Source organism: Castor canadensis, chromosome X (assembly GCF_047511655.1).
Source record: "Castor canadensis chromosome X, mCasCan1.hap1v2, whole genome shotgun sequence".
NCBI classification, from domain to species: Eukaryota; Metazoa; Chordata; class Mammalia; order Rodentia; family Castoridae; genus Castor; species Castor canadensis.
The window spans coordinates 51,252,758-51,324,846 of NC_133405.1; the positions used below are offsets into that span (position 1 = coordinate 51,252,758).

Sequence of the window (72,089 nt, forward strand, 5' to 3'; positions counted from 1 at the left end):
CTATACGTTACATACATATATATATATATAATATGTAATTGTGAGAGACGGGGGATGAGGAGGAAAGGGAAAGAGAATGATGGAGGTGAGTAATATCAAAAATACACTGTGTCTATGTATGAAGATGGGCATAAGGAAACTCACTGAAACATACTGAAAAATCGAGGGAAGAGAGAAAAGGAAAGAGAGCAATGCAAGTGGGTTAATCTGACCAAAGTACAATATATGCATGTGTGAAATATCACAGTGAAACCCCTTTGTACAAGTAATATATATAAAAACAAAATTCTTTATACATTGTGAATATATGTCATTTGTCAGACATATGTGTTGCAAATATTTTTCGCCAGTTTGTGAATTGCTTCTTCATTTTTTCAGTGGTATCTTTTGATGGACAGAGGTTCTGGGTATCATTAAAGTACAATTTACAATGTTTTTCCTTCATGGTTTGTGTTTTTGGGTCACTTTTAACAAACCATTTATTCCAAAGCCCTGAAGGTGATTTGTGGTATTTTGCACATTAGAATTACATTTTATCTTTGCAATTTAGATCTGCAAAGCATTGGGAAAAATTTGGTGCATGTATTTTATTTAAGATAGAATCAACCTACATCTTTTTCTCATATGGATATTCAACTGTTCTGGTACCACTTTTTGATAAGAAAAATCCACCCCCACCTTAGGGTATATCATCTTTGTCATATATTACATGACTGTATATGTAGGTACATAGGGATATATTTATACACCCTCACTTTAGTCTTTGAGACAATATCATAATATAGCTGAGTTAATACTGTAGTATTATATTAATTGTACTTAATACCAGATAGTAGAGTCTCAAAGCTTTCTTCGTTTTCAAAATTGTTTTGACAATGTTTGGTTCTTTGTATGTTCATATATGTATTAGAATCTGCTCATCAATAAATAGTGACCTGCTAAAATTTTTATATAGATTATACTAAAGTTATAGATCAAACTTTAAAAATATTGAGTGCTTTGAAAAAATATACTAATGTGAAAAAATAAAACAAAATATTGAGTGTTCTGATTCATGATAACATATCCCTATACTAATTTACATCTTTTTAAATTATTCTCAAAACTATTTTATAATTTTCAGTGCAGAGATCTTGCAAGAATTTAATTAGATTCACTTCTAGATTTAAAAAAAACTAATCAACTTTATTGGGCTGTAACTTACTAACAACAAGATACTTTTTTTTTATGATGCTGAGGATTAAACCCAGGGCCTGGGAAAGCACTCTTCCACTGAGTGACGTCCCCAGCCCAAGATACACATTTTAACTGTATAGTTCAGTGATATCAACAAATGTATTTGTCAACAGAGACACCACACTATCAAGATGTAGAACATTTTGCTCAGCTGTGTAAGTTCTGTTATGCCCCTTTGCAGTCAGAGAAAATCCCAACCTTTAAGCCAGGCAAATATCAATGTGATTCAATTTATATTAATATAGATTAGTTTTACTTTTTCTAGAAGTTATGTAAATGTAACCATCATTGAATACTCTTGTGTCTTATAGATTTCCCTAAGTATAATGTTTTTGAGATTCATTTATGTTACTGCTTGTACTAGTAGCTTGCTTCCTTTTATTGTTTAGTAGTGTTTAAATGTATAAACACATAAGACTTGTTTATTCACTTGTTGATAATATTTAGATTTTATCCACTTTGAGGGTATCACAAGTGAAATTGGTATGAACATTTCTGTATCAATATTTCTGAGGAATATGTTTTTAATTCTGTTGGGAAATATAGGAAGTGTAAAAGTTGAACTTTTTAAGAAATTGCCACAAAGTCTTTCAAAGTGGTTGAACTTCTCATCAGTAATGAATGAGAGTGTTAGTTGTTCCATATCCTCAAAACTACCTGTGATTGTCAAATTTTAACTTTAACGATTCTAGTGAGCTCATTGATAATTGGTACATGTACTTTTTTGATCATCTTAATTTGATTTTATTGCATTATTTGCCTTCTTGTTTAGAGCTTTAAGAAGTCTTTCTATATGTTATGGACCCAAACCCTCCGTCAGATGCACATATTATGAATCTTTATTCCAGCTTCTACCTTTGTGGGGGGATGAGACTTTTCATTTGTTGCCCAGGCTGGCCTCAACTCAGGGCTCAAGTGATTCTCCTGCCTCAGCTTCCCAAATAGCTGGGATTACAGATAGCCACCCCTGTACCTGGTTTTCCACTTCATTTCTTTAACCATGTTTTTTAAAGGACAAAGTTTTAATTCTGATAAGTTCAGTTTCCCATTTTTTTCCTTTGTGATCTGTTCCTTTTGTCCTAAGAAATCTCTGTGTTCCTAAAGATTAGAATTTTTCTTTATTTTATTCTAGAGTTTTATAATTTGAGTTTTTAAATTTAGACCTATGATCTATTTTAACTAAATATGATCTTTTAATTTAGATCCTTTAATGATCTAATTAATAAATTTGTGTATGGTAAAGGCAAAGGCAAGGTTCCCTTTATTCCTATCATGATTTTCCAGTTGTTTCAGCATCATTCGTTAAAGAGTACACTTCCCAGTGAATAATTACCTAGACATCTTGGTTAAAAATGAATTAGCAGTATATGTATGGGTCTACTTCTGGACTCTATTCTATTTACTACCACATCACCTGTATTATAACATCTAGAAATCATATAATTTAATGCTCCAGATTTGTGGGAGGTTCTTCAAAATTATTTTGTCTACTATAAATCCTGTGCTTTTCCACATAAATTTTGGTGTAAGTTTGTCAATTTATACAAAGATGTCTGCTGGGATCTTGTTTATGTTGAATTTATAGAATAATTTGGAGTACTGAATCTCAGAGAAAGATTATCATGGAATATGGTACCATACATTTATTTCAGTCTTTAGCTTCTTTCAGCAGTGTTTTATAGTTCTCAGTGTACAATGTTTGTACGTTTTAAATTTTTATTCCTAAGTATTTTACATTTTTGAAGCGAGAGTTTCAGTACAAGTGATATTTTACATTTCGATTTCTAGTTGCTCATTGTTAGCATATAAGAATGCAATTGTCTTACATATTTGTCATGTAACTGCAACCTTCTTACATTCAATTAATAATCTTGCAGTAGGTTTATTGTAAATCCCTTAAGATTGTCTAAATACAGACATATTTGTTGCCATTTGAACCAGAAATTTTTGGAGTATTTTTTTTCTTTCTGAAACTCCGACAAGGTTTTATTGCAATACGTACTTATTGTCTCACCTCATGGAAGGACCTCTTGTTTCTAGGGGCCCCTCACAAGAGAAGCCATCAGCTGCCCTATTCTTTTCCAAGTTCTAAAAAAGCAGCTGCCTGGACAGTCTATATTTATATAATGACTTAGCAGACGAGACAGATGGTTTGGTTTTTTTCCAACTTTAATACTTTTTTCCAAATGAAAATAACTAATTTTTTCCTTCCTTAATATTTTTTGTGGTTGCTTTATACAAAAAGAACAATGCTGAAAAGCACTAAGAATAAAAAGACTCCACTCAGATTCTTTTCCTGGAGTACCTCTGCTACACATATTAGTGAAGGGAAAATGGAGAACATTGGAGCTTAGAGGACAGACAGCAGGAGGAAGGAGGTGTATCCCTGCAGCAGAGAAGAGGTACAGAAGTGGGAACAGCCAACAGCCCTCTGACAAGATACCGCCCTTCCCTGGTGGGCAGAGAAAGAAAAGCCCAGGAATACACAAAGAAGGCAGTGACAGAGCCCAGCCTGGAGACATTCAACACCAGTGGGTGCGGAAAAGGGGCCGTCTGGCCCCGCCCACGCCGGGCAGCGGCGGCTGCTGGCGAGTGGGCGGGGCCACTAGCGATGACGCAGGCCTCACGTGACTGGCCAGTATAGACTAGCAACACCTAGCTCCAGCGCCAGACGCCGCCAGAGCTCGCTCCCTCTACCAGAGGCAGCTGCACCTGCTCTGGGGGCCCAAGGAGCGCGCGGGCCAGGGGCGGCCCCAGAGAGGAGGAGGCGGGCGAGGAGCGGGTGAGACCCCGAGCGGACCCTGGGGTTGGAGTGGGAGAGCGGACCCCACCCCCGGGCCCTGCTGCCCAGGGCGGAGGCGCAGCCGGTTGGGGCTGCAGCCCCCACTCCCCGCCGCGGCCCCGCAGACGGGCGCTGTAGGTGGGCGGCCCTGTGCATGCGGAGCAGCCGCCCGCTGGTCAAGCCCGGCGGTCCCGAGGCTCCGAGCCTGTGGAAACACCTGCCTGCGCCATAAGCGCCAGCTTTTCCCACGGCCCTGCCCCGCCCCCCGCCCTGTTGGTGCAGAAAATGGTGGTCAGCGCGGGGGGCGGGGATGCGAACGCGGGCGGCAGGGAGGGGCGGGGGGCGGGGGTCTCTGGCACCCAGCACTCAGCTGTGGCGGCCCCCGCTCCCAACCCGGCCATCTGCAGATCTGCCAGGCCGTGTCGCGGCGGCGTCTCGCGGCGAGAATCAGGAGGAGGAGGAGAGGCAAGGATAGGCCCAGGTTGGTGAGTGGGACATCGCTGGGGGCGAGGACAAGGGGGCGGGGGAACGTGTGGGAAGACAAGTCTGAGATCCCCACTCCCCATTTCACACAATTCTCCATCCCTTTCTTCCATTTTGGAGTCTTTGGAGGCCTGGAAGTGGATCCGCAGGGAAAATGGTGGGCTTTGAAGAGGGAGGGGCTCGGACTGGGGGTCCCCTAGAGGGAGCGCAGGGCCTCTTAGGTGGGAAAAATGAAATTTACCAAAGGTCTTTGAAATTGAGGCCTCTTAAAGTTGAAAGGTGCGTAGTAGGGCCTCTGTCCTCGGTGCTGATCAGTCCACCAAGAATTCGGTCCCCTTTCTTGTCTCTTGTCTCCTAGGAATAATGGAGTCCAAAGAAGAGCAAGCAGTAAAAAACCTCAACGAAGAAAATGCTGGTCAAGAAATGGAAGAAAAGAAGCAAGATGCTAATAAAAAGGAGCCACTGGCCCTGCCTTTGGAAGCTGGTGAATACTGTGTGCCTAGAGGAAATCGCAGGCGATTCCGTGTTAGGCAGCCCATCCTGCACTATAGATGGGACCTGATGCATAGGCTTGGAGAGCCTCAGGCAAGAGTGAGAGAAGAGAACAGGGAAAGGTTTGGGGAGGAAGTGAGACAGCTCATGGAAAAGCTGAGGGAAAGGCAGTTGAGTCATAGTCTGCGGGCAGTTAGCACTGACCCCCCTCACCATGACCACCATGATGAGTTTTGCCTTATGCCCTGAATCCTGGTGTTTTCCCCGAGGTTAATAGGGAGACCCCTGCTTCCTAAACTTACGTGTTTGTGAATGTACTGTTGTAAATCTTTTGATGTTTCTTGTTCCTTGTGGGTCTCCTATTCTAAATGAATGTTGTGTCTTTAACCCCGTCTAATATTTTTGTCAGCAGGGGAATTTTACCTATTGCATGGAAAGATGCTTAGTATATATTGTGAAGTTAATAAAGCAGTTTTAAAAAGCAATCTCTATTTTTCACTTAAAACTCTTTATTTATACATGAATATAAAGTCATAGATATGAAGTAAATAGTGTTGATCTCTTTGTGGTGGAACTACAAGGTATTTTTTAGTTTTCATTTTTCAAAACTGAGCATGTATTACTTATAAAAACAATGTGAACATTTACTAACAGTTGTGACAAAATCTTAATTTTAGTTTTCCTCTGGGATTTTATTTAGGGATAAAATAAGAGACACATCTTAAAAAATCATTTGAATGTTTAGGCTAGCGTGGCAGCTCACACTTGTAATCCAGCTACTTGGGAAGCAGAGATCATTAGGATGGTGGTTGGAGCCCAGCCCAGGCAAAAGTTAATGAGGCCCTGTCTCAAAAATGCTGGGTGTGGTGGTACATGCCTGCCACCCCAGCTACACATAGAAGGCATAAGTAAGTGGATCATGGTCCAGGCTGGCCTGGGCAAAAGACACAAGACCTTAAGAAGATCTAGGGGCATGGCGAAGTGACAGAGCACCTGCCTAGCAAGCTTGGGACCCTAGGCTCAAAAAACAGTATGGCCAAAACAACAGTTATATTTTAAGGTAAAAATAATCATCTCCCAGCGCTGCTGTATGGACTAAATAAATTTGTGAGTCTTCTCCCATTGACATATGCATAACCCTAAGCCCTTAGATATTCCTTTGAGTTGGGGGGAACTTTCTAAGTTAAAGTCTTCCCTGTGCTCACAAGTCCTGTGGGATAAAGGGTAGGCACTCATTTCTTTGCTGTTGTGCCCTATTCCCTTCCTCTCCTGGGCATTATTCTATGTACTAGGTCTTGCCTCCTACACTGGCCCTGTCCCACTACAGATGTACACAAGTCTTTAGGGGGAGAAATTCTTACTGACTTCTCTGGAACACCCAATGAGTTGAACTGAATGGTCTACAAAAGTATAGATAGATTGCTTTCCCTGTTCAGCTTTCTAGAAAGTTCTTGTTTGTGTAGTTCATTCCTTAAGGGTAGTTTTCTCACAGGAAACCCATTCCTCAATTAAGCAGCCTGCATAAGATGTATGCGGGAACGGTCATCTCCCGTAACTAGCCCACATCCACCTGAAACCTGTGGGGATTTTTATGAAAGCTTACAAGAGTACTATTGGAGTTACATCCCAATAGAACTCGGAAAACAATGTCTCCCGTGGAGTGTGCTAATCAGGTGAAAAAACCACATACTATGTATGAACTTTTTTTTTTTTTTGCAATGCTAGGGAATGAATGCAGGGCCTTGCGCTTGCTAGGCAAGTGCTATACCACTTAAGCTATGCCCCCAGCCCCTGTGATTATTTTGATTTTCAGATAAGGCCCCTGCCTGGGCTGGCATCAAACTCATGATCCTGCTTCCACCTCCCAAGTCTCTGGGATTGCAGGTATGTGCCACCATGCCCAGCATTTTCTTTTTTTGGCAGTGTAGAGGGTTGAAGCCATGGCCTTACGCACACTAGGAGGGCACTGTACCACTATGCTACTTTCCCAGCCATGAAGACACTTTTGTGGAAGTAAACTTAAAAGAGGAGTCAAGAAAAGGGTTAGAAGACAGCCCATAGGCTAAATATGGCCTACTGTATATTTTTTGGCCTATAAGAATGTATTTTAAGCAGGGCATTGTTGGTTCACACCTGTAATCCTAGCTACTCAGCAGGCAGAGATTAGGAGGATTGTGGTTCGAAGTCAGCCCAGGCAAATAGTTTGGGAGACCCTATCTTGAAAAAAGCCATCACACAAAAGGTCTGGCTCACCTTGAACTCAAGGTGGAGGCCCTGAGTTCAAACCCATTCAAAAAAAGAATGCTTTTAACAGTTGAAAAACTTGATAAGTTGTGATGTGTGTGTGTATATATATATATATATATATATATATTTATGGAATTTAATTTCAGTGTCCATAAAGTTTTATTGGAACACAGGCATGTTTATTCATTTATGTATTGTCTATGGCTATTTGTGCATTACAGTGACAGAGTTGAATAGTTGTGAAAGACAGTATGGCTCATTTGCAAAGATTATATTTTCTGGTCCTAACAAAAAGTTTGTCACCCTTTGCCTTAAAATACAAATCACAGCCGGGTGCAGTTCAACCCCAGTACTGCAAAAAAAAAAAAAAAATACAAATCACAATCGCACTTAAGGAAACCAATGAGAAAAAGTAACATCATGTAACATAGCAAACTATAGCCATGAATCATATGCCTAAGTAATCTGAAAGCTTCCCCTCCTGAAGGCATTTGAGATACAAGGCACATTAATTCAAAACAAGTTCCTATAGAAAAAGGCTAGAGTTGTACACAGCAGGGAAATCCATAGCAAAAAGGTTTATGTTGGGCTGGGATGTAGTTCAGTGATAGAACACTTGCCTAGCATGTGTGAGACCTTGGATTCGATCCCAGCACCAAAGAAGAAAAGAAAAAAAAAAAGACTAAAAAGGTTTATTCCCTACCAGATTTTTTGTTCCTGATTGCTAGTGTTAACACAAGCTTCAGTAGAAAAAAGGTGTTCTGTCTTTATCTCTTGAAAAACATTCAGCAGTTCCTTCACAAGGAGAAATGAAGCTCACATGGCAGCTAACAGCATACCCATGATAGAAGATTAGACAGACTTGTGTCCAGAAAAATATACATCTCTTTCACATCTAGGCAAATCCAGGTTGCCCTGTCAACCTCTCAGAGAAGAACAGGATTAGGATTCTAGTCTCTGAAGAAAGACTCCTGTGTTCCCTCTTAGCTTTTAACAGTATAGGTCTAAAAGGGCATCCAAGAGAATAGCACATGAGTGAATGGTCAGGCTCCATGTAAAATGCTCAGGCATTTCAGTAAAAGGCAATAAGAGAATGGGGCTTAAGGTTTCCTCTAAGGGGGCAGCTATAACCATGCTTCTGGATGCATTTGTCTATATATCATTTTTGTATGTTACATGATAAGCTTCCTTTTTTCCTTTAGTATGGCCATTCTTCACAAAAATAATAGGTACAATCTTCCCATTAAAGCCTAAACATTCTGACAAAGTGCAGGCATTGAGATTAGGGGTGTGCCCTGGTTCTCAAAGAAAATTACGTTCAAAAAAGAGACTTGAGCAGGGCACTAGTGGCTCACTCCTGTAATCCTCGCTACTCAGGAGAATTGCGATCTGAAACCAGGCTGGGAAAATAGTTCGAGAGACCTTATCTTGAAAATACCCAACATACAATAAAAGGGGAGCAACCCTATCTCAAAAATACCCAACACAGAATAAAGGTGCTGGCAGAGTGGCTCAAATGGTAGAGTGCCTGCTAGCAACCATGAAGCCCTGAGTTCAAACCCCAATACCACCACCACCAAAAAAAAAAAAAAAAAAGGCTTGAGCATTGAATATCAGACAGTGGAGAGCCAAATTATCTGAGAGGGGAAGTAAATAACACAGTCTTTATGATTGTCCATAACTTGCTGCATACTATAGGATCAACATATGTGGCAGTAAAATGTATGTCAATAGTAGCACAAAAGCTAGAAGAAGGAAAATGGAAGTACACAATTTTAAGGTTCCTATTCTATATGTTAGTGTAATTCAAAGGTAGATTCTGACGCATTAAAGACATATATTATAACCTTTAAAATAATCACTAGAAAGGTCATAACTAAGAAGATAATATATGGGATGAAATCAAATCCTTAACTACTCAATCCAAAAGATATTAAGGGAAGAAGAGAACAAAGAACAGATGGAGCAAATGGAAACATAACAAGATAGTTGATTTAAATCCAAATGTATGAATGATCACATTAATGTAAATGACTTAAACACCTCAATTATAAGATGAAAGGATAACACAATTGTATGCTGCCTATAAGAATCGTATTTTAAGCTTGGTACCAGTGGCTCACACCTATAAGCCTAGATGTGATCATGGTTCAAGGCCAGGCTGGGCAAATAGTTCACAAGACCATATCTCAAAAATACCCAACACAAAAAGCTGGTGGAGTGGCTCAAGTGGTAGAGCATCTGCCTAGCAAGCATGAGGCCCTGAGTTCAAAACCTCAGTACCACCAAAAAAAATCTTATTTTAAATTTAAAGATACAATTGATTACAAGTAAAGGAATGGGAAGGATGAATAATTTTAACACCAATTAAAACAAAACTCAAATGGCTACACTGATAACCAGGCACAATAAATTGCAGAGAAAAAAAAACATGGATAAATGAAGTCTTATGTAATTTTAGTGGTGGATTTGTAAAGAGGACATAACAATCCTAAACATTCACGTAGCACAGTGCTTCAAAATGCATGAAACAAAAATTCACAGACTGCAGGGAGAAATAGGTAAAGCCCCAGTTAAAGTCAGCAATTTCAACACTGTTTCTAAAAGATTGATAGAACCAGCAGACAGAAAACCAACAGACTTTAAGAACAGCATGAACCAATTTGACCTAGTTGACAAGTGTACAACTTGCCACCAGCAACAGTAGAAGGTACACTTCTTTCATATGTTCATGAAACAGTTAATAAGGCAGTCCACATTTACGGCCATTCAATAAGTCTCAACAATATTAACATGATTCAAATGATGTTTAAAACCTATGCTCTCTGAACATGATGCATTTAAATGAGAAATCAGTAAGGGAAAGATCTCTGGAATATCCCCAACTTTTAAATTAGGAACAAATAACATATGTCTAAGTAACCCATAGCCCAAAGAAACAAACAAAATGGAAATTAGGCTGAGGCTATAGCTTAGTCTTAGAGCACTTGAGTAGCATGCCTAAGGCCCTAGGTTCAATCCCAGGACAGCAAAAACTTTTTAAAGAAAATTAGAAGGTACTTTGAGTGAGAACAAAAACTCAACATATTAACATTTAATAATGACATACACCAATTCTATATAAAATCTTCCAGAAAACTGAAAATGACCAACTTACCCTATAAAGGCTAGCAGTACACCAATAACTAAATCAGATAATTAGCAAGGAAAGATAATTATAAACCAATCTCCCTCATGAACATATATATATATAAATTCTTTCCTACTTTGTGAAGCTGAGGATCAAAATTAGGGCCTTGTACATGCTAGGCAAGTCCTCTACCAGTGAGCTACACCCTCATCCCTACGCAAAATTCTTAAATTTTAATGAAATCAAGTCCAATAATATATAAAAGATTCAATACATTATGATCAAGTTAATTTTAATCCAGGAAGTTGAGGTAGGATTAACATTTGAAAAAAACTGTAATTCACCACATTAACATAAATTAAAATTTATGATCATTTCAGTGGACAATGAAAAATATTTGCGAAAATTTCAAAAGTCCATTAGTAATTTAAATAACTTAACAACTAGGATAAAAATATACATGATAAAAATATATCACACCTGTAATTCTAGCTACTCAGGAGGGAGAGATCAGGAGGATCACAGTTCAAAGCCAGCTCAGGCAAATAGTTTGTGAGAGCCTATCTCAAAAAAAAGTCCGTAACAAAAAAGGGATGGTGTAGAGGCTTAAGGTGTAGGCCCTGAGTTCAAGTCCCTGTACTATCTATAGAGAGATAGATAGATAGATAGATAACATGAACATAAAGACTAAATAGTTTCCTCCTAATACAATCAGGCATAAGAAAGAAATCAGTGAACTTGAAGAGAGGTCAATTGACACTATCTAATCTGAGCAGTATAAAGGGAGGAAGAATGAAAAGAACCAAAGATACTTCTGAGATACCATCAAGCATATGAATAATACGAGTTCTAGAAGAAAAGAGAAAGGGGATCAGGAATATTTGAAGAAATGGTAGCGAAACATCCCAAATTTGATAAAACATGTAATCTACACATTAAGAAACTCAGTGAATCCAAGTAGGATAGGCACAAAGTTTTATTCTTTTAAACTGTTAAAAGTTTCAATCAAACTTTAAAAGACAAAGACAAACAGGTAATCTTGAAAGATTACCTGTTCTTTCAAGAGAGAAGCAACTCATTGTATATACGGAATCAGTATGATTAACTCTCAATTTCTCAGTACAAACTTTGAAGGTCAGAAGGTAGTAGGATAATATATTTAAAATGCTGAAAGAAAAAATAAACTGTGAACTAAGAATTCTATATGTCGCAGTTTCCATTTAAAAATGAGGGAGAAATCATTTTTAAATTTCAGATTAAACAAAATCTAAGGGAGTTCATGAACACTGAAACAGCACTACAGTAAAATGCTAAAGGAAGTCTTCCAGAATAAAATGTAAAGATATGGGCAAATATACAAACCAGTGTTAAGGAGAGAATTAATAAGCACCCCCCACTTACAAGGACAACTGAAAAATTAAATACTTAGGAATAAATTTAGCCAAGGGGGTCTCAGACTTAGTCACTAAAAACTACAAAAGATTTATGAAAAAATATTTTTAAAGTCTGCTATGGTTTGGATGTGTTCTTTCTCCCAAGGTTTCATGTGTTGAAGCTTGGTCCCCAGGGTGGTGGTGTTGGGAGATATTGTGGAACCTTTAAGGAGTGGGGCCTAGTGGGAGGTCCTTAGGTTATTGGGGGAGTTACCCTTAATAGGATTAAGGTAGATCTCTTGGGACTCCTGAGCTATGATAAGAGCAAGTTGTAAGAGGAAGTCTTTGTGAATTGCGGTCAGGCTTCCTCTTTGGCAATGTGATCTGTCACTTCTTCATGTGCTCCTGCATTGTAATGCTATTGGCCATGAGGTCATTGCCAGAGTTGGGTTGATGCTGGTGCCATGACTTGGACCCCCATAACTATGGACAAAATAAATTTCTTTATAGAGCTAGCCTGCATCAGGTATACAGATTAACGCAGGCTCTAAATAGATAGAAAAGCATTCTATATTCATGAATTAGAAGACAATATCATTAAGATGACAATATTGTCCAAATCAATACAGATTCTATGTAATCCCTATTAAAATCCAATGGCCTTTTTTTCAGAAATAGAAAGAAGAAAAGTAGAACTAGAAAAGAAACATAGTAGAAATAGAAGTGACAATACTAAAATTCATATGGATTCATGGAGATTTTTGTACACCCACAATATAGAATCTGAATTAATTTTGACATTTGGTAAAATACATCAATTGGAAATGCTTCATAGACTTAATCATTACTGGGGTTCAAAGGCAGTTGTGCCTGAGGTGCCACTAAATTCAAACATGGTATTACCTATAATCTTATGAAAGTATCTAAATATAAGATCGTGAAAAAATAGGTGCATTTTAACTATAACTTTGCCTAAATTTCCCATAGAAATAGAGTCTATAATCCTAAAATATCCCATAGTGGGCAGAGATGCTCTGACACAATAAGTAATAAGTTAATATTAAATTAAAATGAAATCATTGGCACTTACAAATTGGCTTGTTGGAATGGTACCAATAGAAACTCCCCCAGTTAAAGTAGTTAAGGTGACCCAATGTAAATTAAAACAGAAACTTTGGGTATTAAAACTTTAAGTCCTAATTAATAAATGGATAATTATCTCCACTGCTCCTCCATTTGCATCCTAATTTTGCTTCTTCTTAAGCCAAAAGTAAAATGAATGACACCTTGTCACAGATTACTGGAACCTTAATATCCAATATTATAAAAACTACTAACTTTATCCTATCAGCAATTTCCAAATGTTTTTCCATTATTCCTTTGACTACTATGTTTTATTCAGTGACTATTTCAATAGCCTCTCAGCTGCAACTTGCCTTTACTTCCAAGAAATACAGTACATAATTACTAGATTACCCAGGAGGTACTTCAACAGCTTTGTCATCCCAATCTTCATAGACAAGCATAGTTAATGCATCCACCTTTCTCCAGGTGTATAGGTATGATATTAGATTTATAACATCTTCTCCAAGGAGATTCTCTTAACACACTTATTAAGAACATAAAAATTCACACTTTAGTCCAATTAGGTTCCAGAAGCAACATACTCCTCATTTACAAATTTCACTTAATCTCACTTGTTCTGCTACATACAAATCAGCTGGCTTTAAATGGGGTATTCTCCAACAAAAGGCTCTAAAACATGTTCAAATGAAAATCAATGGGCATTCCTTTTAGTGACTCACAGACTCCTTCACTTTAGAGACTTTAGGAACTTCCTCTCATGTAGCCTATCTCTCAACCTTCTATGATGGCCATAAGATGCCTGTGGGCTTCTAATATACCATATTCTCTGCACCATTAGCACTAAAATTACTGGCCACATATTGTGATGTCCTAGAAACAGAGCCTCTCACAGACCCCGGGTCTGCGACACTCTGTACTTATTTGTCTAATATGGTCTGGGCAATGGAAATAGAACATCAAAAGCTTGGCACAACTACGAAGGCTCCCTTGATACAGAATAGAGTCAAACCTGGGTACTCTGACATATTTCACGTGCAGGAGAGGATGGCATCCCTAGTCATCAGTCCCTTGACAGAAGCCGTGGTGCTAGAGGAGATCACCCCTTTTAGAACATTTAGAAACCTGGGAGCCCATTGGGATTAACTTAGTGAAAAACAATGGGAGTTCACAGACAGGATAACATTGCCACCACTGTAAGTTATGGAGCTCAGTGGAATGTTCCTGCTTTCCATCCCTTATCCAGGAATCTCTGATAAAGGATAGGAACCAAGGGTCATCACAACTGACCAAACTTTAAGCAGTTATTTTAGCACTAAATGCTCTGGTCAAAAAATGGCCCACATATTTTTATAAATTCTTGGGCCATTGCCTAAGAGTAGTCCCCTCTAGGGTAAAGAAATGTAGGAATCTTTAATCTCACAGATATCCAAAATATAAATCAAAACCACATGTCTCTACATATACTAAGACCACAATGTAAGGTCTCATTAAGGCACTCCTCATCCCCTTCAGATTTCTAGACATTACTAAGAGTGACCAAAGCATACATTTCACTTCTCAAAATAGAATACTGTTCTCTTGGGGAAATCATTTAATAGAACTTTCAACTCGCTGATGAGTCCCAGCTAACTGGTAGACATAATAGTTTCCTTAAGCAAGTCCTTTTAAATTTCAATCTGGCAAATGGACACTTTAATGGGGCTCTGCACTGCATTAGGCCTTAGCCCTTCTGAATTCAAGGTCCTTTAGCCAATCACACCTCATTCCAGTGTTAAAAAGTATTCCCACTAATCTTTCCTATATTCAAGAGCAATATGTCTTACCTCCATGCTTACAAAGACTCATTTCATAGATAAATATAGATATCTATCTGTATGTATAACAGAACTTTTAATATTGTCTCCCCCTACATTTATGGTTTTTTTTTTAATCTTGGGGTGGTGGAGTGGCTCAAGTGGTAGAATGCCTGCCTAGCAAGCATGAGATCCTCTATTCAAACACCAGTACTACCAAATGCCTTATCTCATAAGTGCTATAGACCTGACCTAGGATGCATACTTTCCTAAGATCTGTTAACTATTGTTTTTTTTCCATGGGCTAGGCATTTGTCCCACTTGAGACTGAAATTCTACTAACTTAAAAAACCTTCATCAACATTTGGGTGTTGATAATCCAAATTATCTGAGGATAATTTGAGCTCTATCTCTGCTCCCCCCTGCCCAGAAAATTAAAATTAGTGCTTCAGGGCCATTCATACAGTTTAGACTACTGAGAAGGGAGATAGACAATTCAATTTAGTAAATAAAAATCACGTTTGGAAATGGGAATGAAATCAACACCATCTCTCATAGTGATGAAACCAGACAATTCTTGGTTGCTCAGCATTCCATCACTATAGCAAAATAACTGACACAGGCTATAGGAAAGGAGGGGGAAATGGGGGTGGGGAGAGAGAGTGAAAGAATGCAGGAGCATTTTGGTGTCTCTTTTTTCAAGGATACTAATCCTATAAAATCAATTAATCTATAAAATCATGGCCCACCTTTATGTCCTCACTTAAACTTAATTAATTCCTTGCTCCAAACACAGCCACACTGGTGGTGAGGCCCTCAATATATAAATTAGGAGAGGACATACACATTCAGTTTATAACACCTGCAGTAATCAAAACAGTGTGTTATTGGCAGAAAGCAGACATACACCATGAAATAGATCTATCGAAGCACAGAAATAAACCCTCTTATGTTTGGTAAAATGATTTTTGATAAAGATATTAAGAACATTCAGTGAATAAAGATAGTCTTGTCACCAAATGGTGCTAGAAAAACATGTAAAAAATGAAGTTGGACCCTTGTCTTATACCACCTACAAAAATTAACTCAAAAAACATGAAAGACATAAAGGTAAGAGCAAAAAGTATGGAATTCCTAAAAGAAAATATATGGGGAAAGCTACATGACATTAGATTTGGCAATGATTTCTCAGATATGCCACCAAAAGCATAGGCAGCAAAAGAAAAAATAGACAAACCGGAAACTTTTGTGCATCAAAGGATACTATCAATAGTGTAAGGGCAATCCACAGAAAAGAAGAAAATATTTACAATCTTGTATCTGATAAGAGATTGATTTCCAGAATATATGAAGAGCTCCTATAGCTCGACAATTAAGCAAACAACCCAACTGAAAAATGTGCAAATGACTTGAACAGACATTTCTCCAAACAAGATATACAAATATTCAATAAGCACATGAAAAGATGCTCAACATCACTAATCATTAGAGAAATAAAAATTAAAGCCACAATGGATATCATTTTATACCCACCAGTACAATTACTATTAAATGAACAAATTAATCAAAACAGAACATGACAAGTGTTAGAAAAAACGTAGAGAAACTGGAATTCTTGTGCACTGCTGGATTCTTGTGTGCTATGGAAAGTAGTGTGGAAACATCTCAAAAACATAGAATCACCATGTGATCTGGTAATTCCACTTCTGAGCATGTACCCAAAATAATTGAAAATAGGGGTTCAGATAGTTGCACATCCATATTCATATCAGCATTATTCACCATAGTCAAAAGGTGGAAACAATTCACATGTTCATCAATAGACAGATAAACAAAGTTACAAAATGTATAAAATGGAATATTATTCAGCCTTAAAAATGAATGAATTTCTGGCACATGCTACAACTTGTATGAACTTTGAAGCCTTTGTGCTAAGGGATGTAACCAGATAGAAAATGACCAATATTGTATAATTTCACTTATATAAATTACCTATAATAGTCAAACTCCTAGAGAAAGAAAGCAGAATAGTGTTTGACAAGGACTGCAAAGAGGGAGCCCTTGTTTAATAGATAGACAGTTTCATTTGGGGAAGATAAAAAATGTTCTGGATATGAGCCTTCTGAGGATAGTAATAGTTGTACCACAATATAAATGTACTTAATGCCACTGAATTATTCACTTAAGATAGTTAAAATGAACCATATTCACCCTCATTCACCCTTTCCTTATGCCAACCCCCTCCCACTGGTAACCATACCCAGAAAAGACCTATTTTATCCTCCCGTCCTTCATTTTTAAAAATTTTATATTGATAGTCCAATGAGATTTTGCCTTTGTACTTTAGGTCTGTATGTATCATGCTTTTTTAAATTAAAATATATTTATTGTACAGGGGGGATTCATTTCGACAATTCCAAATAGGTTTATATTGTACATTGGTTAGATCACTCCCACCATCTCTCCCCATCAACCCCCTCCCTGCCCCCACTTAAAGCAATTGTAAGAGGGTTCTTTGTTCTATTTCATATAAGTATATGAAGCCCGTCCACCATATATTCTCACCTTAATCTCTTTCATTCACCCTCTCCGCCACAAGTATCCCCCACATGCATATATCATGCTTTAATCAAATTAGTACCCCATGCTTACTCTTTCTCTAGCACCATACTTCCCTAATGTTTAACAGCTTACAGTGCAGTATGTTATATTATATTCAAATATAGATGGGTTATTTCAATATTTCAATATTTTCCCTCTTCTGCCTCCAGTAGTTCCCTCAGACAGACTCACTAATATAACTTTGTTCTCTTTCTCACTATATAAATGCATGTATATATACATATATATACATATGTGTGTGTGTATATATATATATATACATTTCACTTATAGGGCTAGTTTTCCCTTATGAGGGAAAACATGTAACCTTTGACTTTTTGAGCCTGACTTACTTTGCTTAACATGATGTTATCTAGTTTCCACCTGCAAACAACATTTCATTCTTCTTTATGGCTTGATAATACTCCATTGTGTGTATATGCCAAATTTTCTTAATTCGCTCATCAGTCATGGAGTATCTAGACTGGTTTCAAAGCTTGGCTATTGTGAATAGTGCTGCAATAAAGATGGGTATGCAATGACTCTATTGCACCCTGGAGCACATCCCTCTGGATCCATGCCCAGGAGTGGTATTGCTGGGTCATATGGTAGTTCTATTTTTAGCTTTTTGAGGGACCTCCATAGTGGTTCCCCACACCCTTGCCAGCATTTGTTGTTGTTTGTGGATGTATTTTGTATTCATATATGAAAATAGAAGAATGAAATCTGCTGAAATTGTTCTGGGGTCAGAGGATGAGGTAGAATGATGGAATGGGTGAATCTAACTAAGATATATTGCAAGCACATATGTAAATATCACAATGTATCCCCCATACAACTATTATATGCTAATAAAAAATTCAAAAGATAGTTAAAATGGTAAACCTTATGCTGTGTATAATTTACCGCAATTTAACACTTTTAAGTGAAGTTCTCAAGCTAGTATTGCCTTTAAATTCTTCAAGTATCTCAGCTTTCTTATTAATACCCAAGGGCCACAAAATGTGACTCACATCAACCTAAGTTGGTATCTTCTTGGAAAAGATATTTTAGTCCTACTCACAGATGACATTGTCCCAGCCCAGAAGTTCATTAGAAATAAAAGCATCTCAAGCAACCTTATCCAAGTCTAAGACATTGCTGTTGGTGAAGACTTTGCCCCCTGTACAGGAGATTTCACCTCAGATACTGAGACCACCACCTTAGTGATGGTCTGCCTTTTCTAAAATATTGACAGAATGGACACAGGACACTTATTGCTTTTCTTTCTTTGATTTTAGTCATTCTTTTGTTTCTTGATCTCTGTGTTAACTTATCCCATAATGTTGGTGTTTATACACTTTTACACTCTTATGCCTAAAGGGAAATCCAGTAAAGGTTAAGGGAGATTATTGCTTTCTCCTCAGGAGGCAACTACCTCTTAGACCACCCCTTGATCCTGGGGAAAGACTTCTTACTCCCCACAACTTTGTCCTATTTCCCCCTCTAACTATTTATCACTACTTCTTGCTTTACATCCACAACCATCACCACCACAACCAAATCTATTGTTTGGTTGCAAACAAATACCATGGTTTTTAACATATGTTTAACTAAATTATCAGTTAGTTCACACCCTCCAATAATGTAACCATTGGACTTGTCCTTTGACCCAATAAATACACCAAGATATTATCATCACAAAATATATACAATTCATACTTTCATCAAACATTACAATTCCATCAAGGATATTGTTAGAGATCCTGAAAGTTCAGATCTATTTACTTTGCTAATGCCACTTATACATCTACTTGTTTTCCTTCTTTTTATTCTCATAATAAAATATTTTCTACGCTTTTTAAGTTAGCTCATGCCCTACTATATTGAAGTCTCCTGTACTATTCAGGCTACTCAAGTATCCCAAATAACTGAGCTCAAAATGGATATCAAGGCCTCAAGGGGTCAAATGTAATATATGTTTTGCATTAGTACTGTCTTGACATAATTTTGAAGCCCTGGCTAGAGGCCTACCAGTCAGTTTTCCTTGGGTAGTAATTCCAACCACTTCTCTTTTCCAGTGTTCATACTCTTGGCCACTATGAATTATCTAATTCATACTAATCACCTCAGGGCCAGACAACAGACAGCTAGGGACAGACTCTATACCCTAGAACTTGAGCATTTCTTCAAATTTGCCAATCTATGTCTAAGTCATTTCAAGAAGGGGAGTGAAAGAAAGGAGATTAATGGAGAGGATGAACCGAACAAGAGTACAACATATGTATATATGGAAATGAAACCCCTATCATATACTAATAAAAACATTAATGTTTTTTAAAAAATAAAAATTCAAAGAAATTGCCAATCCACAGGGAGGCAATATAACCTAGCTAACCCCACCCCACTTGCCATACATAAGCTATTTGTTATATCTCCAACTCACTTACTCAGATGCAAACCCCTCTGTGGTCTGACCTGGCAGTCTTATCAGGTTTGGAGCTATAAGTAACAGAGTTCTGACTTTCATCTATCCACCTGATAGTGTGCTGAGTCCTGCTATCAAAACAATCTTAAACTCTTATAAAATACCCATGAATCACATTGCATACAAAAATTAACTCAAAATAGGTCAAAGACTTAAATGTAAGAGCTAAAACTATAAAACTCTTAGAAGAAAGCAAAGCAGTAAATCTTCATGACTGTGGTTTTAGTGATAAATTCTTAGACACAACACCAAAAGCATGAACAAGAAAAAATAAATTAATTTTAATTCATAAAATTAAAAATTTCATAAAAGTTGTACATCAAAGGATATTGTCAAGAAAGTTAAAAGATAGCCTATAGAATAGGAGGAAATATTTTTGAATCATATATCTGATAAGGTGTTAATGTCCAGAATATAGAAAGAATGCTTACAATTCAACAACAAAAGACAAACAATCAAATTAAAAAGGGGGCAAAGTACTTTAATAGCTGTATCTCCAAAAGAAGATATAGAAATCTCCAACAAGCATATGAAAGGATGCTCAACATCATTCGTGGTTAGGAAAATTCAAATCAAAACTACTTCTCAGTACAATGCTAAAAATAAAAAATTGAAAATTATAAGCCTTTATTTATTGCTGGCAGGAATGTAAGCAGGTGCTGTGGAACACAGTTTGGCAGTTCCTCAAAAATTTAAACAACTCTTAGGTATATACCCAAAAGAAATGAAAACATACCGACCACAAAAACTTATATATGAATATTTACAGCACCATTACTCACAATAGTCAAAAGATGGAAACAACTCCAACACCATTAACATTTGAATAGATAAACAAAATGTGGTATGCACATACAATAAAATATTATTCTTTCATAAAAAGGAACGAAGTATTACTATTCACACTACAATGTGAACAAACCTTGAAAATATTATGTAAAGTGAGAGAAACCAGATACAAAAGGTCACATATTGAATAATTTCATTTATATGAAATATCTAGCAGAGGTAAAACCATAGAGACAGGAAGCAGATTAGTCATTGCAAGGGACTGAGAGAAGGGGGAATTAAAAGTTACTGCCTAATGGATGAGGGGTCTGTTTGGGGATTGATGACATTGTTTTGGAACTAAGTAGAAGTGGTGGTTGCACAATACTTTAAATGTGCTACATGCCACTGGATGGTACACTTTAAAAATGGTTAATTTTATGCTATTTGAGTTTCTCCTAAAACAAAGGAGACTAAAGACAGCCCTGTTTAAAAAATTACACACACAAGTATATTCTGATATTCTTTCAGCTGGGGAGCCTTCATCTTTTTTATATTTCCTATCCCTTTGTACATCTAATAAGAGCAATGGACCCTATTTTCAACAAAAGTACACATCAAATAAAATTTAACTACCTTACCCTTCCCCATCCTACATATACACACATAATTTTAAACATAATTTCTGGAGATACATATGTTAATAATGACTAAACTAAAGGAGAAAGTGAGCTCCCTTTAACATAGCTCAGCTGGTATTTGTCTCTTCTCCCTTCCATCTCACGCCCAGGTAGTATCTTTTCCTTTCTGTCTTTAGTCTCCCTCATAGTGTCTGTTGCCTTGTTATGTCAACCTGCTTTATGTATCAACATTTGTTAGTGCCTAGAATATTCGTCTTCTTCCCACAAAACATATATATTTTACTACTTGGTAAACATATGTAATCTTTCATACTATTTTGGGTGATTTATAGACTGTCAGTTAAGAACAACTGGTCTAGGCCAATCAATATGGTTACTATGTCAGACTTACTTAGACACTGACTGAGAAGGCACTAGGATAAGTATGGACCATGGCAGAAACCCTTCAGCATAGCTAAGTTTCTCCAAGTGCCCTGGAGTTGAACATACCAGAGCTGAGAGATCCAGCAGGCTATACTTTCTAAGTCAGGTGAGAGACAGCAGAAAGGGTCAAGGAAAGCTTTTACCCAGGCACTGTGAATAATGGCAGAGAGCAGGCAGGTCTGAGGTTTCTTGCTGCAGCAAGTACTTCTCCAGGCTGCATGGAAACCCTAAAATGCAGGTGTCTAACAGGGATCTGTCTGACTTTCATGGCAGAAACAGCACTCCTTCCCCTCTTTGCTGGGGCTGAATTATCTGGGTGAATTTTGAAAGTCAGAGGGAATGGTTCAAAGGCATTTACTCAGGTCACCACCTTGGTCACTTGACCATTTGTGAATGCAGAAGAGAAATTGTGAAACATGGGCAGGGGTAGAAGGACAGAACTTTCCCTTCCTCTTGACCGAACAGGGAGGATGAGACCCTTAACTGCCTGGGTCCCACAGCTCTTTCATTTGCTCAAAGCTAAATCTCTGAATGAAAATTACCATGGTCCAGATTTTCAAAACTGGCATTGTGTCAATCATCAGATTCCATCAAATCTACCTAGCAGTTGGCATTAAGTAAATGTGTATTTTAAAATATGTGTGTGTGTGTGTGTGTGAAAGAATCAGCTATTCATGAAAAATTTAAATGTATAGTTTGTATGTAGCCAATTGAATTCATTCTCTATATAGTAAAAGTTACTGTTATGAACTTGATCTCTCCTCTGAGTAGAAAATTTTGGAATCTTGTTTTTTTTTTAGCCTAAACATTCTTTCTCCCACATGAAATAGATTTATTTGATTTTATGTTCAATAATAATAACTCATCCTCAAGGGCAGTAAATGAAATAAAACTGAAAAACATATTCAAAAGCAAATAAAATCTCTATTTCAACTACTTGCTTCTTCCCTTGAAAATCTACTTTGTACCCTTTATGCGAAGGCAGAATGAACAGCAGAGGCTGAGAGGAGTAGTAGATTGAAGGAGTAGGTGCCCTGGAATAAAAGGAGAGAATGACAAAAAATTCCAGAGATGCATTAATAATAGCCAGTAGTTATAGGAGAAGATGAAGCCCTTCCTGGATGACCACAGAAGAATAAACACACACCACAGGGTGAAGGGGACGACATTTGACCTCAGGAAACTGCAAACACCAAAATACATGACAGGGCCTCATGCTGTGGAGGAGGGATAGGGTGGGTGTGGGAGTAGTGAAGGGAAGAAGTAGGCTGGCTCCTGACGCACTTTCTGCTGGTGGGAGGGGAACGAGGGACCCAAGCCCACTAGTGACGTTTTCCTCACGTGATCAGGAGCCGACGTGTGCAGAAGTCCCTCTCTTCCAGGTACCAGCTCCTTATTTCCGTGGAAGAAGGAAGAAGGCAGACTTGAAACTGAGGGACACAGAGCAGCAACTTCCCTGCAGCCCTGCAGGTCAGTATGAGCTGGGGATCCCTGAGGTAGGGATGGTAACAGGCAGAGGCTATAGACGATTGCGTCTGCTTTTCAAAACCACCCCCCTCCTTCCTCCCCCATTCATTTTGGCGCAGAAAATTGTGAGCGTTGCGGGAGAAATCTGGGTAGCATCTTTTATTTCCTTTGAGAAATGTGGGTTTCTGACAGGAGGAAATGTGAGAAGGGTTATCTCCCAGGATAGCTACAAATTCCCATAGCTGCTTGCGGATCCCTGGGGTAAGAGTGACAGAAGGCAAAGAACAGAATGGATCCAGAACTGGATTATCTCTACTCCTTTCCAGATGCCCACTCCTTGGTGCAAGAAATGGAGGGTTTAGTGGTAGGGATATCGAGAGGGTAGGGGTAGAAGATGGGCGCCAGTTGGGATCTCCTAATAAACCAGTGATTGATCTGATGGAGGAGGGCTAGGGAGGGCACAGAGAGGAAACAGCCTAATCCCTAAGGGGCAGTGGGAGGGGTCGCAGGCAGTGAGCCCTGGATGTGAAGGGTGGGCCCTGCCAGGGACCAGGCCTGACTTCTCTACATCTCTTCTACACTCTCCATCCATTTTGGAGCCGGAAATAGGCTGAGGGTCTGGGAGAGATGCAGAGAGGGGAACAGAGGTTTGGTCTCCGGGCTAGTTTTCTATTTAGGAGTAGCTTATGAACTATGGAGGTTTGAAAGGAGGTATCATGGATCAAAAATGTGACTGAGTTTGGAAATAATTTATCTCTTTCATTGCAGAAAAATGTGGGCTTTCTGTGTGAGGGAGGGATGAGAGGAGTGTTTTGGCCATCTCTGCCATTTTCAGAGAAGTGGTGGGCTTTTTGCTATCTGGGCACCCTGGGGTGGTGGAGGGTTAGAATACAGGGACCTGAATGCAGCAGGATCTGCCTTCTGTCCCGAGTTCCATTCATTTTAGTGCAAGAAAAGGTGAGAGAGATTTTGGAAGGAGAATTCAGATGTGTAGAAATACTTTGGATATAGTATTTCTTTTCCATTGATAAGTAATAGGAAAAAAAGAGGTTCTTAAAGAAGAGTTGTAGAAGCTGAATCAGGGAAAGCAAGGGAAAGGGCAATGTGGTACTAGGAGTTGGGAAAGTTTTGATAGTCTGAAAAGAATCTGTGTCCTATGGGCTGGTGGGGTTGCTCAAGTGGTAGAGCACCTACCTAGCAAGTGAGGCCCTGAGCTCAAACCCCAGTACCACAAAAAAAAGAATCTGTATCTCAGTTGCCAGTCATTCACTTTCTCAACCCTTCACTCACATTTGTCTCTTCTCTCTGCAGGTCTTTAGATCTGTGACTGTGTGCACCAACCCAGACAAGAAAAAGAAAGTTCTGAAGCATCAGTGCAGGTCAGTGGGAGAAGGGATCGCTCCTCCACAATTCATGGAGTAGCAGTGACTCAAGCCAGAGCAGAAGTTGGGGAAGCCACAGCCTGTCTTCCCTTCTCCAATGTCCCTTATTGCAGTTCCAGGATACACAAACATTGTCATGACTCTGTGGAAACATGGTGCTGTATGGTTGGTGAGGATAGAGGGGGAAACAAGGAAGTGAGAGAAAGGACATGTGGCATCTGTAATGCCCTTAGAGGATATTAGAGCAGCCCTGAATTCTGGTAACTGGCTGTTCTGTTCTAGCTGGTGTTTTAAAAGTTTTATAATAGCCAACAAGGGGAAAAAAAGAATAAAAACTACACAGGATTCCTAAAGTTTAATGTAAGTTGGAACTATCCAGTTTACACTGATGTGGGCATAGCTAAGGCCAGAGCAAACTGTAGAGACAAACCCGCTTCTGTCATTTCTCAGCACACTCCCTCAACTGTGTGCAGAAGCACCTATGGAAGCTTCTGCAAGGGTGGCTCATGTGAATATGTGTGTGGGAAGGAGAGAAGGGAATGTAAGGGTGAAAGTGCACCTGGAAGGTGGGATAGGGCGAGGAGAAACTTAAGTCAAGAAAGGCAAGTAATATTCAGGACCACACGTTCCACTCCTTAGGACTTCAGTGTTCTGTGTCTTCCCTTTCTCTCCTAGAACAGGCAAAAAGAAAATCTTAACATGGAAAAGTTCTACAAAGAAAACGAAGGAAAGCCAGAAAACAAGGAAACCACAGAAGATGAAGGAAGTACGGAAGATGAAGGAAATCCAGATGAAGAAAAGTTGGACATTGAGAGGAAGCCAGTACACGAGGGACAGCTCGAGGAAGAGGGAGAGTTAGGTGAATCAGGACAACAGCAGGATGAGGGCAAGTCAGAAAAGCAGGGAAAGTCTTCTGAAGGTGAGGGCAAGCCACAAGGGGAGGGCAAGGCAGAATCCCAGGCAAAGCCAGCCAGCGAGCCGCGCGCTGCTGAGAAGCGCCCAGCTGAAGATTATGTGCCTAGGAAAGCAAAAAGAAAAACGGACAGGGGGACTGACGACTCCCCCAGGGACTCTCAGGAGAATTTGCAGGACAGGCATTTGAGCAGTGAGGAGATGAGAGAATGTGGAGATGTGTCAAGGGCTCAGGAAGAGCTGAGGAAAAAACAGAAAATGGGTAGCTATCACTGGATGCAGAGAGATGCCCAGGATGCATTCGCCCCCAGGGGCCAACGTGGTGTCAGGGGAGTGAGGGGCGGAGGTAGAGGCCAGAAGGATTTAGAAGACGTTCCTTATGTCTAATGTCTTTGGCCTTTAATTCTGATTTCTCTGATGGGAATCTTCCCAGCCCTGCTTTTCCTGGCAGGCATTTGCCGGGCTATGTGCTTTAACCTTATGCTGATACTTTCTTTTAGGTGTCACTATCCTTACCAGCAGACTTCGACCCAAGTACAGCACTCTGTCTTTTAGTACCGGATTTTCATCCATGTGCATGGAAGAGATGTTCATAGTACATTACAAAATAACAATAAACAGTTTGCAGAATCACAGATACAGTATCAGCCCATTTTTGAAACAAATTATGTACTGTTATGTAGTATGTCTATGCAATGGGAACAAAGAAATAATGGTGTTCTTTGTGTGGTGGGAGTAGAGGAGATTATTTTTTTTCTCATCTTTACTTTTTCTCCCAAAAGAACACAGGTTGGGCTGGGAGTGTGGCTCAGTGGTAGAGTGCTTGCCTAGCATTTGTGAGGCCCTGGGTTCAATCCCCAGCATCATAAAAAATTACTTTTGTCATAAAGGAAATAACAAATGATAAATCAAAAGATAAATAAAATAGGAAAATAATACATACCATGAGTTATTTCACAAGTAATTCATTCATGGAGCTTGTTAAGACAGTAGAAAAACAAAATTCTTACCAGAACACAAAATGACAGGCAAAACTTCCATTACTTAGCAGTTCCTAGAGATCCATTGCTGTATGGCACAACCTTATCATCTGTAAAATGGGATAAAGCTTACCTTACAGGGCTGTGGAGTAGACCAGAGATGGCACTGAGTGGAGAAGCTCTGTTGAGTTGGCTCCTACCCTCTCCACTGCTCTAGTAGTATTGGATTAAACAAGAAAGTCTCACCTGTGCCCAGGAATAGATCCAGGAAGCTAGGGGGAGGGGAATGCCACCCTTCCCCAGATAGGGCCATACTTGATGGGCATTGTGCCACCTCTCAGCTGTCCTGAACCTTCTTAGGTCCCTTCTATTGCTGGTGGGGTGGAGTCCTCAAGGTAGCAAGGCCCCTTTGATTTCCCTGGAGCCTCTAGTAAGTTGAATATCCATTCTGTTACCTGTGGACAATGTCTCTCTTCTCACTTTCTAGTTATGTTAATATTGACATGAGATGTGGAAAAATGGCCTTGCAAAGTCTTAACTAATATTTGTCAGGCATTAAAATTATCCCAATAGAATTGCCCTTTTTAAAGCAAAGAATTTATCTTACTCATTTTGCTACCCCAAAGTACATAATAGAAGCTTAAAAAATAGATTCAGTAATCATCAAGTTAGAAGGCCTCATTTCATGGCCCAGTTCTACCCCTGATTGAATACATAGCCTTAATCATATAATTTAATTCTTTAGCAATTGAAACATGCCTCTTCAAAAGTAACACAGCAGAAGAGGTATACCATTGCTAAATACTAAATGCTTTTAACATTGGATATGTAGTGGTTTTTAAAGTTTGCTAGCTACTAGCAGACTACCTGAAACAAAATCCTAGCTATCTTGTTGAAAATGCAGAATCCTAGCTTCCACACCAGACCCAATGTGTCCGAATTTGTTCTGATTTATCTCCATAATATATGTGTGTATCTTTCACTTTTACTTCATTTTTATTTTTAGTCAAATAGAAACATGCACGAATTTTTAAAATCCAATAACACAAAGAGTTTATTATTAAAAACTGCAGCCCACCTTGCCATTTCACATCCCCACTTCCCAGAGACAAGTATCATAAACGTGTTTGGTTTATTCTGGTATTTACCTCCATATTTCTTAATAAGTAAATGTTGTTACTTTTAACAGTGCTATTGAAGTGTAATTCATATGTCATAAATCTTACCTCTTTAAAATACACAATTCAGTAGTTTTTAGTGTATTAGAGTTCTTAATCACATTAGTTAGTTCCAAGATAGATGTTTTCATCACCCTAAAGAGAAATCTGATACTCATTAGCACACAATGGTATGACCATTCCATCATGTCCCCAGCAACTGGCAAGCACGGATCTCTTTTCTATCTCTATGGATTTTCTCACTCTGGAATTTCATGCAAATAGAATTGTACAATATGTGATCTCTTGTGTCTGGTTTCTTTTACTTGCCATAGTGTTTTCAAGGTTCATCCATGTTGTAGCAAACACTGGTGTGGAAGATTTTGTTTATAAATATGTTTTCAATATCCTTGGGTATATGCTTAGAAATGAAATTGCTAAAGTACATGAGAGTTCTGTTTAAATTTTGAGGAACTGCAAAACTGTTTTCCAAAATAACTGTGATATTTCACAATGTCACCAGCAGTGGATGACGATTTTAATTTCTCCATACCCTTGTTATTGACCATAGTTTTGATTACAGCAATATTGCTGGATATAAAGTAGCAGCTCATGGCTTTGATTTGCATTTTCCTAATGGCTAATGATTTTGAGCATCTTTTGATATTCTTAATAGCCATTTGTATATCTCCTTTGGTGAAATGAATATTCAATTCTTTTGCCCATTTTAAAATTGGGTCGGTTGCTTTTTATTGTTGAGTTGTAACAGTTCTTTGCTTAGCTGGGACACAGGTCCTTGTCAGATAGATGACTTACAACTGTTTTTTCTTGACTTGCTAATTTTAGTTATTACCTGTTGATCTTCTGATATGATAATGGAGGAATTCTTCCTTAGATGTATTAATCAGCTTTCCACTGCTGTGACAAATTCCTCAGATAAGTCAACTTGAAAGGAGGAAAAGTTTAATTTAGCACATGATTTCAGAGGTTTCAGTCCATGGTCACTTGGTCCTGTTGTGTCTGACACAGTATATGTGGTGACACAGTATATGGCTGGAGTATGGGGCAAAGAAGCTGCTCACCACGTGGTAGCCAGGAAGCAAAGAGAGAGAAGAAGGGACGAGGGTCTCAATAGCCACTCTAAGTGCATGTCCCCACTGACTTACTTTTCCTCTCACTAGGCCCAAGGTTCCACCACCTTCCAATAGCATCACAGCCTGGTGAACAAGCCATTCACACATGGGCCTTTTATCCAAACCATAGCACCATGTAATTCCCACTATCTCTTGCCCCACCACCAATATAGCTTTACCACATACAGTGTGTATTTTAACAAGTACCCAAGTGATAGTTGCTAAACTCTGAGGACCATTTGTGTGTTTGTTTGGTTAGGCTAAGCTTATGCTAGGGTAGCTAAAAACTCCAAAGCCTCAGTAGCTTAATACAAACAATGGTTTATTTCTCAAACTTTATGAAGATTATGGAGAAGCTCTGCTCCCTGTAATCTCTCAGGGATACAGACTATGGTGCCACTATAGTAGAGGAGAAGAGTCCCTAGAGATAATGCTCATTTTTAATACAGTGGTCTAAGAATGATATAAATCACCACTTTTTGACATAAATCATAGACCACTTTTTCACATTTCAAACTCCTTTACTTCTGGCAAGCAATTCTGACAGAGGTGTTATGACCTCTATACGGGTGACTGAACTGAGGCTCAGTGATGATAAGTGATTTACACGAGGTCACATACTGCAAAGGGGAAGAGCCCAGATTGAAATCCAGGTTTATTTGGTACTAATATGATAATCTGTATCCTGTTTTCTTCCCTAAATAAAAGAAGTTGGATTTTATTTTCACTTTATTATACCATGAGTCATTTAGGACATCAAAAAAGTGGTACTGTTTTAAGGACAAATTTAAAGAACAATGGCACAATGGCATTGTTTCCTCCACCATCAATGCCTTAAAAAGGCATTTTCACAATAATTCACAGCCTGACTGTACTGGCTCCCAAACTGTGAGCTGTGTTTTTCAGTGAATATGGGTCTTCAGACAGAAGATAACACCCTCTTTCTCTTCATTTGTAAGATAACATGCTCCTATAGGCAAGCCACTTTGTCTAATGGCTGTTATACTTTTGGGCCTGGGCTGATTATCAGAAGAATTACACTAAACAGACACAGAACCAAAGTCACCATAAAAACACCAAAACAGATCAGCCTACAACTGAGGCCCTTCTGCAAGTTTGAACAAGATAGGTTGGGAAGAAAGACTACAAAATCCATATGCTAAAGTCACTAGTAGAAACCCACTTCAGTTAGGGAAAGGAAACAGAAAAATAAAAGGTCTGTGAGGGGATGGAGACAGGCATGTTTGATAGACTCAGCATTACATATGGAAAAGAAAGATAAACACACATAAAGGATATACCACCAAAATTTAGGCTCCCAATGCCTGGCTAAGATGAAGACTTGATCAGAACACCAGAGAATTCCTTTCCTGCTTCCCAACACCATGCTAACAAACAGTGAGTAAAAATAACAGCGGAGGATAGCAAGAGACAGATTTTTTTTTCTGGGGAGTGTCACAAAGGGAAAATGCAAAGCCAGGTAGAAAGATCTAAAGCCAAATGGGGAGAAAACATCAATCTCAGCCCAACTTCTGACAAGACTAAAGCAAATCTCCACACTAAAAGCTTAGCAGAAGGAAACACATGGGCATACCCAAGAGTAAAATCTGTTTACCTCAGTAGTTACTGCCTTACACACATCCAACTTTCTAGTAAGAATTATGAAAAATGGAAAAAGACAAGAAAATAAAACATTCTGAAGAGACAAAAACAGTCATTAAAACCAGAATCAGATGTAAAGGAGATCTTGGAACTATCAGAGAGTGAACTTAAGATAATTATGTTTGATATTCCAATTCTGGCATAGAAATACAATGAGCTTTGAGGATCCACTCCCCAATGAAACAAGTAAATTTACTTTTTTTTTTTTGCAGTACTAGGGCTTGAACTCAGGGCCTACACCTTGAGCCATTCTACCAGCCCTTTTTTGTGATGCTTTGTTCAAGATAGGGTCTCGCGAACTCTTTGCCCAAGCTGGCTCTGAACTGTGATCCTCCTGATCTCTGCCTCCTGAGTAGCTAGGATTACAGGTGTGAGTCACCAGCACCCAGCAAAAGTTACTTTTAAAAAAATATATGACCTCTAAAATCTCTGAAGGTGAGCCTACGGGCGCACAGCAAATGAAGAAACATTTCTTCAATTAAATCTACTAGGCCAGGCATGGTGTCTCAAGCCTGTAATCGTAGCTACTTGCGGAGGATCTTGGTTCGAAGTCAGCCTAGGCAAAACATTTGGGAGATACCATCTTAACCTGGGCTAGTGGTATGTGCCTGTCATCCTAGCTATGCAGGGAACCACAAATAGGAGGATCATGGTTCAGGCCACCCAGCATAAAGCAAGACTCTATCTCAAAATAACCAATGCAAAAAGGGCTGGCTGAGTGGCTCAAGTGGTAGAGTGCCTACTTAGTCAACACAAGGCCTTGAGTTTAATCCTTAGTACTATGTGAAAATAAATTTTAAAAAAGAAATTACTAAAACTTAATAGGAATGAGAACCTGTGACATTCAAACCAAGGTTCTCACCTCCCTAGTTACAGCACAGCATGATTAAAACACTCCAACAGGAGTGGGGCACCAGTGGCTCCTGCCTATAATTCTAGCTACTTGGAAGACAGAGATCAGGAGGACTGTTGTTTGAGGTCAACCTGAGCAAATAGTTCTTGAGACCCTATCTCAAAAATACTCAACACAAAAAAAGGGTTGGTGGAGTGGCTCAAGTGTTTAGTGTCTGCCTAGCAAACATGTGGCCCTGAGTTCAAAACCCCAATACAAAAATAAAGCCCTCAGGAGGGTTCAACTAAGAACATACCCCCCCACACACACACTTTTGAAGAATCATAGTATCTTTCTAGACAACAGATTTTTCATCCTACCTTGAACTATCTGATGCAGAGGCTAAGTTCTGAGTGAGTACAGCTGAGAGGTGAAAGTGGTAGTGGGCTCTTTTCTGTCCAGGTGCTACAGGTTAGAAAGAGGCTTCAGCTACAGCACAGATTCTGAAAATTCTGGGCCCCCAAATTGCCTCACAGAGGCAAGCTGAAAGAACCCAATGCCCATCTCCAGTAAGTGACTAGTTCCTAAAGCAGAGTATCACTCAGAGAAAATTGTGCCACTGTCCCCATTCCCAGATCCACAGCCTTAGATTAGACATTTTTGCTGGTAGAGAGGCAGGCTTTAAAACAGCTTTAAATCTCTCCAAATGTTCATTTGCCTTACAGTGTGGAGAAGTTGAAAGCTACAGCTGCTATAAAAATTGAGGTTGTGGTGAAAAGCAATTAAGAGGAGATAAGTAGATTTATTAGAGATATAAGCTAAGTGTTAGGCCAACTAGTTTACCAGAGAACCAGGAAAAGACAGAGCTAAGCAGAGTCCTCCTGGGTTCAAAGTAAATCTCAAAACACTCACCTCAAAAACTATCTCTGAAAAGGAGTCCAAATTTAATCACATGAATCTAAAATCCTGTGGAGCATTTTATGCTCAAATACACTGTTGAAAACAATAAAGCAACCAATAGCAATTTGTGGCACTTAGCAACCAGGTGTTGTCCGAGCTAAAGATGCTCAAAGATACAGTTGCAAAAACACAAATTGACTGTGGTCATATCCAGGGTTGTGCCCTATGTGGAACAACATAAGATGTTTCCAATACCAGGAAGGTGAGAAAAATAAACATCACTAAAATAATACAGTCAAAAACGAAACAAATAAGTAAATAACAGTGCCCAAAATTGCTAAAATATGTTACCTGAGAATTCCTCTTTCAAATAAAATGTAGAGAGAAATAGAGAAATATGACCCATATATAGGAAAACAAGCAGACAATAGAAACTGCCTGTGATGGTGACCAGGTATTGAACTTAACAAAGTCTTCAAAGTAGCCAATATGAAGATATTCAAAGAATTTTTAATGACTCATAATTAAAGAAGTAAAGGCAGCTATGATGATAATGTTACATATGATAGAAAACAATAAAGAAATAGATATTATAAAAAGAACTAAACAGAAATTCTGGAAAGTACAAAGATTGAAATGAAAAATTCCCTAGAAGAGTTCACAGTGTACTTGAGCTAACACAGAATAATGATTACTGAATTTTTAGAATGAAAGCACTTTGCAATCTGGAAAAGAGAGGAAGAAAAGAACAAAGGAAAATGAACAAAATCCCAGAGAAATGTGGAACACCATTTATTGCACCAATGTACGCAGACTAACGGAAAGAGAAAAAAGAAATTCAAAGAAATAATATTTGAAAGCTTCCCAAATTTGATGAAAAATAGAAAGCTCAATGGACTTCAAGATAAATGTGAAGTGATCCTTAGACACATCATAGTAAAAATGGTGAAAAGCCAAGGAAAAAGTGTTGAAAGTAGCAAGAGAGAAAGGACTCATCACTTAAAAGAGAACCTCAATATGATTAATTGCTAAATTATCACCAAAATAATAGATGCCAGAAAAAGGTAGGATAACATACTCAAAGATCTCAAAGATAATAACTCTCCATCAAAGAATCTATATCCTCCAAAGCTGTCTTTCACAAACTTAAAGCAAAGTAAGGACATTCCCAGATTAATAAAAGGGGAGACAATGTGTTGCTATCATTTTCATCTTAAAAGAAGTACTATAAGAGGTTCTCCAGACTGAAAGCAAATTACTTCAGACAGTAATTTGAATCCACAAGAAAAGCACACATAAAAAGTAATCACGCAATTTAAAAGACACTACAAATACACATTTCTTTCCTAAGTCACATATTTTCAATAGCAATTGTTTAAAATAATGTTTGTGGGCCTATAACAGAGAGAAAGGAAGTACATTTGTCAATAGAAGCACAAAGGCAATGGGTGAGAACAAAGCTATATTGGGCTAAGGAAAGGAATCCAGATGTTAACTAGGATCCACAGAATAAAATGAAAAGAACCAGAAGTGATAAATAAGGCTAACATAATAGATTTTTATAAATATATTCTTGTTCTCCTTTCTTTCTTCATCTTTCATACAGCACATACAGTTATATGAAATGCTGATGACAATAGTTGGGTTTATTATATTTATAGATGTAATGTATAAGCAATATTACAAAAAGGTGGGAAAATGGAGTAGAGCTGTAAAGGAGTGAAGTTTCTGTATCTCACTGGGGTTAAGTTAGCGTAAACATAGAGTAGATTCTGATTAGTTAGGATCTACGTGCTAAGTCCTAGGGTAACCATGAAGGAAATAATTTCCTCCCCAAAATGAAAAAAATTAAAGAAATGTAAATGCTTCATTAGAATATATTCACTCAATACCAGAAAAAAAATCTGGAGGAGAGGAAAAGATGAAGAGAATACATGAGTTATATGACAGACAAAAAGCAAATCAACAAACAGATGCTGGTGGCTCACACCTGTAATCCTACCCACTCAGGAGGCAGAGATCAGGAGGATGGCAGTTTGAGGTCAGCCCAGGAAAATAGCTTGGGAGACCCTATCTTGAAAAATCCTTCAAAAAAATAGGGCTGGTGGAGTGGTTCAAGGTGAAGGCCCTGAGTTCAAGCCCCAGTACCACAAAAAGGGGGGGTCTGGTGGAGTGGCTCAAGTGGTAGAGCACCTGCCTAGCAAGAATGAGGCCCTAAGTTCAAACCCCAGTACTGCTAAATGAAAAGGAATAATAATATTAAATGTGAAGGATTAATGACTCAAACATAAAGTAGATATTGTTACACTGAAGTTTGAAAGTCTAACTATATGCTGTCAACAGAAGACACCCTTTAAACTCAAAGGTAAAAGTAGATTGGTTGAAAATAAAAGGTTGAAAAAATACACCTTGCAAACAGCAATAAAAAAGCTAAAGGGGCTATACTATTATCTAATAAATTCATTTAAATGTAAAATATTATTAGATACAAAGAATGATGCTTGTAATGCTAAAATGGTCAATCTATTATAACGATAAAACAATATTCCATATTTCTCATATAGCTAACAAACAAAGGACCCAAAATATATGAAGCAAAACCTAACAGAATTGATGGGAAAAGTAAATAATTCAGTTAAATGGTTGGAGAGTTCAATACTGTACTTTCAATAATGGGTGTACTATATGATTCCACTTATGACAATATGAAAAGGCTAATCTATTGGAATGTAAATGAGACTATCAGTGGTGGGGATGGAGAGAGTGGTTAACTACAAAAAGGCCACACAAAGAATGACAGAACTGTTCTATACGGTACTATGGTGGTAGATGCATGACTATATGAATGCGTTACATTCCACAGAACTACACAACACAAAGGGTGGCTTTTGTTTTATGTGAGTTAAAATATATATAAATCAGGTTGTAAGGGAAACCCAAAATGGAAAGCATATTATGGCAAATTATGATATAACCTCACTGAAAAGAGTAAGGAAAAGTGAAGCTGAACCAAGTTATGTTGAAAAACACTGTTCTGGCAGAAGTATATGTAAATGCTGTATTGTCCTTTGGAAATTTTTTTCTCATAGGAGTGAGAAAAATAGCCATTCTTAAATAATTTTACCTCCATATTAGAGTTAAATAAAGTAGTAAATAAGGGAGGGGGAAGAGGGAATGAAGGAGATTAAGGAGAGGGTATATGGTTGATGGACTTCATATACCTATATGAAATAAAAGAAATCTCTCACAATTACTTTAAGTAGGGCAGGGAGCGGGTTGCGGGGGAAAGATGATGGGGGCAATGTAACTAATGTACAGTAAGAGCCTAATAGGAATTGTCACTGTGAATTCCCCTATACAACAACGAATATATCCTAATAATTTTTTTAAAAAGAAGTAAATAAATTATAGATAAAGAGAATCAGGTTTCTTATCATCAGAGATAAAATTTAAAACTAAGCAAGAAGCAAGAAAGCTAAATGAATAACTATGTTAATGGATTAGAGTCAATGTGTCAGTGTGAACTTACGCATGTGTATACATAAAAGAAATGCAGGTATGTGTGTATATACAGTTTAGTATACAAAACACATGTATTTCCTTGCTCTATCATCTGAGAAGTCCTAGAATCAATGATACCCAAGTAGCAACCAGTACAACAAGCACCCAGATCTTAATTACTAAATATAATTATTTATTGAAAGTAAACAGGACTCCCTGGAGAAATGGCTAATCATAGTACTGGGAAAAGAAAATACAAGATAAACCTGAAACAATTTGTAGTGATAAAAAGTAAGAAAACAAAATGGAATAGAGTATACCAATATGAAAGAGCTCCCAATGGCCAAGCCTGAAATAATTTGAGCAACTACAATAATAATAACAACAAATAATGATAGCATTGAATTATAGTTCAAAGAATTAAAATTCCATGAATAATACTAATAGACATAAATAATTTTATGAATAAATAAATGGAGTAATGGAGATGGAGAATACCTTCCCTGCAGAATAATTTGAAATATTAAGTGTGAAAGAAATGAGGCATATTTTAAAAATCACCATCAAGACACCACAGTATCCAGGCATGGTGACATAGGCCTGTAATTCTAGCACTTAGGAGGCGGAGGCAGAAGAATCATGAGATCAGTCTGTCTCAAAAATTTTTTTTAAATACACCACAGTACTAATTGGTACAGGCAAAATCTACAGGACATTTGCATAATCTCAAATTACCTGCTCCCAAATATTTATTAATTTCTAGTTGTTTTTAAACATATAACTACAAATCCTATGACACTCCTCCTTCTAGGAGGTAAATTCTAATTCTCTGCTTTGGTGTGGGCTAGATATCAAAACTTAATTCTTGCCAGGGATGTAGCATATTCAAGGCTCTGGATTCAAGCCTCAGTACTGAAAAACAACAAGAAAGAAGGAAAAAAAGAAATTGACTTCTGAAAATGAAGTATGAAGAGAGAAACAGTAATTTTACAAGTGAAGAAACCCAGCTGGTAATAGAAAAAATCATCAAAGTTAACATCACCAATGATAAGTCATGTTGATTTTATATAATCCTAACATTATGATGAAAAGGACACTTTATCTCTCTGATAATCTTCTTCCAAATGAATAACTATAATCTAATCATGAGAAAATCTAAACTGAGGAACATTCTACAAAATACTTAACTCTTAAAATGTGTCAAGGTCATGGGAAACAAAGACTGGCTAGGAGTAGAGAAGGCTAAAAAGGCATGCTAAATAAATAAATGCAACACTGTATCTTGAATCCTGAAACAAAAATAAACATTTATTCCTTAGTTTTTATAAACATATCATAATTATTAGGCAAAGTTAGGTGTGGGGTGGGTATATGGTAACTCTTTGTGCTATTCTTTAAAGCTAAAATTATTAAATAAAAAGATTGAAAAAAATAGATGAAAGCCAGGTGCTGGTGGCTCATGCCTGTAATCCTAACTACTCAGGAGGCAGAGATCAGAAGGATCGTGGCTCAAAGCCAGCCTGGGCAAGTAATTTGAGAAACCCTGTCTCAAAAAAACCATCACAAAAAAGGCCTGGAGTGGCTCAAAGGCTAGGCCCAGTACCAAAAAAAAAGATGAGACTGAGTCTTAATGAACCCAAAATAAAACTCTTAATGAATGAAAGTAACTAACCAGTTGACAAAACTCTAAAGGAATTTGTTACACAGTGAGAAAAGGAAAATTTGACACCCCACGTTTTATTGTAATTACTAATAAAAGATAAGTTAATATTAATAAAAGATTTCATGTTTATAAAAATTAGAGCTATTTAATAAACTAATTGAATACATATATATGTATATGCATGAAACCATCCTCTTAAATAGTGTACTGCCACTTTTTCACTCAAGATATAGCTTTAACATAATTCTATTTCACTATATGTCCACTATTTCATACCATTTTATATCAGATAATTTTCACAGTATGGATAATTTTTTTAACCCATTCCATTTTAATGGAAATTTAAATTACTTGGCATTTCTACATTGGAGTGATTACAAAGTTGAACCAGATAAGGTTTTTGTCCTTATGACACTTCCAGAATAGTGAGGGATACAAAGCAGTAAATAAAATAAGGTGAAAGTGTTAGAATGGGGAAACACAGGGTCTAAAGGATTATGTAGCATGGGGAATCAATACAAAATTAAGAGGTCAGTGATGGCTTCATTTTCATTACAAATTTACTTTTTCAAAGCGCTCAACCTATAGCAACCACATTTTCTCCCTCATGACTATGCTTTTGCCACAGGAAAAAGTTGCCTGACCCAAGCCATGGCACAGCTGTGACATGCCTCCCCATAAACGCAACAAGATACTCTGCCTAGATGTGCATCTCAAGGCTTCAGCAAATCACTTTCAAGAATCTTGCTAGGTGGTCCTTGAGCATAATGTTTATATGTTAAAAGTCTTAGCAGACCAATTCATGAGCATCTGAAATAGCAGAGATTATGACATAGCACTTCAAGTTTATAGCATTATACCTTGGAGGATGAGAAACTCCTTGTCACAATCATCTACAAATGTGTACAGCATTCAGCTGTGAGTTCAGTCAGTGGGAAGAAATATATGGAAGAGATAAGTATTATAGAATGGTCCTTCAAGTTAAGTTCATTTGCCTGGTTGTGGCCAATGGCTATTCTGAATAGTTTGCTGAATTTGTGAAATTTATCCATGCCAAACTTTCAGAATATAGCATTATGTCAAGGAATACAGTAATAGGAGGGACAGTAGAAGTCTGTTCTTTCTAGAGTAGAAACAATCTAAGTGGAAATCAGTTCAGGCTCTGTGTGTAGTACTTGTACCAAAATGAGGGTAGGCTACACTCAGATGTGCAGAAAAACAGGGCTGAATCTGCTTCCACTCTGAAGGGGCAAATCATTTTAAATGGAGTCTGCTTAAGCAGACACTATGTACTAAACCTTTGGATCTGGATCAGGTTTCACTATGCTGGCTGGGATGTTTTCAAGCCATGTAGAATACTCTGCTTTCTCTTCAGATCGTGTAAATCTTTCCCCTTTTCAAGCCATATAGAGCATACTAGAGAAGTAATAAAGAAGAATGTTCAGTTTTTCTATGGGATTAGCTTTGAAAGAGCAGTGAAGGAGGAAGAGGGGATGCGTAGAGGTTAGTCAATTGGTGCAAAGTTACAATTAGATAGAAAGAATAAATTCTGGTTTTCTATTGCACAGTAGAGTGACTGTAGTTAGCAATAATTTATTGTATGTTTCAAAATACCTCGAAAAGTAGATTTTTGTATGTCCTTACCAAAATGAAATGATAAATGTTTGAGGTGATGGATATGATAATTACCCTGATTTGGTCATTATACATGTATACATGCATTGAAAAATCACACTGTAGTCCATAAATATGTACAATGATTATGTGTCCACTAAAATTTCTGTCCGGTAGTGGTGGCACATGCTGGTAATCAATGAGGTGAAGATGACGAGGCAGGAGGATCATGAGTTTGAGACCAGCCTAGGCTATGCTTTGAGCAGGGGGCATGACTCAAGTGGTAGAGCACCTACCTAGCAAGCTCAAGGCCCTAAGTTCAAACCCTAGTAATGCCAAAAAGTATGTAAAACAACTGCGGGAGCAGTTGCTGTATATTGTATAGAATGCCAGAATGCAAGACTATAGAAGTAACTTAGGAAGGGAACACAGAAAGCATTTCATAGTCTTGCATAAGAGCTTTCTGAATTCTTCTGAATGGTAAAATGCAGCCTCCTTCCTCCACCCCTCATATAACCTAAAGGACTTTGGGCTTTGAAACTATTTTCAGTGCCAGGTTGTTGCACAAAAACAGGTATTGATTGGCTTACAGGCCCAGGGTATATAACTTTAAAACCCATATCCTCATTGTGAAATTAATATGTGAATTTTCTTCCCTATTTAAAAATAGATTTTACTTTAACTTATCTTAAAATCTACTTATATTTAAACCTACTGTGACTAACTTAATTTCAAAGGTAGCTGAGTCTTAATACTGATACACTGAAATTGCCCAGGGATGAAAATGAAGGTAAAGGCTTGGATCAGCTGGTTCTTTTTCAGATGGGCTTTGGTGAACTGACTGAACTCTCTCTTGAATTTAGAAAAACAGTGATAATACCCTCTTCCAATAGTACCATAAAAATGGGCATTAGGGCTGCTGTGACTACATGTAAGCAAAACAGGCAGAGAAAAGGACAAAATTTCTGCATTAATGTTTGTACAGGCAAAAAAGAAGGTTCCTCTGTGCACCAATTGGCAAACTTTTTTGTGCTGGGATCGAACACAAGTCTTCATATGTGTCAGGCAAGGACTCCACCACTAAGCTACATTTGGAGCCCCAGCAACCCATTCTGAACTGCTAAAGCTTCTGGGAAATGTGCTAGTTAACATTCAGAATCACTATGGAAGCACAAGAGTTGAAGCCTAATCCCCAATACCTACCCCCAATCCATGTTTGATCATCTGCCCAATTAGGTACCCCCAACACACACACACACACACACACACACACACACACACACACACACACACAAAGGGAAGGGTGCAAGGCAATCTTAGCTAGGGGACACAGAAGGACTGCAGACCTTATGTACATTAGTGAGAGGAGAGGGAGAGATCACTTCCAACTGAGGTGGCTTCAGAGGCTCTAAGAATAAACAGGATCAGAATAAAGGAGGAAGAGGAGGGCAGTTGGTAGGAAGAAATGGCATGTAAGAAAAATGAGAGGACTGAATATGGCATACTTGAGACATAGTGAGGCAGAGAAATGCATGACTGGGTTGGGATTCTCTGCTTAAGGTCAGGCTGAAGAGTGTAGGATTCACTCTACGGGTGGTGGGCTTGCCATCTAGGGCCTCTGAGCAGGAAACTGACAATTGAAAGCAGAGAGGAGTGAATCTGAATTTGATGGTAATGTGTGAGGTGGATTGGAGGGAGAGACAGAGGTGGTCCAGATAAGAAGCCATAAGAGACTCAATTCTAGACATGAATGTTTATACAAGCTTACTTCATAGTAGCTCAGCACTAGGAATAACTCAAATGTCCTTCAGCAGGTGCATGAATAAACTCTAGAATATCCAAATACTACCCAGCAAAAATAGAGGCATGAACTACTGATATATGTAACAAGTTAAATGGATGTCCAGAGAATTATGAACTGAAGTCCCTTAAAACAGGCTACCTTTGAGCATCCAGATTGTTTAAATTTCATTGGTTAGAGCACTGTGACCTTGTGGAGAAATAAAAATGCTATAAATTAAGAAGTCTAAGTTGTATTGGGCTATAAGCTACTCTCTGACAGTCAATTATCATGGACCTTTTTGCTAGTTTAGTATTTTTGTGTGATTGCTTTATGGAATTTTGCAATGTATGATAGGTTCAAGGATCTCCAACCTCTATTTAAATCCTGAGGCTGGGAAAGAGCCAGTACCTGTTTCTTGGGAGGATTTCTTCACTTTTTTGTAGTTTGCCTACCTGATTACCCTACCTTCTTTCTTCTTAGGACTAAAGGCTTGTGTCGCCCCTTTACAGAGGGAAACATGTCCTTTAGGAGCCCATGCTGTTAACTTGAGTTTGTATTCCCAGGGTGTGGTATTTTTTGTTGCCATAGAATAAGTCACTTTCTTGTTTTAGAATTGTTATTTTTTAATGTTTATAGCATTATGCTGAATTGAAAGAAACCAGTTTCAATATGTTATATACTGTATGACAGCATCTACATAATACTCTGAAAAAGACAAAAGTATAGTAATAAGGGATCCATATCAGTGATTGCCAGAGTTTAGGAAAAGAGGTACAATATGGGTACAAAAGTATAACATGAGAAACTTTGTGGGAGGTGATTGAACTATGTTCTGGTTGTACTGGTGGCTAAGCAAATGTATACACTCAAAATTCATAGAAAGGTACATGCATGAGTCAACTTTGCTGTTGACAATATTTTTAACAGATTAACTTGCTGCCACTAAATTGGAAATCTTTGGTGAGGCAATGATTAAATCTTTATAATTATTTATATTTCAGCTAGGCATGGTAGTGCATGCCTATAGTCCCAGCTACTTGGGAGGCAGAGGTAGGAGGATATTGAATTAGAGACTGACCTGGGAGAAATTAGGGGGACCCTATCTCAAAAACAAAAACAAAAGGGTTGGGAGTGCAGTTCAAGTGGTAAAGTGCTTGCCTAGAATTTTACTACTTGAGGCCCTGGGTTAAATTCCCAGTACCACAAAAAAAAATTATATTTATCATGAAATCTCTCCTCAAATAATAAAAAATTTATCTCTCAATGGCAAATGAAGTCTTCATGCTTAATTATAAATTATAAAGCATTAAGCCAACACAAATATTTGTTCTTGCAATGCTTGCTTTTTTTTTCTCCCTGGTAGTCTCAATTGTTGGCTGAGGCATCCTGCTGTGATCACCTAGACAAGAGAGCAACCCCTTCCTTTTCTTGACTCTCCAGCTGGCTCCACTGGCCAGATTACCCTTCTAGTCACCACCTGCAGGTACCAGTGGATTCTGGGTTGCAGGTATATCAGTTTCTTCTTTAAACTAAAACATTTTTACAACAATGATGTTCTCTATGCTTTCTGATTACACATGTTGATAGTTCTTTTTTATTAAATGGAGCAGAATGAATGATTATCAGAGTATCTCAAGACTGTTCATGAATGAGTGAATGAAAAATTCCACCTGCTTAATAAGCCTCATAATCTATAGAGAAATACAGGCTACTCTCTCCTTTTTAAGTGTTTCATTATGAGAATTATTTTCCTATAAGCACATTTCTTTCTCAATAACAAAACATTTCCCTACAAACATTTTTTGAGTTCCAAAAAAGTGCACTCGATGGAAAGCAGGCTTTTCTGTGAATTCATCTCAACGAAGACACTGGATTCTACAGAGCACAAGGACAGAAGGTCTCTTGAAACCTACATTTGAAACATAAGTGGAAGCCACCAGTAGTCACCAGCTAAAAGCTCAGACACCTAATACTTGATAACTTGAGTTCAGCCAGAGAGAGTAGTGGATTACTTATACAAAATTACTGACAAGATAAAACTGGGTCTCCTTCTGCAGATTAATTTGGAAGTCAATTTTTAAAGGTGCTGTTTCAGTAACATTTTTAAAAAGTCTAACATTGATGTATGGTAAATACTGTCTTTTTTTTGTAACCATTAGAAAACTTTTTACAAGTCTTAAAAATTAATTTGTCATCCATATTAAGTGTTAAATATTGCTCATGAGGTATCCCTTTTTAAATATCGTTTTTAAAAGTACACCGATTGTTTAAAATACAACAGAAAGCTATTCAAGAAGGTTAGTAAATTCTTCTTGAAGACCACAGTCTTCTTTTCCAGCCCCCCTCCCCCTTACTTACTACCTTCACCCATCTTAATGCTGGATAGGATTCCAGGGGAAATGGTGGACTGAAGGGGCTTGGGCGGGGGAGAAGGGAGTTATTAGGAGTAGGAGAGAGAAAAAGATGATTCCCCAAATTGGAAGAATTGGTCGATTAACCCTAAGACGCTGATCTTCCCCGGCATTCTGAGAAATGCTGATACATACTACAGGGTGAAGACACCAGTTTTATTGTCTCTGATGGCAAATACGAAAAAAGATTGACAGTATCAAGTGGAGGGAATGTAAGGGGCGGGGTGCAGTGTTAATGGGAGGGGTAACCAAGGACTCGAGCTCATTGATGACGCGACCCTCACGTGACCAGGAGTCGACGTGTGCAGAAGTCCTTCTAGTCCAGGCCCTGTTTCCCAGTAGTAGTCCCCTTTTGCTGGAGGAGAAAAGTGCCCCGGATCCTTTCAGGTATAAGAAAGATGTCCTTGGAGACCATGGGGTGAAGGAAGCAGAGAGTGGAGAACAACGGGCCGGCACTGCTTTCACAACACTTCTGTTCTGCCAAACTCCCATTTTGTGCAGGAAATTTTGTACTGTTGGTGGGGGCGGGGGCAGGAGAAGGGTAGCTAATAGAGGGTCCCGACAAAGGTTGGGGGAGGGGAGAGAGAGAAAGAAACAATGTGAGGGAGAAATTTGACTGTCATTCCCTGCTTACTTGCAGGGAAACGGTGGGCAAGGAGGGCGGGGTTGCCACAAAAGGAGGGAGGGAGAGGATGAAAATTTGGGCAACTTTAAACCAACAAGGCCTATACTCATAAAAAGGGCCCTTTGATCCATGCATGTACTGGCGTGCTCACCAAGCACTCTTGTCTGTCTGCAGGACTCTTGGTCTTTTGGGCGCGACTCAAACCGAAGTGAGGGAAGAGAGGAAAACCCCTGGATTTGTACAGGTCAGTGCAAGGATACAGTCGTTTAAGGTCCCTTTGGGTGGAGGGGGAGGTGTGGATGTCACCAAAGCACATCCTGGGGTCTCCGCAGCCTCTTCCCATTCGGATTAAGCGCGGGCATGGGGCCCGTGCACTGCCTGCAGCGGAAATGGGGTGGAGAGGGGGCGAGAGGCTGGAAAAAAAAGTGGAAGGGGGGAGGGGAGGCCAGAGCTGGCCTCTTTCAGGTGTGGGGCTGGAGGCTTAGGAAAGCACTAAAGGACTACAGTGTTGGAGATCTGAGGCGAGGGAAGGGTTAATTGCTTTCGCGCTGCTCCCATTTCAGTGCTAGGAGAGGCCTGTAGCAGGGCCTGCTGGGAAAATGGTGGGCTGGAGCTGGGAGAAGATGGAGCTGAAGCCTGAAGGGGAGGAAGGGGTGGAGTCTGGGGAGTTTTAAGCCCAAGAATCTACCCTTGTCTAGTTGGAAAACTTTTGACAGGCACCTGAATCAGAAAAGCCAGTCGCTATGGGGACACATACTCTGGGTGTTTGTCCCTTTGCCTGGCACCTAGGCGTTTTGTTTCCTTGCTTTCCAGGATTAATTTATTCAAGAAGGAAATAATAAAAATACGCAACATGCAAAACTCTAGTGAAGAAAATGAAGGAAAACCACAGAACATGCTAAAAGCAGAGGAGGACCGTCCTTCAGATGATGTACCACAGGAGGCAGAAGGAAATCCTCAACCTTCCGCTGAAGCTGTAAGCCTGGAGGCAGAAGGAAACCTGAGAGCAGGGCCAGCTCAACCTAGCCAGGGATTTAAAGAGGACACTCCCGTTAGGCATTTGGACCCTGAAGAAGTGATAAGAGGAGTAGATGAGTTGGAAAGGCTTAGGGAAGAGATAAGAAGAGTAAGAAACAAGTTTGTGATGATGCATTGGAAGCAAAGACATTCACGCAGCCGTCCTTATCCTGTGTGCTTCAGGCCTTGATTTTTTTTTTTGTCTGGTATTGAAATCTGGCTGCTGCTTTCTTTCTGTTAGCATTTTCTGATGTATTTTTGACCTTCATTTTACTTTTAATTACCTGGTGGTATTTTGTTTTAGGTAGATTCCTTGTTACCAGCATCTCATTGGATTTTGGATTTTGACCCATTTTCCAGGTTTATTTTTCAGTTGAAAAATTTCAGACATATGCATGGAAATAATGTTCATTCCATATTGTACAGTAAAATATAACAGGTTACAAAGCAGCATATTTAGTGTCTGCTCACATATATAAAATAAAATTCCAAAGTGTGTGTGTTTGTGGGCATGTGTGCATCATACATATGTATCTCCAAAACTTAACTGCTTATTTCTGTGTGGTGTGAAGTTTTATTCTTGTTCTGCTTTTTTTTTTTTTTTGCTTATGTGTATTTTTTTAATGAACACATGTGTCTCACACACACAAAAGAGTTGGGATTTTTTATAAGCAAGAGTCAATAAAAAATAATTTGCAACCAGCTTGTAAGGGCAATGGGGCACCTAAACTCTTGATGAAAGAACTATTAAAAAGAAATGTAAACCTCAAATTACCTCTGAATCTCTTAGCCAGAGGAATAAAACCGGCAATCATTACAGATACACTTGCTTAAGAGTCAGTCTTTTTGTGGGGAAAATATTTGTCTCATAGGGTTGCTGTGGGGAATAAATGATAACAGTAACTCAGCTGTACTTGTTGACACCTTGTTCCACCTGTGCATACAAAAGCCCAACCTGCTATAGAACTATCAATTGTGTGAAAAAGCACCTAAGTGTGATTCAACCTGTGCTCAGGAACAAGTCCAGTAGAGATAGGAGCTTCCATGCTAATCCTCTGCTGTAGAGCCCCACCTTTGTCTCCCCTGGGTCCTGCTGTGCCTGCTAGCCATAGCTGCCTCTGCTTCTGGGTTTTTTACTTTCTATTGTTGCCTCTCCCTCCCAGTGCTACTGGTATACTTGGAACCTTGAGTGCCAAAACCCCACTGAGTTTCCTGGAGTTCCCAGTGGGTTGAACCCTGTGGGTTGAGCTCCCACTGTCTTCTTAGGCCTCTCTGCTTTATAGTGAAACTTAACACAGGTGGAATGGCTCTAGGGTTGCTGGAGCCACAATGTCTTGCACAGTCTTTCGCAAAACAGCCTCCTCTCTTTTCAATTACTGGGCGCCTTATCTCCACAGGAGCCTGATATAAGTCCATTTAGGAATTGGACCCGGGTAGAAGTCTGAGTGAAAGACATGGTACAATAGTCAAAAGTTAGTGCTCTTGAGTGTAAGAAGGTTTTTGTCCTCCCTGAAGGCTCTTGGCACATCTTCCCTGTGTTGGTTCAGGAGACTCTGGGGACATGTGTGAACTGTACAAAGTGATTGCTGGGAACACATCTAAGGGAACAATCTTCATCCCACCTCTTTTCCACCTCATCCCCTTTCCCACAGAAACTTAGGTAAAAATGCTTTGTAAAACTAAGGGTGTGTGTGTGTGTATGCAAGAAATTGTTCCCTTACCCTCCATTCCATTCCCTGTTAAAATGTAGGAAAAAACAGAAACTTTCAAGGACAGTAAGAGCAAGACAAATACTCTACTATATAATTGTTAGAGATTATGTTGTTTATGTAGAACAAATACTAACTTTTCCTTCTGATACCCTTCATAACTTGGGTATTCAATTGATACATTGTGTTTTAATATTTAATTGATTTTGAGTAATTATGACTAAGGAGCCAGATTATTACTTAACATTCAGTACGTTTGTCAAATTCTGTTACTAAATAATCTACAAATCTTTTTATTTCTTTAGAGTTATGACCAGCAATTCCAAAAAGAAATGGGGCAGAGAACAGATTGTACTCCAAATGTTTTACCAAAGTATCTTGTAATATTGCCTGCATCAGAGTCAGCTGTGGAGCATCTTGAAAATGCTGGTATCTGGGCCTCACCTAAGACCCACTTGATTCACATGGTGAAGATAGGCTGTAAAATCTGTTAACAAACTCCTTCAGGTAATTATCATACACACTGAAGAATGAGGACTACGGGTATATACAATGTGCTTTTCAATATTATAAATAAAGATCATGAAGTAAAAGAAAATATTGGTAAATGTTTACTGATATTTAGGAAGAAGGCCTGTACAAGCATTTTTATGAATGAAATATTAAAGACTGACAGATTTATACATAGATTTAAAAATTTAATTCTTACAAGGGAGAGACAAATATAAAATGAATTTTCTTGACTGAAATCATGTTGAGCTATGCATTCCCTTCTAATATGAGCACAGTGTATCAGAACTAAATTATAAGTTCACTGTGTACTCATCTCAACAGCCAGCCTTGTACCCTTGGTTATTATTTTGCTTTTATTATCTCATTGTATTAGGGGAGTTCTTCATGTCTCCAAACCATTCTTCAAGGTTGTGGCAGCCTGATAGATGCTGGTGGGGCTGGAATTCCAGCTGGAATGAGTTAAGGTTTCAGGGGTTCATTGTGCCAGTTTTATAAGAAAAGCTAAATACATCCCCTTGACACTCAGAGAGGTGTACTCAGGTGGGATGTGCAGAGGCTCACCAAGCTACACTCCTTTCGGGTGGGTCTTCCTTTGGTTCTCTGCTCCAACATGCAGCAGGCCCCAGGTCCTCCAGGGCTGGTGGCTGTACTGTCCTGGACAGACTTATCTGGAGGAGGACCACTGTCCCCTTTGCAGGTTAAAGCATGTTGCCATTCCCTCCATTGCCCTTTCTCTTTTGGGAATCATTTTGCAGGGAGGAGATAAAAGCCTTCCTCATTGATAGCATTGATTGGGATAGTCTTTGAGCAAGCAAGTGTCTGCACTGGGTCTGACTATGTCACTTGGAGTTGAAGCAAAGGGGGCTGACTCAGAATCCAGTGAAGTAGCATTCAGAATAATTGGAGCAAAAATGAAGTTAGCCAGCAGACAAGATCTCAGGCATCCCTATAGCACCCACCTTGCTCAGACTCCCAGAAGGACCTGGGATGTGCCCTGGCATGTTTTAGTGGTTCTGTGATGACTTAGCAGTTTTCGTGGCTCAAGGCATCTCATGTCTGAATCATTCCAGTCTCCAAAGTAGAGGGGACCCCAAATAAATGCAACTTGTAAAGACATGTAGCCCTACAACTCAGGAGCAAAGAGGTAGTGACCCTTTTGTTTGTATAATTTCATATACTGCAAGCCCAGTCCTTGACTTGGAGACCAAGGCAGTCAGACTGTGAATTGGTGTTAAGATGTTTTTTAAAGCATTGATGGGGCTGGAAGCTGGTGGCACATACCTGTAATTCTAAGCTACTCAAGAACCAGAGATCAGGAGGATGACGGTTCAAAGCCAGCCTGGGCAAATAATTTTCAAGACCCTATCTCGAAAATACCCAACACAGAAAAGAACTGGTAGAGTGGCTCAAGGTGTAACATCTGAGTTGATGGTGGAGGAAGCAATGCAATGAAGCCTTGCTCTTCAGGTCTGTCATCTGAGGGAACATTACCAGATTTCTGACATCCTAAAGGATTGTTTGGGCAATAAGGGGAAGATAAAATTCAAATTCTTAGGTTTAGAGTGTACTATGGTTAAGTATATGGATGAGCTTGTAGTCAGATAAACCTGGGTACCAGTCTGGGCTCTTCTCCCTACTGACATGTAATCTTCTCTAAAGTGATTATCCTCTTTCTTGGGAGATACCCACTTTCTTGGAGACTGGACCACTCATAGGGACCCCAAACTGTTAGATCAAACAAAAAATTTCCTCTCCAGCACCGTCATTGCTGTCATCATCATCATTATCATAGTCAAGTGTTGGTGTTGAGTGAATCCTCATGGATTCTTGTTGGGCACAAGTCACATAATGTGAAATTTTGAAATGATCATTAATTAAGCCCTGAAAATTCATTATAATGGAAACAATAATGGAATCTAGTATGATGGAAAAGCACTGGCTAGTGTGAGATCATATTGATTCATTTGTATATGAAATTAACTATATTCATATATAAAATGAGACTAACTTGTTTTTGGAAAGTAAACACAGGAAATTATATGAAATGCCAAGCATAAAATATGTCTTCAAAGAATGTTAGATCAGCAACCATTGTTACTGTCAATGTCACCACCTATTCCTCTCCCTTGCATAAAATATGAAATTTCTGCAGAAATTAAATAGAATACATGTCAGTCATTTGGAATTTTAAAAAACAATAACTGAATTACATGTATATTTACATTATGTCTGCATTTTGGTGCTATTTTTGTATTGTAGGTTGAAAAAAAACCCAGAAAACCTCCACAATTTCATTTTATTTAGTTATGTGCCAGAAAATTTGAAATCAGGAGGAAAATCTTACTTTCATGAATTACAAAATGATGTAGAAATATGTTATTGATTCAGAAAGTTATTTCTGACATGCTGTTTCAGGAAAAGCCACACCTACAAACCCAAGTTAAGGACAAATATAAAAATATTTAAAGTGAGTATTTCTAGATTATTTTGTTATTGGAAATTTATAGCTTCATCTTTAGCCTTTATTTCCAATTTTATTTATTTCAATGAGTATGTGGAGCTTTTTAAAAAGTCATAAAAAGGAAAACAGTGTAATTCCATTTCTCCTTTCTCTTTAGTTGATATAGGGCTGTTGATTCTTTCAATTCCTCCTTTGTTGTCTTTTCCCTAGTACTTCTAAGAAGAATCTGATATAAGCGTTGGATGTCTGTGGGTCCTGAATGAGAAACTTCCTCTCTCCTTAACTAAATTACCACACTCTCTCCTTAACTAAATTTATGCTGTAGTTCTGTCTTTGGTCACATGGTGGCATTTCATAGCTACTTTCTAAATATTCTCCAATAAAGTTACATCAATTTCTCAAAATAAAACAGAAATAAAAATGACTTTCAAAGGACATTATGAGGTGCCAGGAGTATAGCTCAGTGCTAGAGCACTTACCTGGCATGCATAAGGCCCTGGGTTCAATTCCCAGCATTGCAAAAAAAGTTTTGTGATTGATTCTTAATTATGCTTAAAATAAGTAGAAAAAAATATTGAAAGGCTATGCCTTCAGTTGTGTTTACTAGATACTCCCAAATTCACATTTTGTTTGCTTATGTAATAAATATTTACTGAAAGTCTATTATATGTCAGACTGTGCTGCCCAAAATCTATTTATCCATCCCAGACTTTTCTCCTATTCAACTCTGCTGGAACTAAACACTTGGATCAAAATAAATATCACTGGGCTGGTGGAGTAGCTCAAGTGGTAGAGCACCTGCCTAGCAACTGTGAGGCTCTGAGTTCAAACTTCAGGCCTGCCAAAGATAAAGATAAATGTTATTATCAATTATATGGGCATAACTCTGCCCATTTATCACTTTTAGCCAATCCATTCCTTAATCCTAGTGGCTCACTATGTAAAGTGGAGACAGTATGAAAAAGCAGGGAAAACACAGTTTTTAGAGGCAGGAAAATCTGTGTTGAAATAAACATTTTCTTATTTCAGAGCTCTTGTACTTGATCAATGGGATCCTTAATTAACCCAAGAAGTGGATTAATAACATCAGGTTTCCAATACAAGACATAACTACATCAGGTAGGGTTGATAGTCAAAATCTCCATTATCTATTTGACAATTATTTATGAAGATGATTTCCAATGCCGAATTCTTTTTGTTTTGTCATTTATTGTACTACTATAAACTATCCTGGCAACGTTTAGGTCTTCATTATGCTTATGTTCTAATTTAATTTCTTTTTAAAAATTGAGGCAAAATTTATAAAGAGGGAAATGTCCAGATCTTAATTGTGCAATTAAATACAATTAAAAGTACAAAATAGGACATTTCCATCACTCTGGAAAGTTTCCTATCCCTCTTTTCAACTACTTCCCTCCCAGTAACCACTCTAATTATTTCTATGAATTTATATTACCTGTATCTGTTGCAGAACTTCAGATAAATGGAATCATATGGTATGCACTCTTTTGTATCTAGCATCTTTCACTGAATGTTGTGCACTTGAAAGGCAGGACAAGAGGATTGTGAGTTCCAGGTTGGGCTACTCTACATAGTAAGACTCTGTCTCAAAAAATAAATAAAACAAAAAAGATTCATCTTGGTGGGACTGGAGGTCATCATGTTAAGTGGTATAAGCCAGACTCAGAAAGACAGGTATCACATGTTTTCTCTCATGTGTGGAATCTAGAAAAAAATGACACGAAATTAGAAGAGAAACTATTAGGAAAGACAAGGGGGACTAAGAGGAAGGATAAGTGAAGGAAATGGGGGGAAGTGAATCTGATCAAAGATCATTATATGCATGAGTGAAAATATCAATGAAACCTATTATTTTGCACAATTAATATGTATTAATTAAAAAGGAATTCATCTTGGACATGGTGGTGTACACCTGTAATTCCAGCACTCAGGAAGCTCAGGCAGGAGGACCGTGAGTTTGAAGACAATCCTGGCTACAGAGCAAGACCCTGTCTCAGAAAAAACAAACAAACAAGCAAAAACCCAAGAACAAAAACAATTCAAAAAGCCTCATTATAAGCTGGGTCAGGTGGCACATGCTGGTAATCCCAGCACTTCAGAGGCTGTGACAGGAGAGTTATAGATTTAAGACCAGCCTGAGCTATATGTAAATACCTGTATCAAAAAAAGGAAAGAAAAAGATATTCATCTCTTTTTTTTTTTTTTTTTGGTACTATGGTTTGAACTCAGGGCTGCAGTAGCTTGTGGCTTGCTTGGGAGGTACTCTACCAGTTGAGCCACTCCACCAGCCCTTTTTTATGTTGGGTATTTTCGAGATAGGGTCCCAAGAACTGTTTGCCCAGACTGGTGTTGAACTGCAATCTTCTGATCTCTGCCTCCTGAGTAGCTAGGATTAAAGACATGAACACCAGCACATGGCAAGGCTCATCTTTTTAGGTGTGTATATTGGTTGTTTATTCTTTTTAAGTTACTGCTGTGTAGTATTCCATAGTGTAAATATAGAACAATGTGTTTATCTATTCAAATGTTGTTGAATATATGAATATATCATACCAGCACTGTTCAAGAATTCCAGTTGTTATACATCCTTATCAAAATGTCAACACAATAAAAGAGGAAAGCTGTTAAATTGTTCTAGATTAAAAGAGATTAAAATACATCTCAAATGTAATGTGGAATAAGGGCTGTAGGATAGGTAATAGCATATCAATGCTAAATTTTTTGAGTGTGACTATAACCATTGTTTTGTGGGTATTTAGGAGAGTGTCATTGTTTTTAGAAGATAAAATGCTTAAGCATTATAATGTCTGTGATTAGTTTAATATAGTTCAGCAATGAAAAAGATATAAAAGCAATTGGTAAAATATTAATTGGTGAATATAATCTAGATGCAGGAAAGTATTCATTTTCTTATCCTTGAAATATTTTGTATGCTTGAACTTTTTTCAAAATGAAACATTGATGAGTGAGGGAGGTAGAGATAATTGTCAGCCCTCCAGAAGTGGCTGAATTAAAATAAACATAAAGATGAACAGATGTAGCAATATGCAAACACGAGATGGTAGATTACACAAACACCTTTAGAGGAACACAATGAGAGGAACAGCAAGCTGAACTCTGCTTCTAGCAATAGGTTAAAAAGTTATTCCATGAGGCCAGTTTGTTGTGACAGACTAGCACATGTCTCCAAGACTTTTTTGTAAGAGTTAAAATAGCAGTATCTACACATCATCCATATGGTCAAACTGCTGTGGGAAGTAGAGAGTTGCAGAGCTTGAGATGGACTGGGACCAACCTTAGAAAATTAAGACAAAAAGGAGAATATAGCTTAGGAAGAAAAACCAAATTTGTGGTGTCAAATCAACCTTTGTTATGAAAAGATCTCTGAAAATAAAAGGCTTATTGAGCTATACAGATGCTGCCTCCAGGAGGTGCAACTACTGGTCCTAGGACAAATTCCCAGATAGCAGTTGGAACAATGTCCACTGGAGCTAAGGGGCCAGGGTGCTTTATAATAATAATTTGGGAAAAAATATAAATCATTTATAGTGAATCTACATTGGCTATAGAGAGACAAAGAGGGGCAGGACAACTTAAAGCAGGAAAATTCCTGGGATAGGAGATTAGTTCACTAAGAGAGGGGTTTTTTTTCCCCAGATTCTTGTTTTGTTGGTTCTGAAAGCAGAATGTGATGTGGCCTTGATGGGTAATCTTTAGCACACAGGAAAAGAATGTGGAGCAGATTTTTCTCTTCCTTTGTTGATTTTGCTGGAAGCAGTGAGTTAAAATGACCTTGTCTTATCTCTTTCCTCCCTCCTTTCTTAGCCTGTAACTTAATTTTACATATCAGAATTTTTCTCTTATCAGTTGTCAGACCTTGATGTTGAAAGACATTGTATGAGCTGCTTTGTTAGCAATGACACTATCAAAAAAGGAGACTCAGAAAACAACGTTTGCCCTGCTCCATTCAACCACCATCTAGTGTGGAATAAAAACAGAGATCAGGAGTCTCAGAGCAAGCCTTCAGAGAGTGAGTGTAAGGAAATATAGGAGTGGTAGAAATGAGATATCAGATGTAATGAGGATGTAAAAAGGATGGGAGCAGAGCAAAAGAATCCAAAGTAAGAGTAATACATTCTGTATTCATATGAGGGACAAAGATGAAACTGGAGTCAGATTATAAGTATATCAGGGCTCTAATATAATATTCTCTTTAAATATAAAGTCCAACACCCAAAGAGCTACATTTCCTCCAATCTTCTAAATATTCCACAAATGGAGCTCATCTCTAATAACAACTCAAAGCTGATATGAGAAAACATGAAAATGTTCTAGGTCAATTTATTTTCATCTTGGCGAACACTGCTTTTGTACAATAAGAATTTCCCAAAGATTATTACATGTTACACCTGCCTACATGGTATTCAGAATCATCGTTTCATGGGACAGGGACAATTCTTTAGGTAGGGAGGCCAGAAGAGAGACTGTTGTCATAGTGTAAGATATAAGTGCAACATAAATAGCAGATCTTAGTGATTGGATATGGACACTAAGAGAAAATGTCTAGCTTAGGGGATGACTTGAATCCTGGTGTCATTAATTCAGATAGAGGCCTAAAGGAGGATTTAGGTGTGGCAAGAGAACTGAGAGAGAAGATATATTTAGTTCAAAGTGAGACATTTAGGTGGGAAAGTCCAAAATTACACAAAATAGCATGGAGCATAGGGTTGGGGTTTGCATCTCAGTGGTGGAGTTCATGCTTAGCATATGGAAGGCCCTGGGTTCAAAGCCCGCACACAAACACACAAATAGTATAGAGCTCAAAAGAGGTATTTGCTGGAGACATGGATTTGAGAGTCAGTGCTTCTATGATACTGAAAGTCACATCATTTAAACATTGTGGCAGGCTGAATAATGTCCCCCCAAAACCTCTAGGCCTTAATCTCTAGATTAAGAGATTATATGTTAAAAATTATTTTGCAGATGTGTTTGAGTTGAGAATCTTGAGATGTGGGAAATTATCTAGGTGGACTTTAAGTGTAATCAGAAGTTCTTTGGAGCCCTCCCAAGGAAAAAGCCTTGGCAACACCTTGAGTTAAGCCTCAATTCACAATTCTGGCCTCCAGAACTGTAAAATAATAAATTTCTATTGTTCTAAGCCACTAAGCTTATGATCCCTTGTTAAAATATCAAGACAAAGTTAATGTAAACAACACTTAGAGAAAGAAGAAAAAGGTCTATGAAAGAACTCTGAAGGATATCAATATTTCAGGAGCTACAAAATAATTTATTTTCTCTGATCATAAGTGGTGGTATCAGATCAAATACAGCTTAACAATTGCTAACTTTGTGACTTTGGGCAAGTCATTTAAATTATGTATCTGGGGTTTATATATAGGGTATGTGTTTTGTTTGTTTGATTGTTTGTTTTGAGAAGGGTCTTGCTATGTAGCCCAAGCTGGCTCATGATCCTCCTGCCGCAGTCTCCCAAGCGCTGGGATTATGAGTTAGTGCCATCATATCCAGCTCACAGCTGAATTTTTCTATGGGTACAATTGGGACAATAACAGCACATGCCTCAAAGGGTTTTTGTGTGGATTAAAAGTAATATTCAATTAATGCACCTGGTACACAGTGACTGCTTCATAAATGGTACTTTAGAGATTCACGTGTTAGGATGAATTACAGATGCTATTTTTTGTAGTTGTTAAATATTTTTAAACCAACACTGAACGCTATTCTTTTAAAGCAGTTGTATTGGACAGTCTAGCTCAGTTGGTCAATGTAAAACACTATAAGAAGGTATAGGGACTAAGAAAATGATATCGTACAGTTAAGGCCTCAAAAGCAGCCTCAGAAGCAAAGTTTCTCCTTTTCCTGTCCATCTATTTCCTGCCTCATTTTCTACCCCCAGGTTGGCCAGAAAAACTAGAATTTCTCTTCCCCAAGGACTAGACTAGACCCTCTTTCACCCAAAGTATGTCATAAAGCCTAAAATATTACTCTTATCTTCCCTTGCCATTCTGGCTTGGAGCTGGCCCTAAAGAAATTTTCTGACTTTCCTTGTCTGATAGTAGATCATAATACTCATTTCGTAAAGGATCCTTATCTAGAAGGAAGGAATGCTTATGAAATATCCAAGAATGAACAGAATGAGTAACAAGGCTGTATGGATTGGGGTTAGGTGCACAGAGAGGGATGGAGGTGGGTCTCTGTGTATTTGTATGTAGCGGGATTGTGGTGGAAGTTCCTGTTGCACTGCCTGCTAGCAAGATGTGAGGGGAGGATGCTTGTAGGGTTCAAGTTTGGTGGTAAGGTGATGCCTCCAAGACCAGGAGCCAAGGTTTTCATGAGTCTTCCTTGTCCAAGTCTTTTTCCCTTTGCAACATTTCCCTTTTCCAAGCAAGCTTGGTGCCTGGTCCAGGAGATGAGAAAGAAAACACTACCCTGGAATGGAGCAGATCAGTGTGAGGGAGAGGTTGGCCTAAAGTAGAATTGGATGAGAAGGAAGGAATCTATATGTGTCCTTCAGGTATGAGAAAACTGCAAGAACCTGGAATGAGTTAGAAGAAAGCAGAGCCCTTTGTACCCATTTCCCTGATCTGGGTAAGTAGATGGGTACTGTAATGCACAGCACATAGTCCACACTTCCTTTCTTTTTATATCAATAAGTAATTATATCCAAATAATAAAAAGGAAAAACAAATCTCAACATGGAAAATACCCACCAGGAAAATGAAGAAAGGGTTCAGGACCTAGAGGGAGACCTGCCTTTAGAAGGTGAAGAGCAGAAAGCTGTAACAAGGAACAAGTACCACCTATCCAGGAAAATAGAGATAGCATGCTCCACAGGCCTGTAAATGACAATGAAGAGAGAGAAAGAGGAGGAGCAGGAGAAGAGGAGAAAGAAAAGAAGGCAGAGAGAAGAAAAAACTAGTTAAGAGATAAAAATTTTTTGATGGGTTTCATTATGCTGTTTTCATACCAAACACTGAAAGAAATTGGAAGAGGGAGAGGGGCAATGTGAGTATAATGGAGGGTGAACTTGTTCAAGGTACACTGTATGCCTGTATGGAATTATCACAATGAAATCCCTTCATATTAACAATGTATGATAAGTCAAAAATATAATAAAATAATTAAAAGAAAGATAAAAATTGAAGAGTTAAAAATTAAGAAAAAATAAAGTAATGTGTTAGAAGTAAAGACAGTTCAGAAAGTAGCTTTACTCTATTTAGTGATTTTTTTCTTGAATTCTTTTTTGTAAGAAAAATAATAGAGGCTAATTTTTTCAATTAGCAATTTTTTTGCATTTTTCTAGTCATACTCTTGCTCATCTCATTTTTAAACTTTTGATAATACCGGTTTTAGATTCCTGTTATTGCCTTTACCTCATTGGTTTTGTATCATGAATCTATATGCAAGTCTGCATTTTTTTTGACAGTACTGGGATTTTAACTCACGGTCTCACACTTGCTAGTCAGGTGCTTTTACTGCTTGAGCCACTCCACCAGCAAGTCTGCATTTTAATAGGGGACTTTTTCCCATGTGCATAGGAAAAAAGTCATATGTACACACAATTATTCACATATACATATGATATCTCAATCTAAAATAAGTGTATTTATATGTCACATATGTACATAGAAAAAGTTAGAAAAGAGGTACATGAAAAGCTTATTATTAATGTTGATTTCTAAGGGACAGATTCATATGCGATTTTCAATTTTCTTCTGTATTTTTGCATACCTGTATTTTCTTGTTTTTCCAAAAGAAGATGTTTAACAGTGCCATAAAAACTTAATAAAGACATTTAAGCCATGTGCTGGTGACTCACACCTGTAATCCTAGCTGCTCAGGAGACAGAGCTCAGGAAGACTGGGTTTCAAAGCCAGACCAGGCAAATAGTTCGCAAGACTCTATCTTGAAAAAACCCTTTACAGAACAGGGCTGGTGGAGTGGCTCAAGGCTTAGGCCCTGAGTTCAAACTCTAGTACTACAAAAGAAAAAAAAAAAGAAAGAAAGAAATTTAAGAGAAAACAAAAAGAAAGTTACTAATGGTTAGTTGTTTTATAAAACAGTGGGTGACAATACATATTTGGAAAAAAAAACTTTGAAAAAGATAAATTTCCAGTGATAGCTGAATCTCTAGGCTAGGAGTGTAAACTGGGTAATTATTACACCTATATTAATTTCACAATCAGTCTTTTATGTGTTATATAGGGAAAATATCTTACAGGACTGCTGAGTGGATCAAATGAAGTAATGAGAATGAATGAATATGAGGGCTGGCAGAGTAGCTCAAGTGGTAGAGAGACTGCCTAGCAAGCACCGGAGGCCCTGAGTTCAAACCTTGGTATGACCAAAAAAAAAAAAAAGAAAAAAAACCTGAAATGAATATAAGTTGTTTGATTATCTCTTTCCTTACCCTTGGTACATGTGGAGCCTCAGTTCCATTAAGAATTTCTTCAATTATCGGCAGGGAAAGGGTCCAAGATATATGATTAAGCACAAGCTTAGATGACAGAGGTGAGTGCCCACTCTTTCATTCTTCTATTACTATGCTCCACCCCCTACTTTGACCTTGCCTGTGGAACTGGGGTGTGCTGCAGATATGTGACCGGAAAATATTTTTGCCTAGTGTGACTTAGTGTCTTTTCACTCTTTTAATTTTTTGTCGAAGTCCAATTTACCTTATTTTTTCTTTTATAGATCTTACTTTTGGTGTCATAGCTTTTTAAATATGACAATGAACCATTTCCAAAGCCAAGATCACATCAATTTTCTCCTGTTTTCTCTGAGAAGTTATAATTTTTTAATGTTTTCCACTTACACTTAACACATTAAAATATGTGATGCATTTTAAGTTAATTTTTCTGTAAGTTTTAAGGAATTACTGAAGTTCATTTTTTGCATATGCAATCTAGCTATTTTGGTTTTGTTTTCTTCTTTTGCAATCTGTACTTCTTGGAGTTTTCTACATAAGTAGTCATGTCATCCACAAATAAATATAATTTTACTTTTACTTTCCAATCTGTATATTCTTTTTCTTGCCTTCTTGCACTGGATAAGACTCCCATTGATGACATTTAGTAAGAGTACTGAAAATGGATATCTTTGCCTTGTCTCTGGTCTTGGGAGGAAGTATTCAATCTCTTTCCATTAAATAATCTGTGGGATGGTGTTTTTCTTATTTTGCTTCTGTGTGTGTGTGTGCATACATGTGTGTGTATGTGTGTTTGTGTTGTAGAACCTCTTCAACAGACTGAAGAGGTTGACTTTTATTCATATCTTCTTGAGAGCGTTTACTGTTAATAGATGTTGTTTATGTCAAAAGACCTTTCCACATCTACGATTATTCTCCTGTGTTTTTATTTCTTTAGACTCAATGTGATAAATTGCATTGACTGATTTTCAAATATTGAACCAGCCTTTCATTCTTCGAATAAACACCACTTGGATGTAGTAAATTATTCTTTTTATATATTGAAAGATTCAATCTGGTAATAGAGATATTTGTCTTGGTTTTCTTTTTCGTATTTTATTTATCTGGCATGGTATCAGAGTGTTAATATAAATAATGATATGTTAATAGTATAAAATCAGTTGGGAAGTATTTCCTCCTCTTCTGTTTTAGTTTTCAATTGCTGTTATAAGAAATCATGACAAGCTTAGAATCTTGAACAATACAAACTTTATAATTATTTAGGCCAGAAATCCAACATTGGGCTCATCAGGCAAAATCCAAGATGCTGGCAAAGCTGCATTCTCTTCTGGAAGCTCTCCAGGGGCATCTATTCCTTGTTCATTCATATCATTGGCAGAATTTATATCCTTGTGGTTGTGGGGCTAAGATCCCTGTTTCTTGCTACTTAGCAGTTAGGGCCATTCCCAATTTCTAGAGGCCACTCACAGTTCTTGGTTCATGACCGTCTTTCTCCATTTTTAAAACAAGCAATGGCTGGTCATGTCCTTCCTCCTTTTTCCATCTCATCTCTGACTATCTGGGGAATGCTCTCTGCCTTTATTTATTAGATTGGGTCCACCTGGATAATTCAGGGAAATCTCATCTCAAGGTTCAAACCCTTAACCAGATCAGCACAAAGTCCCTTTTGCCATGTAATGTAACATATCCACGGGATCCAGGGATTAGATATGGATCTTTGGAGGATCATTATTCTGCTGCCATATCTTCTATTCTCTGGAAGAGATTATATTCAAGTTGTGCTGTTTCTTTTTCAAATGTTTGGTAGAAATTTCCAATGAAATCAGCTAGGCCTAAAAGTTTATTTGGACATTTTTGAACTTTGAGATCAATTTTTAAAATAATTACATGACTATTTTTAGATTATTTCCTCTAGGATGTTGTTCAAATTGGACAATATCTATTGATTTATCTTCAATTTAATTGTCTCTTTCCTCTGCCATCACTACCCTTCCTCTGCATCCAAATGAATTTTTAATTTCAATCATTACATTTTTCTGTTCTAAAATTTCCATAGGTTCTTTTAAAAGTATTTTCTATAGTCGCTGATAATTTTAAGTTGTTTTTCAAGAGTGATGGCACTTTTAAGCATTTTTGGAGTAGCTGCTATAAATTCTGTCAGATATTTCTAGCATCTGTGTCATCTCATCATTGGTGTCCATTGATTGCTTTTCCCATGCTTTTAGAGAATTTTATGTTTTTTTTTTTGGTGGTACTGGGGTTTTGAACTCAGGACTTCACGCTTGTTAGCAGGTGCTCTACCATTTGAGCCACTTCGCCAGTCCTTTGTTTATATGCAGAGTAACACTGGATTTTATTTTTAACATTTTTGGCGGTAGTGGGGCTTGAACTCAGGGCCTCTCACTTGCTACGCTGCTCAGGGCCTCTACCACTTAAGTCACTCCCCCAGCACTTTTTGCATTTGTTATTATTTTCCGGATAGAATTTCTCTTTATGCTTGGGCCAGCCTGGACTTCAGTCCTCCTGTTTGTGCTTCCCTGTGTAGCTAGGATGACAGGAGTGCACCACCATGCCCAACCATTGATTGAGATGTGGTCTCATGGACTTCTTGCCAGAGCTGGCCTCAAATTGCAATCCTCTTGATCTCTGCCTCCCATATAGTTAACATTTTAAGTATGTTACGAAATTGTAGGTCCACTAAGCTGGTACTTTATTAGTACTTATTTAGTGGTACTTTACATTCTGGTGATCTTCCTCAGTACATCTTCTATTTAATATTCACTTTTTTTGTGGTACTGGGTCTTGAACTCAAGTTCTACACCTCGAGCTACTCCACCAGCCCTTTTTTGTGATGGGTTTTTTGAGATAGAGTCTCACAAGCTATTTGCCCAGGCTGGCTTCAAGCCACAATCTTCCTGATCCCTGCCTACTGAATAGCTAGGATTATAGGCATGGCCCACTGGCACTGGCTCTAATATCTACTTTTTAAAGACCTCAAATAGATGCACTACACATTCTATCTGATTTTCATACCTGGGATTACTAGTGCTAGAATATGTTTGCTCCATGTTACCTGGAACCAAATTGCACTGTATAAATTTTTATGTTTACTTTTTTATTTTGAAGAAAAATAGCAAGCTTATAGAAAAATTGCAAGGACAGATATAGAACTTTTCTTGAATATTTTAGAGTAAGTTGCCAGCCTGCTTCCCAATTCACCCTATAGAAGACAGAATTTTAAGACATCTCCTATGACTCTCACCTCCTTGTACTACTCTTATCATGTTAAATTATATGGCGAAAAGGAGATTATTTGGGCAGGCTTTATCTAATCACATGAGCCATTTAAAAGAAGAAAGTGTTATCTGATTGATGGCAGAAAGGGAGGTCTGAGAAATTTTGAAGTATGATAAGGTTTAAACATTACTTGAAGTGGGGGGGAGCACATGGCACATACAAGGACCAGAGAGAAACTTAGGGGAACTGAAAGCAGCCTCCTATCAAAAGTCAGGAAATAAATCGGGACTTCAGTTCTATAACTGCAAGAATTGAGTTCTGTCAACAATCTGAATGAATTTGGGAGGGGTTTCTTCATGCTTTGATCCTCCATATAAGAGCCCAGGAAAGCTACTGCATTGAATTTAGCCTTATGAGACCTCTAAGAGAACCAGGCAAGCCCACCAAGAATACTGATCTACAGAACTGTGAGCTAATAAATAGTTGTTTTAAACTATTAGGTCTGTGATAATTTGTTATACATCAATAAAAAATACATAATTCCTAACATCTTTAGTGCAGAAAGCCTACACAGATATTTGTCTACATAAAACATAATACAATGATCAGAAACTAACATTGACACATTACTGTCATCTAAACTCATACCGTAATAAATTTTCACCATTCTAACAGTGTACCTTATATATATATAAAATCAAGTTAAGAATAACCTGTTGAATTTAGCAGTGATGTATCTTTATTACACTTCATTGTAGAATCTGTCCTCACTCTTCTTTTCTTTCTCCTTTTCCCTCCCTCTCTTCTTCCCTCCCTCCCTCCCTCCCTCCCTCTCTTCTTCCCTTCCTCCCTCCCTTCCTTCCTTCTCTGTCCTGCTTGAGCCACACCCCTAGCCTTTTTGCTTTAGTTATTTTTCAGAAAGGGTTTACAGTCTAGGATCTCGGACTCCAATTCTCCAACCTCTACTTCTCACCTAGTTGGAATTACAGGCATGAACCACAATGCCTGGCTTTATTTTTGAGATAGGGTCTCACTAACATTTTGTTTTGCTTGATCTGGCATTGAACTGGAGTCCTTCTGTCTCCACCTCCTGAGTAGCTGGGATTATTTGTGTGTGGCCACCATGCTCAGCCATGTTCTGAGTCTTTTCTTTGACTTTCACGACCTTATAGACCAGTTATTTTCTACAATGTCTTTCAATTTGCATTTGCCTCATATTCCCTCTTGAGTGTATTCAGGTTATGCATCTTTGGCAAGAATATCACAGAACTGATTTTATAGTATTCTCTGTCATATCAAGTGGCATACAATTTCAATTTGTTCCATTACTTATCATATCCTTTTGGATCACTTGTTTAAGGTGGTGTGTTCCAAGCCATTCTAGAACTCTTTTCCCTTTGCAATTACTATGTATTCTATGGGAAGGTATTTTGAAGCTATACAAATATTTTTTGTGTATTTCTATATTTATTTACTTAGATATTGATTCATTTTTCTTTTTCAATTCAATGAATTATACTATATTCTATCATTAGTTATTTTGATGTTCACATTGTTCCCTATTTGTTTTGTAGGAGCCTCTTCGTGCTTGCTTCCATTTTCTTCTGGCATGCTCCCCCAGCATTCCTTTGTTTGCTTTCTGGAACAGCAAGACATTCCAGGCTCATTATGTTCTTTTCCTGTCATATCTGTGCAATGAGCCATTTCCCAAGGACTCTCTGTTCCTTTTATTGAATAGTGGCATTTAGAAGGCAAGATATGAACACTAGGTTTGGTTACTGCTGTGGGGTGTTACAGCTGCCAGACTTTCTCAGTGGAAATAATTAAGCAATATTTGTATGTTTATACAGGATGGATAAGTCTAATCTGAATATCCAAAATGCTCAAAAATTCAAAACTTTTTCAGCACTGACATGATGCCACAAGTCTGAATGTACATGAACTTTGTTTCATATACAAAAGTGTTAAAAACAATGCATAAATTTACCTTCTAGCTAGGTGTACAAGGTGCCTGTGAAATGCAACATAATTTTGTGTTTAGACTTGGGTCACATCCTCAAGATATCGCATTATGTATATACAAATATTCAAAAATTCAAAGAAATCTCAAATCTAAAATACTTCTGATCCTAAGCATTTTAGATAGAGGATACTTAACCTATACAATGACACAGGTACTCACATGTATATTCATTTACACATTTACATCTGTATTTCTATATCTGTGTATATTGAAAGCCATAACATCACACTGGTAACTAACTCTGGTCCAATACCACAGAGTTTATTCTAATGTTCTCCTTTTCCATATTGGTAATGCCCTTCTATGACAACGAGTCTTGATCCCAGTACCTTTAATATAGATCCTTGCTTGATTACTTTCCCTATATGTAAATGATCTTCCATTTGCCTTGCTCCCTCATTACCTGTTTGGAAGCCCCCCTAACCATCTTCCCAACTGTGGATTATAGCTCCTGGTCCCCAATACACCTTGTCAACCTTCCCTGGCTAATACATAGTGTGCCAGACTCGTTCCTTCTCCTCTTCCCATCATACATGTGCCTTCCTCATATTTTCAGTGGCCTTCTCCATGCATGAGCTTGAAATCTTGCTCCAGTTTGCCACACACTACCTTTGTGTGGACACCCTCTTCAACCAGATAGAACTTCCCTTTTCCCCACTTGGCTGTTCCCTACCTGAGAAGTCCTGCTTAACTTCTAGGCTCTGACTCCCTCCTAGTATGGATGACTTCCTCACTTTGCTTAGGTAGGCACAGTTCACTGCTCTTTTCTGATAAAGACAACTATTTTTCCCTTTCCCATCTGATAGTATTAGGACAGCATTGTTGAGGAAAGGTAGGGAAGGGAAGGAAAAAGAAAGGAAAGGTTAAAGGCAATTCTGTTGTATGATTGAATTTTGTGACCATATTACCAAACTAAAAAGAATGAACTATGGTAGCTTTAAGTTAAATTCAAAGGTAAATATAGTTTATGTGCTGTGAAATTGCTCAGATAATAACTTGATCACAAACAGATACCCCCTTCATCCCCAGTTGAGGATATCCTCTGTCAAATAACTCCTCTGAAATTATGGTAATGTTCCTTCTGACAACATGCAAGCAGAGTAAACAACAGAGAAGTCAATAAAATCTCTGCTTCTAAATACGGAAAGGGAGAAGGTATGTTTGTGAGGCAATCAGCAAATAGCTCTTTCCAAGTTTCTGCGATTTCTGGAGGCACACCAATTCAACCCTACAGGAGCCGCTAAAGCAGAATGAGAGTGGCTTCCTGCCACTTAACTTTCTGATGAGATACACACACACACACACACACACACACACAGAGAGAGAGAGAGAGAGAGAAAGAGAGAGAGAGAGAGAGAGAGGAGAGAGAGAGAGAGACATTGATAAGGGAAAAGGGACAATTCAGCACACCCATGTGTTGTGTGCATCAATAACAGAAATGGGACAGATCACCTTTAGCCGGCATGGTTTTATATGCTGAGAGATCAGGGCTGGACATAGAGGGTTAGAGTGAACGTATGAAGATCTAGGAAGAAGAGGAAGCCAAGATGGAGACTAGGGAAAATGGAGCTCTGACTCAGAGTACTACTACTTTCAACCTTACTGGGTCTTCCTTATCATTCAAATATGGGTGCAGGTGTTCCGGCTCTGTTTAATGATCCATAACAACATGTCTGAAGGTGCCTTGCAAGGGAGAACAATTGTTCTCATTCTCTTCCCATTGCCCTGAAGACACACTCATTTTCTCCAAATTTATAACTAGAATAAAATACTAGCATGTTGGATGGGCAAGGAGGGTGGGCAGATTGAAATAATAAATAAAATAATAATAAATTCAAGTGGACAGCTTATACAGCATATGAATTGCAAGCTTTTAGTATTTATATTGTTATCATAGGAAATAAAGCGTTAAGTGTTTCAGTCTCATTTTTGGCTCAGATCCCAAGATGGTTGGTGAGAACTACATTACTAACAAAGTGGATGACAAAGTGATGAAAGCAGATTTTGGAAAGGAGTTGAATTAATACTGATTTCGTTACTCTTAGATAACTGTCCACTTCCAGCCTAAACAAAGACATTTTAGAGGCCAAGAGGATTTTTGGACATTGCAAGAGGATTTCTAATGAGAGGTGTTGATATTCCATGAGTGCCCCCACATGAGGTAGGAGTAGTAGTAATTCTTGTTACTTCAAGCTCAGGACATAAAGCTTTACTAGAGCCATTCAGAGCTCTTAGAACTTGCTATCGTACTAGGTGTCTGAATTATCTCTGAGATATCAAGAGATTGGCTGACTGGCTATTTTGACATTAGAATAAAGAAAATTTGTAGAGAGCTTGGACTGTGAATTTGGGAGTCATATTGGGTAAAGGATATGTGAATGGCTCCTGTAGATGTGAAAAGTGTCATATAGGAGATAAAACTAGTTTGGAGATACCATAAATTTAGACCATGATGGTCTTCTGAAGAAGCAAGGAAACCTTATCAGAAACAACCTGGAGATATACTACCAGACGCTTAAAATCAAAAGGAGTCAAAAGTGACTAATCCAGGGCTGGGATCATATCTCAACCGGCAGAGTACCTGCCTAGCAAATGCCCTGAATTCAAACCCCAGTACCTCTCCCCACACCCCCCCAAAAAGAAAAGATGTGATTAATCCAGGGATATGTATTTTCCCCTTTCAAGAGAACAGCACATGAGGGCTCCCAACAATGAGGTACTCCCTATAGAATCCTTAAAGTGATCACATAAAAGAAAGTCAACTTTAAATACTTTCTTAGGTTAGAAAGTGTCAGAAGTATAGAAGGTGAACATAACAGTATCTGTTATGTAAGATTCTAATTTCTTCTTATTTATTCTCTGGCCTCATTGAATGGAAACTTGTTTCATGATTACAATTGAAAGGAAGGTTTTCACTTTACAAGAATAAGCAAAATAGGAAATATTCCAGATTCTATCCAAGGGGCAGGATAGAAACTAGTTCCAAAGAGCAGAATTTCATAGACAGCAAGAATAAAATAAAAGTTGTTACAATAATGCTTCCTACAAATTTTGTCCATTCAATGTGACTGATAAACTGGCAACAACCTCAAGAATATACATGAGAATAGGTTCTAAGAATATTAGGTAAAAGTAGGATGGAACATGTTAGCTACCTTTGTCAGGCATTCTTTCAACTCTGAACCATTGCATTTGCCTGGAGAACTTTACCTTCAGATATCTACCTGATTTACTCCCTCACCTCCTTCACATATTTCCTCTTGAGCCTTCTCTTGTTGTTTCCTCAATAAGAATGCAAGCTCCATGAAGACTGAGACTGTAGTTTCTTTTATTTTCTTCAGTGCTGTAATTCCTAGTGCTTATGATAGCAGCAGGCACATAACAGATGTTTAATAATAATGTATTACACATAATACACACTATATATTAATATAATTTATTAAGCTAATGACCCACCGAATTAATAAATATTTGTGCATACCACAAGAATTATAAATTCAATGTACCATTTCATGCAGCTAGATCCCAATGGATTGCTCACTAGTTGACTAAAGATAGCCTCCTAATGCATCACACTAAACAAATGTAAAATAGAAGAGATTACTTAATATGTTGTAGAGGCAAAAATCTAAAGAGACATGGAAAAGAAAATGTTAGAGTGTACTTTTCACATATTCATCTACTGCCTAACTACGTCTGGAGAGTGGGCCAAAAGATGTTACATTTCACAAGAAATTGAGCAATGAACAGGAAAGCAAATTTTAAAATCTTAGGTTGAATGCTTGTAAGTGACCCTTAAACTTTATGTGGCCCCTTGATTTTAATAGTGATGCCAAGAACTCAGGCAGGATAAGGAAAGAAGCTTATAAGGAAGGCCTGGATGCCTTAATCTGGATCGGAAATGTCATAGTAGACAGAATAGTTTACTATGTTGGAAAACTTTTTGTCAGTAGCTGGTTGATGCTGTGCTATCTGGCAGAGACAGTATGTGTGTTAACCAAATTCCATTCCATTTTTCTTATGTTCACATTCATGGACTGCTTTTCACAGACTGCATTGCAGTTAAGTGACTGTGAACAGAAGTTACATTTACCAATTTCAAGCCTTATACCTGAAAACTCCAACATAATGTCACATGAGCCTTCTGTCTTCTTCTGTCTTCTTGTTGGATATAATCACACATGACCATCTTAAAAGTCACATGTTGAAGAAGGTAGAGCTTCTTGCCATCTTAGTCCTTGAATGATTGCCTGGAGCTGATCCCACCCCCTCCTACCTGTATTGAACTCCTGAGTGGAAATTAGAATGTCAGTTTGCTGGAAGGTAAGCAGGGCCGGGCCTGGTTAGCACTTGGATGGGAGAATGTTAGTTTGCTAAGCTCTGAGATTTTAGAATTTTTTAGAGCAGTTAGCTTACCTTGACATTTATGTATTACCAGGAGAGAAATGGGTAGGGGGCCACCCATTTCATACTTGACTTGGGTTATCCATACCCCCCAGGTATGGCAAAATAGAGGCCTGATATGATCCATGAGATAGTCTAGGCTTTCTCTTAATTACAAGACCTGGGTCAGTACTAATATTATACCCAAAGCCCCTTGAGGAAGGACCTTGCTATAACATCATAAGCAAATACTATGAATAGTTTTCCCCAAATGACCTGCAGTTAAATGTCATTGACCCCAATTGATAGATGAGGAAACTGAGACTCAGAAAAATTATCCAAGATCAGATCTGGGATTCTAACTTATATTCATAACTCTTAGATGATGAAACTGGTTTCTACAAATTTTTGTTATATGACACCCATGCCTTGTCATATATAGGTAGGGAATCATTCACCATTACTTCTGATGGATATTGGGGATGAAGTGCTTCCTCCTTAGGTTTTTAAAATATGAAGTTGGTGTATCAAATCAAAAAGAAAAGCTCTGCCACTCAATAAATTGTCTTGTTTTACTTTATACTGTCTTTGGAACCCATTAATGTAGCTTCCGGAGCCAGGCTTCTAAGTCCAAGGAGGAAGTGAGATCTTTGTGGAGTCACTGGGATGAGAAGACAAATTGAGAACTGGGGAACCCAGCGTCGTGGTCACACCTTATGTAAATCACTTCCCTACTCAATCTCTCATTTGAGAAATCAAGTTGGGGATAACTTTTCTACAGTCTAGTTAGAAATACTTACATCTATCTTTCATCTCTCTCCACTCTCCTCCCCTCCCCTCCCCTCCCTCCCCTCTCCTCTCTCTCTCTCTCTTTCCATCTCTCATGTATGCTAGGTAAATGTTGCACCATTCAGCTACATTCCAAGCCCTTAGAAATATATTTTAGTGGCCATATTTCTTATACATAAAACAGAAACAAGTTTTTGAAGGACCTTGCCCTTGCTAAGTAGGTACTCCACCATTTGAGGCTCACCTTAGCCCTTTTTTGCCTTAGTAATTTTTCAGTTAGGGTCTTAGGTTTTTGCCCTGTGGCTGGCCTGAGACTGTGCTCCTCCTACCTACTGCCTCCCCTGTAGCTGGGATCAAAGGTGTGCCACCACACCTGGCTTATTGAATGGGGTCTTGCTAACTTTTCCTGCCCAGGCTGGCCTCAAACTGCCATCCTCCTGATCTTTGGTTCCTGAGTAGCTGCAATGTCAAAACAATTCTTAACACTACTATTGATGCTGAGTATTGAACCCAGGGCCTTACACATGCTAAGCAAATGCTCTACCACTAAGTTACCCTCACCCCTCAGCCCTGGACTTTTTGTTTGTTGTGACCCACAAAATTGACTTCAAGATCCACAATGGGTGACAATCCTTACTTTACATTGAAGCGTTTGTATTGGAGATACAGAGAAACAACGGCCTCATTCTTGCCAATTCTTTGACCTTCCTCAGCTATGGTAGTTACTAAGGTAATTGCATCTTGACGATAAAGTCCTGTAGAAAATGTTTCAGGCCAGACTCACCCCCAAAGATATACAGAAGAGGATAACCCTGGTACTTAGCATTTCTGAACCGCAGTGCCCTATCTACAGTCTTTATTGGTTGTGGTAAGGATTAAAATGAAGAGATCTTAGATGTTAAAATGTCAACAGGGGTAAACTATGGGTACAGGCTGAATGTAACCCTAATCTTAATTTGTGATCTTGCAGTGGACGCCCTCCAAGTTTCCATTGCCCCTACCCACTCCAATAATTAGACTATTTTAAGGTCTTCTGGGTGCCTAGCTGATCAGGAGGATTGCAGTTCAAAGCCAGCCCCAGACAAACAGTTCGGGAGACCCTATTTTAAGGTCTTCTAATTTTTAATGCTTTGCCCACCAAAATATTCATCCTGGTTTTATTACTTCTGCTTAATATGACACATTATAGACACATACCTATATATATATATATATATTTATACACACACACATGCAAACATATGTACATTTACACATACGTAGACACACACATACCAGTAACACTTTGGTGTATGTCAGAATTATGTAGGGAGTTTGTTAAAATGGAGATGATTCTGGAACCCCACTCTGTAAGTGTGGAGGATAGGGGCCAGAGGTCTTAAATTCACAAATCTCTCTTCCCCAAGGTGGTTTTGTAAAGATGGTAGACTTGCACTCTTTGAAAAATACTAGAACACACATTCTTAAAATGCTATCAAATGATGAATTATGCATATGATTGTTCCTTATTGATTGGTTGGGGCAAGAAAAAACTAATTGTCAAAGATTACTGCAATTTTGAGTTCAAGTAGATGGGAGAGGAAAGGTACTACTTACAAAAGTAAGGACTTGAGCGGAAGAGAAAGATGATGGAATACAGGTTGCTTTGAGAATTCCTTTATTAATTTCAAACTATGAAAAGCATTTTTTCTAAAACAGGTTGAACGGCCATGCAGAAACTTCTTTTAAATTGAAGCAAAATATTCAACCAGAAATTAATATAGATACACCAAATGTTTTACAAAAATGCAAGCTTGTAAAGCAGTGGCCACATTTGGAGCCTCAGGGAAAAATCTTAGTTTCAAGGTATGAGGCAAAAGTCATAATGATTGTCAGGTTCAGGGGTTTGGAAGCGCCTGTAATGCCTCATCTGCTGCTCCCTACTCTTTCTTTTGATTTCCATCATCTGCCCAACAAACTTTTCTACATCATCTCCCACTTCATTGCGATCAATATGCCTACTAGATATGCCCCATCGAAAATTAGGGACAAGTCGCCTGACTCGCCCGAGCTTGACATTTCCTCCAGGCTTCTGGCCTTTAGCCCCTCCCAAGTGGCGGGATTCCTCTTCACTCTGAATAGAGGCCTGCTCCTCTCCTTCGCTTTCCTGTTGAGCATTTTCCACTTTGAGATTTTTAAGTGCTTGTTTCTGTTTGGACTCCATTACTCCTAGGAGACAAGAGACAAGAAAGGGGACCGAATTCTTGGTATACTGATCAGCTACGAGGACAGAGGACCTACTAAGGTCCTTTCAACTTTCAGAAGCCTCAATTTCAAAGGCCTTCGGTTAATTTCGTTTTCCCACCTGAGAAGGTCCACATGTCCAGTCCGCCCTCCTCCCTCCCCAAAGCTCATCACTTTCCCAGTGGATCCACCTCCAGGCTTCCACCAGACCCAAACGCAGGATGGGGGAGGGAGGAAGAATTGTGGTTGGGGGATCTCAGACTTGTCTTCCCACACGTTCCCCCGCCCCCTTGTCCTCGCCCCCAGCGATGTCCCACTCACCAACCTGGGCCTATCCTTGCCTCTCCTCCTCCTCCTGATTCTCGCCGCGAGACGCCGCCGCGACACGGCCTGGCAGATCTGCAGATGGCCGGGTTGGGAGCGGGGGCCGCCACAGCTGAGTGCTGGGTGCCAGAGACCCCCGCCCCCCGCCCCTCCCTGCCGCCCGCGTTCGCATCCCCGCCCCCCGCGCTGACCACCATTTTCTGCACCAACAGGGCGGGGGGCGGGGCAGGGCCGTGGGAAAAGCTGGCGCTTATGGCGCAGGCAGGTGTTTCCACAGGCTCGGAGCCTCGGGACCGCCGGGCTTGACCAGCGGGCGGCTGCTCCGCATGCACAGGGCCGCCCACCTACAGCGCCCGCCTGCGGGGCCGCGGCGGGGAGTGGGGGCTGCAGCCCCAACCGGCTGCGCCTCCGCCCTGGGCAGCAGGGCCCGGGGGTGGGGTCCGCTCTCCCACTCCAACCCCAGGGTCCGCTCGGGGTCTCACCCGCTCCTCGCCCGCCTCCTCCTCTCTGGGGCCGCCCCTGGCCCGCGCGCTCCTTGGGCCCCCAGAGCAGGTGCAGCTGCCTCTGGTAGAGGGAGCGAGCTCTGGCGGCGTCTGGCGCTGGAGCTAGGTGTTGCTAGTCTATACTGGCCAGTCACGTGAGGCCTGCGTCATCGCTAGTGGCCCCGCCCACTCGCCAGCAGCCGCCGCTGCCCGGCGTGGGCGGGGCCAGACGGCCCCTTTTCCGCACCCACTGGTGTTGAATGTCTCCAGGCTGGGCTCTGTCACTGCCTTCTTTGTGTATTCCTGGGCTTTTCTTTCTCTGCCCACCAGGGAAGGGCGGTATCTTGTCAGAGGGCTGTTGGCCGTTCCCACTTCTGTGGGGAATTGCCTGTCCCTCCTCTCTGCTCCAGGGATGCCCTCATCCTTTGCACCAAGATTTGGTCCCAGCCTTTAAGGGGGTGCAAGAAAATCTCAGTTCTTACAAAAATAACATTTAATGCAATATTTAAGGGAAAATAAAAAATAGTGGAAGAATATCTATGATCAGCAGGATGTCAAAATTTTAAATGACAGCATTTGCGTTTTGTTCACTTTTATTGAAAATTGCACTCTATAGCTTGCGTTAAATTTATTTTGATTTTTTTACTATGAAAATTTTCAAACATAAAAATAGAAAAGAATAATGCAAACCCATGCAGTAATTATTTAGTTTCCACAGTAAGGTATGGCCAATTTTATTTCATCTTCATCCTTATCGACTTCTAGCACTCAAATTACTTTTGAAAGAAATTCTAGACATATCACTTTAGTCATAAATATTTCAAATTGAAGTGCATATCTCTACAAGATGGATTTTCTTGCTATTTGCCCAGGGCTGTCTTTGAACCACGATCCTCTTGATCTCTGTCTCCTGAGCA

General features: G+C 38.7%; 4 protein-coding genes across 5 annotated transcripts; 3 read left to right on the plus strand and 1 right to left on the minus strand.

Moving 5' to 3' along the window:
* Positions 1-3,860: 3,860 nt before the first annotated feature.
* LOC109697906 (protein BEX1) lies at positions 3,861-5,478 on the plus strand. Its single transcript, XM_020181805.2, has 3 exons — positions 3,861-4,018; positions 4,426-4,499; positions 4,860-5,478. The coding sequence occupies exon 3, from the start codon at positions 4,865-4,867 to the stop codon at positions 5,240-5,242; it is 378 nt and encodes a 125-aa protein (XP_020037394.1). The 5' UTR covers positions 3,861-4,018; positions 4,426-4,499; positions 4,860-4,864; the 3' UTR covers positions 5,243-5,478.
* A 17,359-nt stretch (positions 5,479-22,837) lies between these two features.
* Positions 22,838-25,918, plus strand: Tceal5 (transcription elongation factor A like 5). 2 transcript variants are annotated; one of them, XM_074062811.1, is made up of 3 exons: positions 22,838-22,992; positions 24,301-24,368; positions 25,047-25,918. In XM_074062811.1, the coding sequence occupies exon 3, from the start codon at positions 25,071-25,073 to the stop codon at positions 25,668-25,670; it is 600 nt and encodes a 199-aa protein (XP_073918912.1). In that variant the 5' UTR covers positions 22,838-22,992; positions 24,301-24,368; positions 25,047-25,070; the 3' UTR covers positions 25,671-25,918. The 2 variants fall into 2 exon arrangements, with proteins under 2 accessions (XP_073918912.1, XP_020037396.2); XM_020181807.2 differs by having other exon boundaries at positions 25,052-25,918.
* A 17,244-nt stretch (positions 25,919-43,162) lies between these two features.
* On the plus strand, positions 43,163-45,384 carry Tceal8 (transcription elongation factor A like 8). Its single transcript, XM_020181802.2, has 3 exons — positions 43,163-43,306; positions 43,719-43,788; positions 44,358-45,384. Exon 3 carries the CDS (start codon positions 44,398-44,400, stop codon positions 44,749-44,751), a length of 354 nt encoding a protein of 117 aa, XP_020037391.1. The 5' UTR covers positions 43,163-43,306; positions 43,719-43,788; positions 44,358-44,397; the 3' UTR covers positions 44,752-45,384.
* A 24,399-nt stretch (positions 45,385-69,783) lies between these two features.
* On the minus strand, positions 69,784-71,338 carry Bex4 (brain expressed X-linked 4). The gene is made up of 3 exons (XM_020181806.2): positions 71,173-71,338; positions 70,692-70,765; positions 69,784-70,351 (listed from the first exon to the last, which is right to left on the minus strand). Exon 3 carries the CDS (start codon positions 70,344-70,346, stop codon positions 69,984-69,986), a length of 363 nt encoding a protein of 120 aa, XP_020037395.1. The 5' UTR covers positions 70,347-70,351; positions 70,692-70,765; positions 71,173-71,338; the 3' UTR covers positions 69,784-69,983.
* Between the last annotated feature and the right edge of the window lie 751 nt (positions 71,339-72,089).

What these genes read in the sequence shown, in the direction of transcription:
- LOC109697906 (XM_020181805.2), top strand. Translation starts at nt 4,865, where the DNA reads ATGGAGTCCAAAGAAGAGCAAGCAGTAAAAAACCTCAACGAAGAAAAT.
- Tceal5 (XM_074062811.1), top strand. Translation starts at nt 25,071, where the DNA reads ATGGAAAAGTTCTACAAAGAAAACGAAGGAAAGCCAGAAAACAAGGAA.
- Tceal8 (XM_020181802.2), top strand. Translation starts at nt 44,398, where the DNA reads ATGCAAAACTCTAGTGAAGAAAATGAAGGAAAACCACAGAACATGCTA.
- Bex4 (XM_020181806.2), bottom strand. Translation starts at nt 70,346, where the DNA reads ATGGAGTCCAAACAGAAACAAGCACTTAAAAATCTCAAAGTGGAAAAT.